The 70,111-nt window shown below is 43.6% G+C and overlaps 4 protein-coding genes across 5 annotated transcripts in view; 3 read left to right on the top strand and 1 right to left on the bottom strand.

The window, feature by feature from the left end:
- The window catches only part of LOC137804498 (transcription intermediary factor 1-alpha-like), a 10,987-nt gene extending 4,606 nt beyond the window's left edge, over positions 1 to 6,381 (bottom strand). Inside the window, exons 1-12 of the mRNA XM_068603775.1 lie at positions 5,706 to 6,381; positions 5,319 to 5,437; positions 4,942 to 5,089; positions 4,339 to 4,471; positions 3,989 to 4,105; positions 3,273 to 3,387; positions 3,011 to 3,157; positions 2,756 to 2,870; positions 1,430 to 1,812; positions 335 to 469; positions 140 to 245; positions 1 to 37 (exon numbers count right to left, since the gene is read on the bottom strand). The exon at positions 1 to 37 is cut by the window's left edge and continues 21 nt beyond it. Of these exons, the coding sequence (XP_068459876.1) occupies positions 1 to 37; positions 140 to 245; positions 335 to 469; positions 1,430 to 1,812; positions 2,756 to 2,870; positions 3,011 to 3,157; positions 3,273 to 3,387; positions 3,989 to 4,105; positions 4,339 to 4,471; positions 4,942 to 5,089; positions 5,319 to 5,437; positions 5,706 to 5,985 (1,835 nt within the window). The 5' untranslated portion in view covers positions 5,986 to 6,381. The remainder of the gene's footprint in view (positions 38 to 139; positions 246 to 334; positions 470 to 1,429; positions 1,813 to 2,755; positions 2,871 to 3,010; positions 3,158 to 3,272; positions 3,388 to 3,988; positions 4,106 to 4,338; positions 4,472 to 4,941; positions 5,090 to 5,318; positions 5,438 to 5,705) is intronic.
- A 785-nt stretch (positions 6,382 to 7,166) lies between these two features.
- LOC137804067 (aldo-keto reductase family 1 member D1-like) lies at positions 7,167 to 11,408 on the top strand. The gene is made up of 9 exons (XM_068603031.1): positions 7,167 to 7,259; positions 7,511 to 7,678; positions 7,766 to 7,882; positions 8,611 to 8,688; positions 9,321 to 9,443; positions 9,725 to 9,834; positions 10,169 to 10,334; positions 10,972 to 11,054; positions 11,240 to 11,408. Exons 1-9 carry the CDS (start codon positions 7,167 to 7,169, stop codon positions 11,280 to 11,282), a joined length of 981 nt encoding a protein of 326 aa, XP_068459132.1. The 3' UTR covers positions 11,283 to 11,408.
- A 4,239-nt stretch (positions 11,409 to 15,647) lies between these two features.
- slc6a13 (solute carrier family 6 member 13) lies at positions 15,648 to 30,630 on the top strand. Its single transcript, XM_068602525.1, has 15 exons — positions 15,648 to 15,769; positions 20,844 to 21,044; positions 21,768 to 21,902; positions 22,454 to 22,594; positions 23,113 to 23,194; positions 23,463 to 23,595; positions 24,565 to 24,699; positions 26,423 to 26,526; positions 26,626 to 26,750; positions 27,231 to 27,343; positions 27,564 to 27,701; positions 28,618 to 28,720; positions 29,097 to 29,197; positions 29,349 to 29,519; positions 29,831 to 30,630. The coding sequence occupies exons 1-15, from the start codon at positions 15,763 to 15,765 to the stop codon at positions 29,993 to 29,995; spliced, it is 1,854 nt and encodes a 617-aa protein (XP_068458626.1). The 5' UTR covers positions 15,648 to 15,762; the 3' UTR covers positions 29,996 to 30,630.
- A 1,633-nt stretch (positions 30,631 to 32,263) lies between these two features.
- mon2 (MON2 homolog, regulator of endosome-to-Golgi trafficking) lies at positions 32,264 to 66,543 on the top strand. 2 transcript variants are annotated; one of them, XM_068602664.1, is made up of 35 exons: positions 32,264 to 32,779; positions 39,607 to 39,670; positions 41,307 to 41,434; positions 44,066 to 44,197; positions 44,536 to 44,665; positions 44,936 to 45,033; positions 45,425 to 45,550; positions 45,782 to 45,976; positions 46,389 to 46,513; positions 47,241 to 47,380; positions 47,766 to 47,916; positions 48,723 to 48,913; positions 49,255 to 49,336; positions 49,538 to 49,719; positions 50,415 to 50,527; positions 51,331 to 51,435; positions 51,704 to 51,784; positions 51,907 to 51,980; positions 52,386 to 52,476; positions 52,689 to 52,790; positions 54,656 to 54,766; positions 56,141 to 56,316; positions 56,437 to 56,599; positions 57,174 to 57,467; positions 57,601 to 57,799; positions 58,750 to 59,393; positions 60,105 to 60,248; positions 61,143 to 61,160; positions 61,722 to 61,850; positions 63,259 to 63,449; positions 63,542 to 63,602; positions 63,687 to 63,810; positions 64,032 to 64,239; positions 65,203 to 65,285; positions 65,729 to 66,543. In XM_068602664.1, exons 1-35 carry the CDS (start codon positions 32,672 to 32,674, stop codon positions 65,890 to 65,892), a joined length of 5,127 nt encoding a protein of 1,708 aa, XP_068458765.1. In that variant the 5' UTR covers positions 32,264 to 32,671; the 3' UTR covers positions 65,893 to 66,543. The 2 variants fall into 2 exon arrangements, with proteins under 2 accessions (XP_068458765.1, XP_068458766.1); XM_068602665.1 differs by lacking the exon at positions 61,143 to 61,160.
- Positions 66,544 to 70,111: the final 3,568 nt, after the last annotated feature.

The raw sequence follows: 70,111 nt of genomic DNA, 5'->3' as shown, positions 1-70,111 counted from the left end.
ACAGCAGCGTACCCTAGTGAATTCTGCTGTCCTTGCACTTGAGAGAAATACACAAAAAAAAAAAGATGTGTTTTTTTCCTTTATCGAGAATACAGCAATGCACTCGGCCTGCCAAGCGACACTGATGGTTCAGACATACCGTTTCTGTGCAGCAGAGCAGGCTGCAGGCCGTGGGGATAGTTGGGTTTCAGGACATAGACCGGACCGCTCGGATCGGTCATCCCTCTCAGATATGTCGGCTCCATCTAAAAAACAGAGCAAACATGTTGTTTACTTCATTGTAAATACAACGTGCATCGGCATGGTTTGCATTAATGGAGTTGGTGTCACTCGCCGTCGGTCGCGTTTGAGGCAAACTGACGCCTCCGTTGACGGGCGGCGGTGCTACGTGGGTGTACAGAGGTGAGGAGGAAAACACGTCCACGGCTTTGGGTTGGTAGCCGGAGCTACCGCCCATCCCCCTCAGAGGCTACAAGGCGGGAGAAAAAGAGGAAGATGGATTGAAAAGGCTGCAATCATTTTCATCCCGGCATTCCTGTCGGCGTCTGCAAACTCGTGATGATGGAGGTGAACACGAAACAGGGCGTAGTCATTACCGTTGGCCGACGCCCCAACGGCAACAAAGAAAGCCATAAATAAAGCACAATTACAGATGCCAGGCTGATCTGCCAGATTTGGGTCGACTTTACCTCTAAACGTGCAGGTGCAGTTAAGGTTTCTCCACAAAATGTCGATGCACGTGTCAAATGGAGTTCTGATACATTTGTGTTTTTGCAAACCTTTCAGGTTTTCCTTTTTTTATTTCGCAACAGTATGAAGATCAACTTGCCTCATCGTGCCTCATCACGCTAGGAGCCAAATCTCTCGAATTAATCTGCACTCACAGTTGCAGTGGAAAAAAAAAGAAAAGCAGACACACTGTACACTTAAAACTGGAGACTTTTCAATTTTCCTTCAATCTCTTTAAGTTGATTTCATCATTAGTGTCTTATAGAGATAAACAACAGCTACTCTAAGCCGTAATCAATCTGAAGAACTACTGCAGTCTAAAAAACACAACCTGCTTAAAAAAAACAAGTCGATAAGTATTGACAGTTCATTATGCAGCAATAACAGCTTGTTCACATCCATATGACACAACCTTTGTGTGCACTTCACACACATAAGTGTTGTCCTGTGAATGAGTTTATACAGAGCCGCTCTTATGGAAATCTCGGGTCCGCTCTCCGTCACATTGCGCTGCAGATTTAATTTAATCTCATGATTTCGATTCACAAACTTGTCCAAGATTACAATCCGTCTTGACAAGGAAAGACATAAATTGCCCTGGATGTGAAGGCTGTCAGCTCTATTTAGGACAATGTCCTCCACTGTCGACGCTCGTTAAGAGGGCTTGTCTGTCAAAAAAAGGAGACGCGCGCACGCTAACCTGTGGCGGGAACCCAGGGCTCGGTAAGCTGCTAGTTGGGCTGACGTGGTTGGTGGGCGGAGGAGCCATAAACCTGCGACCAGGTTGGGGAAGCATACTCTGGGAGGGAGAGCCCCCTGCTTGCAGGGACCCCGGGACGGTTCGCTGCAGCCGGACGCTCTGGTACCACGTCCACGGCGGTGGAGGCGGTTGGGGCTGCCAGTTGGCCTGCGGGTTTAGCTTGTCCACCTGCATCTGGAGCTGAGCCAGAGTGTTACGGGGCGCTCCCATGGCAAAGCCGTGGGGTGAGCCCGAGGAGGCGTGCCCCGGGTGGGAGAGCTGATGTGGGATACCCTGAAAACCACCCAGCTGATGGCCCGGTACACTCTCTACCACCAAAGAGCCTAAGGGGAACATACACAGAGAGACAGGATGAGCATAACAAGTAGCGATGAAAAATATACAAAGCAGACACAACTTCTGCTGAGGACTGCGGGAAAGAGAAAGTTTGGCCAGCTACCACATTGGTAGAAAGTTTGCAAAACTTGTAGGGGTTATTCATGGGAAACATGTCAAGTAGGTTTTTAACTAATAATTTCTATCTGTTGGAAGTGTTTTTATTAAGTGTTACAATGAAATACTCCTCACAAGGTCAGAGCCCAATGTGACGCTTTCAAATGGTTTGTTTTGATGTTGCAAAACCCAGTAAAATCAAACACAAGCAATTCCTCACAAAGAAGAGGCTGGACCCAGAGAATAGTGTGATTTATTCTCAATAAAACCTCAAATCTGACTTAAACAATGAATTGGCAGTCAAAATGTTTGCTGTTGTTTTTCTGTTGGCTTACACTTGAGAACATATCTCAGTGAGTTGAGAGCTCTCTGAATCTTTACGCAGTTTCTCCTTGGTTTGTCATCCTTAATGTAAATTACAAGAGTGAACAAACAAATCTCTGGTAAGTGGTGTGATTTGCATGAAAGGATGACAAGTCCCATACGTTGTATGCAAGCAATAAGATAATAAAAGGGATTTTTGTCAAGCAGGGAAATATTAAAAGGGGCTACTTTGTGGTGAAAAACTGTTCATTGTTCCATTTGGATATTGTCTAGAGCAGATAACAATTGAAACATTGAGTTTTTAAAGTGAAACAAGAGACTTTTTAGAGACATATTATCATGACAACCACTTCTTCAATATAACATAAATCTATTGTCAGTAACAAACTACAGAAACATTTTGGTAAAGCCAAATTAGGAAGAAAAGAAAGACAAATACAAACATTATCCAGACTGAATTAATCTCATTAATCTCTGTTTTTATAACAGAGACATTTGTTCGCGTCTTACCCAGATCAACATTTGAGGCCCAATAAGAGGATCGACTCTGGAAGCGCACAGTGCTCTGTGGTATAAACGAGATACTGCATTTTGCCCGCAGGAGGTTTCCAATCTGAAACAGAATCTGCAACAGAAGGGATGCGATAAATAATTTTCAGAGGGGGGGACACTTGTGTGTTACGAAAGGCATATGTTCCCACAATATAGAGACCAGGTGGGAAAAACAAGACGAGATGAGCGGATATGTGTTCAGACGAGCCTTACCAGGCGTTTGCAGTACAAGAGCGCCGTGCCTCCGTTCCTGGCCGTGGCCCATTTGGTGAAGTTGATGACGTGGTTCAGGTGCCTGGAGAGATAACCGATGTCCTCCTGTTGTTTTCGCAGAACGCTCTCGTGATCCTTCGTCACAGCCTGGAAAAACATGGCAAAGTGAGCATCTGCGGTGCTGAAACAGCTTAAGGCTATGTGCCGCGGGAGGATCATGCCACTGATACACAACATTGTATTCCAAAAGCCTTTGTCGTACCTCTAGTTGACTAACCAGCATCTTGCCTTTCTTGTTTATCTCGAGAATCAAACTGCAGATGGATTTCTTTATTTCATTTTGAATAGATGTACGGTTCTGATCCACCTGATGAAGTCTAAAAAGCAAAAGTATTCAAAGTATTCAAAATTTGAAATAATACGTCCAAAATCAACCAGCACATCATTAAAAACCTGCGTGAGGCCTTCTATTATGCATGCTTTGAGGGTAACCTTGATATTTTTCAACCTGCACACTATTTTCCCATGTTTTTCTGTCCACAATTTCTGAAATTGCTCCAGTATTGAGCGAACGTGGACGCAATAACAACCAGACTGGATCAGGCAAAAATGGTGAAGGAAAAAACGTTTTATTTCTCCGCGGGGTCCTTTCCCCCTGTGATGTTTTCGGACACTTATAATGACAACCTGAACCTGTCAGTGGCAGAAACATGCGTTTGACGCGACTCGACTTGACTGCAATTGCCCTCGCAGCTCGGTTCCGCGGCGGCCGGTCACGGCGTTTTCCCTCAAAACTGGAGCAATTTTAGAAAACCGATGCGATTGCGTCACTTCCACGCATCAACGCGGGAAAACGGAGTCCAGGTTGATGAATAACGACGTTACCCTTCAGCAACAGTTCTTCTAAAAATGGCTTCTTTTTGCCTATACTTTGCACACTTGACATATGAAATCATGCGGTAGGTGGAAAATACATACCCTCTGTTTATGGAGTATGATACCTCTTCAATCTGTTTATTTTTATCCTGCAGCTGATGGGTCATGCTCTCCATGTGTTGCTTGTGGCTTCTATAAGCATCTTCGAGAAACTGGTAACTGCTCCAAAGAGAAACGCTGAGTCAGTGGATGCAATGTGAAAAGTAAACCTTCTCATTTGGGCGACATTGACGACGGGATGTGCAGCGGCAGTCCTAAAACTAACGAGTGCGGGGACACTCCTGCAAGAGCACACAATACAAATGTATATAGATTTTGAAAATATATGTCAAACCTATGAACCTTCCATGTGACATAATTATATGAAGTCATATTGCAGCGCGTGACTGTACTTGTGGTCTTTGTGCTTTACTAGTTGGCAGTCCCGGCAGGTCAGCAGGTCACATGTTTCACAGAACAGCTTCAGCGGCTCCTGCTTGTGGATGTCGCAGAACACCGGCCTCTGGGCCGACGCGCCGGGGGCCTCTGGGAAACGACAGACGGTTTGTCCTTATGAGCAAATTGGCCAAATTGGCTGGCTTTGACATTTGGAAAAAACTACAACTGTGAATTGGAAAAACTACAAGTCTGAAAGGTTGCATTTGAAATAGGATTCTGCAGAAGTGAGGAGGTTGGACTTGCTCCCAGTAGCCCTAAAGGGCTTTCAAACAGAGCACGATAAGAGATGTCGATGCATGTTTATCATTTGGACCATTCATAATACTTTCTTTAAAACAATAGCTGGCATAGTTAAAAGTGTAAGAATGTTGAATATCGCAGTAAAACCATGTGCCATGGTGTTTTTGACATTTATTTGAGGAAAGGACTTTTGATTGAGACTATTATGAGCTCGACACTAAGCCCCAAAACAAAGTGAGATCTGCAGCCCCTGATCCCACCAAGTATATCACAGAAGAATAAATAAAAAAGAGAGATGAGGACACCGGTCAGAATACCTTGCGAGACTTCTGCCTTCTGCCTGATGGTGTGATCTTTGGTAAATTTGACTCTCTGGTGGGCCTCCACGCAGGTGGCGCAGAGGTACTCCACGCAGTCCACGCAAAACGCGGCGGCTTCCACGTTGTCGTCACAGGTCATGCAGAGCTGCAGGTAGGTGAGAGAGTTTAATTAAACAAACTAGATGAGACATCATATGCAAACAGCACGCCAGAGCAGACAAAAGACACATCCAGGAGGCGCCACCGTCACGCCTTGATCGTTGCCCCTGTTCAAACCCCTCAGGGGCAAAACGGCGAAATTCATCGAGAACATCGGAGACACAGAGGAGTCACGAGGCCGCACCCACAGGGGGAAAAAAAAAAAGGTCACCGACCTGGACTGTCCTCTCCACCGTGCTGCTGGGAGCCTCCACGGAGTCCTTCACAAAGACGTTTTCCATCACGTCCACTTCCATGCACTCCTGCCTGCACACCGGACAGCGCATCACATTCACTGGAAGCAAAGACACGTCGCACATGTTGGTCTAAAAACCGGTACAGTTGGAAATCCATAATGTGCTTTTGGAACAAATAAACTGACACCTGATGGATGATGTTCCACGTGTACGTTTTAAATTATGTGCACTTAAAACACACACTGCCTCACATGACACAATGAGGGTTTATTTACTTTAATTGTTATTGTCTTGCATGAGAGGTGGGAGAAGGGGGACGGAGGGGGGGTCGGACCCCCCTCATTGTTTGTAAACAAAGTGACTCACGTGGTTTGGTCGCGCTGTCGACCTGGGAGTTCGGAGGCTCTGCCATGGCCAAGTTTCTCGAGGGCGAAGGCAGACATTTCTTGCAAAAGGAGTGCAGGCACGGCAGAAGTTGGGGCTCGCGGCTGTGAAAGTTCAGGTGGCAAACGGGGCACGTGTCCAGGTGATTCGCGCCGCCGCTCGCGCCGGACTTTTCCCGCCGCACCTGCTTGCTCTCCGCCTCGTTCTCGACGGCGCAGGCTGCGGCATCGCCGGTCTCCCGTTTGTCCACGCGTCCGTCCATTTGCTGCACTTTTAGCCTTCGAGGATGGATGCCACCCCTCTATTTCTCTCTCGCGCGCTCTCTCTCTCTATACGTGTGGCCTTTACGAGGTGCACGCGCACGTGAGCCGAGTCAGTTCCCCTCTTTTCCGACACGCGAGCGTGTATGCGCAAAGAGCATCTCCTCTCACCTGCATATCCCTTTCCTCACTCCCTCCTCCAGTGCGTCCCCCCTTTTTTTCCTCAAACGCGGCGCGCGCGGAGACAGAGAGAGAGAGAGAGAGAGAGAGAGAGAGAGAGAGAGAGAGAGAGAGAGAGAGAGATGAATGGTTCCGCTAACACGTCACCTTTTCGCAAAGCGGCAACATGTCGACCGCAGGTAACGAGACAACAGCAACGGCACTCGCGTGAGGGTGTCGTGTCGCAGATGTCGCGAGGCGGAGATGTTGCTCAAACTGCAACCAACCGCACGCGCTCGTTGCGGCACGAGAGGGGCGTGGTCAAAACAGCGGGCGTCCTCACAAGAGGAGCGCGTGAGGAGCGATGGCGGGCTCACGTCTGTCTCCGGTGAAAGTTACACGTTTGAATTGTGGTCTTTCGTGGTTCATTGGACCGGTGCTACCGGGTTATGGGACGTTACTCTTCTCATTAAGTGACATTTTTTTTCACACTTCGTTCGCCTTACCTTAACACTGGAGGTGGAGCCACTACATTATGAACAACTGTTGCATTATTTTAGGGCCATTATTGAATAGTTTCCTTATTTCTTGAAAAATACTGGATCTTTTACTGCAGAAATCTACTTAAATTCCATTTATTTCAAATATATTGCCATAATCGCCATTTTTTTTTTTTTGTGCACATACATTGTGATCATCACTAAGCTTGTTATACTACCTAATTGATCTATTACTCGTAAAACTATTACATTAAATACTGTTGGGATATCTTTAAATGATCCATGTTTAAACTGCTATAATAAGAACAATAACACCATAGTATGACTAAGAGGTAATATAATGTCCAGATAAGACTTTGAGAAGTTGATAAGCATGTCAAATCACTGGTGGAATTAACCCTTTGACTTCCTTAGATTGATTTGAACTTCAGTGAAACATCGGGGTCCAATGTCCCCTGCTTGTTATTCATACATTACCTATTATGCTGGCTAGAGGGCACTTATGTTTGTCCTCTTTTTCACACATGAATCTGACAGCGGAGAGCCACAGTATCCCGCTCAGCGACGGGAACCATATTCCGCTGCTGGGTTTGGGCACCTATGGGGACCCTCGAACGGTAAGAAGATCATCTATGTGTTTCTAGATGTGTGTGTGTGTGTGTGTGTGTGTGTGTGTGTGAGTTGGGCTTGTTAAGCGAAGGTGGACTCTTCGAGATCCTGTGTTTATCGCTCGCGGTGATCGGATCAATGATAACAGAAAAATGTGAACACTCATTGATCATCTGAACAGGCGTTCATAAGCACTAAACTGCAGCAGGACTTCATCTACACTAATCTGCACATATTTGTCTCTCAATTTATGATATAGACACCCAAAGGCACAGCGCTGGAGTGTGTCAAGCTGGCCATAGATGTGGGTTACAGGCACTTCGATGGGGCACTAGTGTATTTCAATGAGCACGAAGTGGGTCAAGCCATTCGAGAGAAGATTGCTGATGGAACCGTTCGAAGACAGGACATCTTTTACTGCGGAAAGGTGATACCTCATGTCATGAGTCAGGCGTTTTATACATTTCAATTTCATTCAAATGGTTTCTGATGAGGTCCTTGTTGTCTTCCCCAGCTTTGGAATACCTTTCATCCGCCACAGTTGGTGCGACCGACCTTGGAAAGGACGCTGAAAGCTTTACAACTGGACTATGTGGATCTCTACATCGTCGAGCTTCCCATGGCCTTCAAGGTTTCTTGATAGCGCACAAACAGATTGCAGTTAACTTATTGTTTAGTGTATGAACATTGCCAGTAGATATGTCACACATGTTTGGAGTGGATAACGTATGATATACCCTGTCAAACAAGGTGGTTTAAAGTAAAAAAGATGTATGCTGATTGAAAACTATTTGTTATAAAAGAAAGATCAAAGTTTAAGTATGGCAAAAACAATGCTAACAACACATCTACATGGCCCAATCTAATATTTAGATATCAAATATGCACTAGATAAGATACCGAGACAATTTTTATTACAAAATTATATATTAGTGTAAGCCAGTTGCATAACACGTGTGAATGAGATATCAAGAAAGTTGAAAGTATCGTTTGATCACATTGAGCCAATAATGATCAACAGAAAGTTCTGTAAGAATCAGACGCATAGTTTAGGAGAAGTTGGAAAGTAAGTGGTGTTTTTTTACGAAATTCAAAAATAGATTACAATAAACATACAAATTTTAATTGCTCCTCTGCCATGTCAGTGCTCGGGCCTTATGGCTTTAGTTTTAGGTCTCAGAAAAGAGACAGTGGTATGTTTGGTTAGGATTAGGCAACTGGAACCATTTGGCCGCATTCACAATAGTTAATAACGTCTTGTTCCAAGTCAGATATTTGTATAAGTATTTTGTAGGTTGAATTAGCGTCAGCTCATTTCAACACCATTAGACACATGCTTGTTTTGCGCTTACATTTTAGCCAGGAGATGGGTTCTATCCAAAAGACGAGGCTGGAAACTACATCTACCACCACACAGACCTCTGTGCCACATGGGAGGTGAGTTCTACCGGGTTCATAAAATAAATGGTCCTGTTATTTCACCACTTTGCTCTCCTCCTCTTTGTTGTCTCTGGCCTGGTAGTTTCATGACATATTGTTTTCTCACTTAGTCTATTTTGCCCTTTTTTTATTTCACTTTTGTTTTCTTACTAAAGCAGTTCCAGACTAAGTTAGCATGTATGTTAGAAGAGATGGACCAAATATTAAAAAAGACTTCTCAATACTATGAATTGTATATCAAGAGTTGAAACTGTGTCACTGTTTTTATAGTTAAGTTTCACTAGACGTGTCTAATAACATGTCAAGTGAGTGTAATATCATTTAATTCAGTTCTGCACCACAGAAAAGGGGACATCTTTGACAAGCTATTTTTCTTTCCAGGCATTTTAGAAAATGTCTCATGTGCCAACAGAACAAAACAATAAATCAGGAGAAACAGCATATATTCTGCATAAGATATTCCTTTTATACTTGAAAGTACTGCTGCAACGTCATAAAGCATAAGGACAGTGTCATAAACAGCCAAGCTCTATTGAAAGATGTGTTTTTATCCCTTCTTCAATGCGTATTTCTTCCTCAATGTCTTAGTGTCAGTCTTTGGAAGGATGTCAATCTTTTCCTCTCAACAGGCTTTAGAGGCCTGTAAAGACGCAGGGCTGGTGAAGTCTCTGGGAGTCTCCAACTTCAACCGCAGACAGCTGGAGCTGCTGCTGAACAAGCCGGGCCTCAAACACAAACCCGTATCCAACCAGGTGACCCCCCCCCCCTCCTCACCTCCAACATACATACATGGTCTCCATAAATGGTGCCATATCGCCTATATGTGCTTAAAACTCAACGGACTTAGATGAAACTTCTTGTCACAAAAACATCTTATTTTTCTGCTTTATTAATGGTATTACATGAGTGTATCTGTCCTCTCCATTCTAACCCAATTAAATTAAGCATATCACAGGGTGCTTATGTAAAGTCAGACCAGTTTTGGGCCAGTATTCGTTGAAATAATTCATTTTCTCCTTGCGTATACCGTCAGGTTGAATGCCATCCATATTTCACTCAACCCAAGCTTCTGGAGTACTGTCGTCAGCATGACATTGTGATTGTTGGCTACTGCCCAATTGGCTCCTCCAGAGACGCATCCTGGTATGTAGATTTGACACATGTTTTGTCATTGCGTAACATTCAAATCTAAAATCTTTGTTACAAGCAAGAAGGAAAATAATCCCGGTGAGTCGCTGTAGGGTTTGAGATGACTGAACAACTAGAGAATCTTGCAGAATGCTATTTGCTAAGGATAACCAATACATAATACATAATACAAAAAATAATAGAAAAAGCACTTTGGCCATCGATGTGCAACATGTCAGCCTTGTATTTGATGAAAGAACATTATAATTTGTTACCAAACCCTCAACACTAACTTAAAATTCTCTATCCTGGCATCATTTGCATTTTCTTCGGTCGCTGCATGATTTAGGGTGAATCTGAAATGTCCTCCCCTGCTGGAGGACGAGCTGCTCGTATCTATCGGGAAAAAGTACAACAAGAGCACTGCCCAGGTGGCTCTGCGCTTCAATGCCCAGAGAGGAGTCGTCGTGATCCCCAAGAGCTTCAGCCCCGAGAGGATCAAGCACAACTTCCAGGTGGGTTTCCCTCTTATATATATATATATATATATATATATATATATATATATATATATATATATATATATATATATATATATATGTGACCTGCTGCTATATGAACCAGCCCGACCCCGTAAGTTGTCTGGGTTGAGTCTACTTTCTGTTCCAAGAGTCAGAACTAAACCCGGAGAGGCAGTGTTCAGCCTTTCTGCTCCACATATCTGGAACAAGGTTCCTGAAAGCTGCAGATCTGCTGACACCCTCAGCTCCTTTAAATCCAGATTGAGGACTTGGCTGTTGCCTTTAATTGAATCAGATTCAAGGATATCAATCTGCATCTCACTACTGCATTTTGTTTCTTCAACTGTTCTGCAACTTGGATTCAATGTTTTGCTTCTTGACTGTGTTCAATGAATGTTCTTGATTGTTTTTAAAGTTTTCGTCTGCATTGTGTTTTGATGCTTTTAATGGTTTTATGTGAAGCACTTTGAATCGTCTGGTTGTTGAAATGTGCTCTATAAACTCGCCCGGCCTGGCCTTGTATTTATCATGACGTCTATGTGCTTTCTCTGGTGCCAGGATCTGTATTTCATGCAGTATTCATGGCTCAGTTACAATCATTTTAATAACAATAAATCATATGTTGTTCCAGATATTTGATTTTTCCCTCACCGAGGAAGAAATGAGAGCCGTCGAGGCTCTGAACAAAGACATTCGCTTTGTGGAGCTGCTGATGTGAGTAGCAAAATATATGAGGATACATCTTCATGGAGATTTGAAGGTTTGCGTTATAAGGTGTCGTGTTATTCTATTGCCTTCAAGCTGTTTTCTAAAACACAAATAAGACCTCATCATCATCACGATCATCATCATCGTCATGTCCAGAAATGATAACATTTGTTTCTGTTGTCTCAACACAGGTGGAGTGACCATCCAGAGTACCCGTTCCATGATGAATATTAATGTGTTGACTGACTTTTTTAGCATCTATATTCCACCAAATTGAGTTTACACCGGCACATTTTCTGAGTGGACACTAGAGGGCTCTAGCCCACAGTACATGAAAAGCACGAAGACATAAACAGTTTGATGGGTCGCACACAGCTCAGATGAATGACGACAACGTTGTTCAGTTGTTGCATGTGAGTACGACAACTGTTTTGACACAAATGGCTGCCACTGCTGCGATGAATAAAGTTTGGCATGAAAATACGACCCATTGAATGGAGTGTGGTGAAATGGGGAGCGATGTGGATGTTTCAGGTCCTAATGGCCACGTGATCAATATAAGGGAAACTTAAAAACAACCGAAGTTGAACAGATTTCTGTATTTTGTTCAAGGTACGGTACAAAAACAGAATCAGCTGCATTAGGACAAACAGTAAAGATATGGATCAAGTAGTTATGTCAGTCCAAGATCCCAAAAATTTTGAAAAATGTCATTTTAAGGAAGCATAAAAGTTTCAGTTTTGGTGGATCTTGCAAAAAGATAATCGTTTGGAGATGAGGTTAAGCATCATAGCTTTGACTGGAAATGCATATTGTAACAATCCAGAGTCCTCAGACATTTTGGAAAAAATGCCTGACATTATTATATTTTCATGGCCTTTATTAGCTTATCTGTCTTTGTTTTTATGTGATCATAAAACAAATATCCAGCAGGGTTTTGTTTCCTGGATTTGGGCTATTCTGCTTGTTGTGTTTTTCTATGTCTGTTTTAAGTTTAGTCTGTTTCCTGCTATATTTGTAGGTTCACTCTTGTGTCACGTGTCACGTTTTGTCTGTTGCGACCACGCTTGTGTTTTAGTTCATTAGTTCCTTGTGCTTTTAGCTCGTTCTGTTTCAGTTTTCCATCTCTCTCCTTGGATATGAAGAAGTCCTCCCTGTTTAAAGGGGACACTTCATGCTCCTTGTCAGGTTCCTACTTGTGTTTGGGGTTTCTCGAACATGTTCACATGACAATCTGTTGTTGAATCTTGTTGAATCTCATGTTGTCCGATGGAGGCAGTCCACAATAAAACTGACTGGCTTGGTAGACACTCCACATTCCCCAAATTTATGTGCACAAGCGCTAAAAAGGGAGCTTTTCACAATGTGTACAATTTGCTTGTTCTGGTTGTGCACGATTGAAACTAAAGATGACGTTCACCTTGAGAAGCATGACATGGACGAGAAAACAAATGAAAACTATCCGGTCGAGCTTTGGTTAACTCAGTGCTCTCCCAGTCTTGTGTGTTTAGTGAGGGTGTATGAGTTTGATTACACAGTGTGTTCTCTGTGTACACACCTCTTACCTTTGACCGTCATGGCCACTTTTCTCCTTGACTGTCTGTCAAAGAGAAGTTCACGACCACAAAATGAAAACAGTCGGCAGCATTTTACAAAAATTTTACAAAATTTTGGGATTAGTGGCTTAGTGTCTGTTCACATCTCTTTAAAAGCGTCCATATTTCATGAGCCGTGATGTAGGGAAGTTTTTTTTTAGGATACCCCTCGCGACAAAAGGCCCCCCTTAAAAAAACGTTTAAGTAAATATTTGTGAGTGCACAGTTGATCATTTGATTTCGCAGAAACCTAAAAGTGGGTGAAAGAGTCACAGTATTAGTCTGGTCATCCATTGAAATGCTGTTTATAATAAAGGAACAGTGTGTAACATTAAAGGAACAGTGTGTAACATTATAGGAACAGTGTGTAACATTAAAGGAACAGTGTGTAACATTAAAGGAACAGTGTGTAACTCAATTCTGTTATCCCAACCGCTTACGCTACATATATAGACAGACAACCCTTCACGCCCACATTCATGGCCATTTAGAGCCTCCAATCAACCTAAGATGTCTTTGGACTGTGGGAGGAGGCCGGAGAACCGGGAGGGAACCTTCGCTGACACGGAGAGAACATGCAAACTCCACACAGAAGGACTGCCGTGAGGACAGCGCTTTAGCCACCACACCACCGCGCAGCCCCCATAGTGTTTTTTGTTAGCTTAAAAAAATTACAATGTCATGCATCGTGCGTGCCATCTGGTCAAACATTCATTCACTCGTTGACTAACCCTGTGAGTGAGCCCCCAACATGTCTCTGCTCCGCTGCTGGCGGCGGTGAAGTGGACCTCAAACCAGAGGCTTTTAAACCCCCATTTAAATCCACTCATTGGAGTTTGATCTGAAGAGACAGGGTGGATCCTTTGGAGGAACAATCTGAGCAGTGACCTGTAGCCCAGCGGTCAGAGAACAGCAGGAAGCTGCCGAGCGGCTGCAGAGAGAGAGAGAGAGAGAGAGTGAAGAAATACAGGTCATGAATGAGCCCCATTGTCACGTCCTGCCTTGCTCCATGTTTTCCCCATGTTCCGTTAATTTATGCTTCCTGTTTTATGTGGTCACTCACTTCTCCGTCCCTTTCGTTTCAGATCACTTCACTTCCTGCCTTTGTGGGTTTTGCACACCTGTCCCCACTTCATGCCAGCCCAGTTATTACATCTTTTGTCAGTTCATCATTATTGTGATGAGGTGATCCGTTACCTTTTGCCTTTAACCTTTAACCTGTCTGCCAAGTAACAGTAGTAGTAGTAGTAATAAGGTATGACGGGTCCCAGAGCATATAAGATGCACCCTGGTGCACACTAGTGCACACTACTAGCTATATAAAGAGCACACACACACACACACACACACACACACACACACACACACACACCATTAACCGTAGGCCCGAGTATCCATACTCGATACCTTTTAAAGTATCAACCGGAAAAAAAACAGTAAAGTTGAATCAAAACAGCTCCAGTCAAACATGACCGTCGAAAGATTATTTTATTTTTTTAAACATGTTGTATGGTTTTGCTCTCAATGAACACAAGTGTTCTTCTCTTCAATGCAAAGTGTGGTCACACACATGCTTAACAGTCCATTGTTAGGGATGTGAATGCCGTCATCTCACTGCAGTGATATTATCCTGCATGTGATTATTTTATGATCCTTTTGATTAGCAACAATGAAGTCATGCCATTACATGGAATTAGACTATTTGAGGTGAATAATTGCAACATCATGTTATATATGCGGCTAGAACTTTACTCTTGCACGTTACTCGAGGTAGGTAAATGGGTCCAAAATGAAAAGTGTGTAGACTTTTTGGATGTTTTTAAATAACTGGTTGTTCACACGACTGCCACAAAACTAAAGTCAGACAGACTGCTTCGTTTTCATAGGAAGCTTACGTGTCTGTGTCTTGAATTATAAGTTGACTTGAGGTGGAGGCGGAGGAGGGGGGGGGGGGGGGGGGGTGGGGGGGGGTTACACAAAAAAAAGACCTCACCCTGAAGATTTCAAACAGGAAAAGCAGAAGCACATCACCACCCCCCCCTCGTCCCCGTCCCCACCTCCATTATGACCCTCTGGATCGTGACCTTCTATAACAAATGCCTTGAACCGGGCCACTCTGGACCCCTGCGGTGGGAAAATGTTCTGAATGGGCTACTGGGTCTGTGGGGGGAATAAAGACTCTTTTCCGGGGGCTGAATTAAGGATGTGTTTTGGAGAAGGGGCTTCGTGAAGCAAGAGAGATGTTTTAATTACACTCGGGGAGAGAAGACCATTTAAATATTGTAAATAAAATGCACACACAGGGTTTGAAGTTGCATTTCATTGTCTTTAAGAGGAGACATTCAGGCGAATGTAATAAAAAAATAACTGATAAATGTCACCATCGAACTTCCCCAGTTGATTTTTTTCTAGAATGTATTGTTTAAATATGCAAATGTGGCATTGTTTAATCAAATATGAGCTCATTTCCGTCAGAAATCAATTCAGGTTTGAGAGTTTGAGAAAAGTCATTTTGAAAAAAAAAGGGAATTAAATTATTCTAAAGATCTATTGATTTTGCAAGAAATGTAGGTTTGCAATCTTTTGCAAACCTACCTCAGACATATTTGATCTTTGCACAGTGTGCACACACACACACACACACACACATGTGTGCATAAGATAAGATACCGTACTCCTTTATTATCCACGCCTGTGATATATGCAATCTGATGGGTTACTTAAACACAAGTGTGTGTGTCCCCCCCCTCCCCCCACCTCATGCTCCCTGGCTGCTCTCTGGACAGAAAGGCCCTGGGAGAATGTGTGTGTCGAAAGGTTACGCAATCAGCCCGCCACACTGAGACAGCACAGACCTCTAGTGTGCTGTGGAGAGTGAGCGTGTGAGTGTGTGTGTGTGTGTGTGTGTGTGTGTGTGCGTGTGTGTGTTTGTGTGTGGGGTGTCTGAATGGAGTTGGATAAAGGAAGGGGGGGTCTTCAAAGAGGGGCAACTCAGAGGGAAAATCTCACTGCGGGCTGCTCCAAAGATTTCAGTCTGTCAGATCTTTGCCCATCCATGAATGTTGTAGAGTGAAACCTGAACCGGCAGCAGGCCCCTATTTGGTGGCCCTCTCAACATTATGAAAGGTGAGTGCCTTTGGTTGTTGATCATGTGATTAGATGGTTTCCCTCTGTTTGGTTTGGCTGTTTATGAGATGTCTAGTTAGAATTAGTTCGGCCTTTAATAGTTTCTTTGAGCAAGAAACCGCACATGGTTTTGTCCTGCGCGTGTTCTACGCAGCACACTTCACTCCAAGCTGAGAACAAACGGGACATAATGTGTTTTAATACAAGAGATGCTCGTATGGAAAGTAATTCATCCTCAGTACTTAGGTTAATGAGCAGCTGGTGGGGATGATGATGACAGAGAAATGTGCCTATTCATGCACCGGTATCAGTCCAGGACACCCACAGCTTGCTGCTTTCTCCCACTGGCTGGGCTACTTGTGGAACGCCGTGTTCATCACAGTGGAGTACACCATTGTTACCACTCCTGAAAGGTTATTTCCTCTTTTTAAATCGTCCTTGATTCACTCTTACTCTTTCCACGGCTTTAGCGGGTGGCACAGTTGGTGTTGCCGAAGGGCAAAGCCGGGCGGCCTGTGGTCGATTGTGGTGGATCAGTCCGGCCCACGATGCCCGGGACTATTTCTCTGTACCTGTCCGCCTCTGAAAATAAATGATCTGTCAGAGAAAATGGCTTCTATAGAGCTTCACAATGTGAAACATGGATATTGTTATGCCATCAAAGATATCTGATTACACCATCTATTTGAGACATGTGACACTTAAAGCATTATGATAGGAAAATAAAAAAGATGAGGCTCAAAGTCAAAGTAATTGCTTTAGTCATAGTTCCAAAAAATTTGCCATTTTTATTCTGAGCTTATGTGTTGCCTTTGTTATGTGTTATTTTGCACCAATCAGATGTATCTCTCCTATATGCAGTTATGCATTACGCAATCGTGTTTAGAAGAGGAACCAATATTTCATATCTGCAGACTTTTGTGCCCCCGTAATGATGTTAATATTAAAGTTTAGAACCATGCTAATGTCTGACTGATCTACCAGTGCACTCTTTCAGTAATTTTCCACTATCAGTGTGGACTCTACTTATCTCAGTTGAGGTCACTCACACTGGCTTCTGATTTGTATAAATTCTGTACAAGGATCGGTTCAAGTTAATCACAACAATTACACGGCTCCGATGTGAAAGGGGTCTCTCTTAATGACGGACCCGCATCACCCGACTTTGCATTTTCCTGGAGCTCATCTTTCAGCACATTGTTTTGTTTTTGTGGCCCTCAACCGTCCTGAGATCCCTCTCAACGCTCCCATCTACCTTCCATCCAGCCACAGCAAAAAGTTAAGTATTCAACCGTCTTAATTGGGGACAGCAAGGAACTGACTCGAGTAAAAACGACCAGATGTCTGATGTACATCAGAGTTATTTGTGGCATCTTAATCGCTGCGTGCCACAAGACTAAAAAATACAAGCTAAAAGATGGAGGTATAGATTTTTTAGGGGGCCAAATAAATATCTTATTGAGTTGCTTTATTAGCCAGAGGAGACTGTGGATCAGTGGTGGAGCAGCGTCGTCCTTCACAGGCCGAGCCTACGGTGTGTGAATGGGTATGAATGAGTTTTGATAGGCTGGTGGCACCTCGCATGGCAGCCCCTCCTGCCATTTACATCAGTGTATGAATGGGTGAAGTACAAGTCCATTAACCATCATAGGAGATGTAGGATCCATTGAGCTTGATAAACTAGGCATAGACTAAAGTTTTGGATGTCTTGGTCTCTGCTGCTTTGTTCTAGACAATTTAAAAAAATAATATTTCTCCTTTCAGTCCCCTGGAAGTGTAACGCTAAACCACTGTAGTTACCCTTTAGGCTTAGAGCAATGTCCCAAATGCCCCAAAAGGCAAGGCAGTAGCATCAACATCTTTGATGTCATGCGGCTGCTTCAAGAGGAAATCTTTCCATGTGTAGGTGGAAACTACATGTAGGATTTGTAGCCTCTAAAGCTGTGTGTGGCTCCACCAGGTGGTCTGGAAAGTGAAGCCAAAGAGGAAGCGCATTTAACTTGTATTCTTTCTCAGAGCCAGTAGGGGGATTGAACATAAGTTTGATTATATAGAAGTCTACGATAAAAAAATGACCCTATTTCTCTCTCTATATATTTTTTACCTTAGTAAACATTTGAAACATGTTTTTATGGTCTCAATCGGTTATTTCACGTCTCATTTCGAGTAAAATAGATGAGAAAGCGTCTGCTAAAGTGCATGACAAACTTCAACCCTTTCACAGTGTGTTTTCAGTTTATGAAAGTTAACAGTGATCGCTTTGGTCGGCTGAAAATATCTTATTCAAACGTTCGGTTGTACGGAGCTCCACCCTCCGCCAAGATGGCGACGGACAAACTCAAAGCTTGAAAACGCCAGTTCACAAACCAACAGGTGATGTCGTCAGGTTTCAAAATAAAAGATAGTTAGTTAGTGGATCACTCGTAGTCTGTGTGGCTCAACACAGCTTGAGGCTGCTCGCAGGATAACACATTGAATTACATTTTTTTTCAAACAGTTGGATGCCGACACCCTTTTTTGTAAATGCCAATGTTGCCGTTTTATTCTTCATCCATCTTCATACGATATTTAAATTAAAACTGTCCATTGTGCGTCCGACAAGTTCAGTGCCAAACCGGCGGAGTGGCCTTCTGTTACAAGCACAAAACAGAGGACTCAGTCGCCTGTAAGTGAGCCACACATTCATCCAGTCATTCAATGGGTCAGTCTGTCAGTCACTTGCTCAGTCAGGCCACCGCTTTTCAGAGAGAGAGAGAGAGAGGTGAAGTTGGCGCAGGTTTCCTGGGATAAAGCTCCGCTCTGGCTCGATGAGGCAATTCACGGCCTTGGCATATTTTCTCACCACAGTGTGCCTCTTCTCTTACGCTCTACATAAGCATGTATGTTTGAAAACCTATTTCAGCCTGACTAAGCGACTATAAATAAGGCCCAAATTTAGTCTCACCTATTAAAAGAACTGTGTTCAAAGTGAGCTATTTGGCTGGCGCGTTCCGCTTCCCAGCATCCACAAAAGAAAGTGTGGAGAAAAAAAAGTGAGGTAAACTGTGATCTGGCTGCAAAGCCAGTGTAGGATTCTCATTTGCCAGCGCGGAGCTGTGTAGGGGCTCCTCGGCTTTTGTTGCGCCGAGCCTTCATTCCCACCGAGTACCTTCTGAAAACAAGGGGGCTCTATTTTTACCTCAGGCCACAATTTGGCACCAATGCTGCAGATTTTTGGCTCCAAAAAACGGGGTCCAGCCTCCAACCCCATGCACACAGCACACACAGAGTCACAGTTGTGCTTCACCTCTGCCCTTTTCTTCTTCTTCTTCTTCTTCTATTTTTTTTTTTTGTGTTGCCAGTGGGAGCACATTCCCTAAGGTGTCTTCACACAGGGCTTCTGGCTAAAAGTGATTTCCATCCCCTGTGTGGTTGATCCGAACTCCCGTGGGACCGGGGGCCACACACGCAGCATGTCACGCGTGTTGTCTTTGTGTTTGACATGTGAAAGATAAATGGAAAGGAAGGAGGTTTCATGGCATGTATTCTTGCCAGTGAATTAGCTTGAGCATGTCTCCTGCAGACTGATGACCGGTCCGTCTGAATTTGGAGTGCAACGGCGATCGTGATGTGCCTGAGAGAGAGAGAGAGAGAGAGAGAGAGAGACAGAGAGAGAGAGGGAGAGAGAGAGAGAGAGTAACAGAGGGGCTGGTGAGGGGCCTGTTAATGCAAGCTGACAGGAGTGAGCACAGTCAGTGAGTTGTCTGTTTCCTCCACAGAGAGGGATTCTTTCAGCGGCACCGGCCCCTAAACAGGGTCTGGCCAAGGGCTTGACTAACGTCTAGCGTGGTCACGTAACATCAAGCCATTACTGACCTCCTCCAACACAGGAAGAGCGGTGACATGCGTTATGGAGGAGCTCAGGTTAACAAAAACAGGCATATTTGGCTCATCACTTGCACGGTGGGAATTCTCCTTGAGAATTCTCCGAGGTTCCTTCTTCTCCCTCCAAGCACACTTAATCTTCCTAAGATCCCTTTTACAGTTGGCCCAATTAAAGCAAACTGTGAAGTCCCTTCAGGACTACTTCGAGCCATTTTAAGTTGGTTCTGTTTTGCACTGGGATCCAATGAGGGGGTTTAAGCACTTGAGTAATAGGTTTGGCTTTGAGAGGCAAGACTGTCTGCTGCTTTTTGAATTTGCTGGCCCTTTTTTAATGGTTGTGATTATAGGGTTAGTGGGCAAATTGTGTTCATTTAAATCATTTTGAATGTTAAAGTGTAGAAACATAAACACCTGTCATAGAAATGTGTTTCCATACCCCATTTTCTCCCAGATTTATAGAGTTTGACTTAATCTTTTTGGACTTTTTGGACTGTGAAAAAGGCAGAGGGTCAGTGTAATCATGTTGTTATGGTCTATTTGTCATGGTGATTCAGATCATGAGAGTTTAGTCTTTGACCCTATTTGAGTTTGAACTTAATGCTGGACACAGACAGCATAGTGGTGTTTTAAAAAAAGCTCTTTTATTGCCACAGGGATGAGAATATGAGACGAATAGCTGCTGAGAATGGGAATCCAGGATCCAACAGGGAAGAGACGAAGCTGATAATGAAAGGAAGCAGGGAGGGCAGGCGATGCTGACAGGCAGGCGAATAGTGAACCTGAGGCACAGGATACACGATACAAACAATACTGAATATGGGCCTTTCATGTGCATACGACGCAGTGTGGAGACAACAGCCTGAAGAGCATGGAGGATATACTCATACTGCATGTCACTGAGCTGATGAGAAGCAAGTGTGAGGAGTGTGATGAGCAGATCAGCACAAGGAGAAAGAGAAACTCATAACCATTACTTTACATTTGCCATATTGTGATTCAAACTCTTCGTTTGACATCAACGTCAGTGATTTCATGTGTTTCTTCGCTTCTCAGATAAAGAAGAAAGTTAAAGTTAACTAATTAAAACTAAACGCTTGTGTCTTTAACTCTTTGTCAAAGGGACTTGCCTCTGAAAAAAAACAACGCAATCAGATCTATCTCGCCCTTCTTTGTAATTTGTATTTATTTCTCGACCTCTCCGATCAAACAGGGGACACGGAGGACATGTCCAAAAGGGAGCCCTCCAACGGGCACAGCAGGCCCCTGGACATCGTGCCCAGTACAGAGGAGAAGCTGACAGAGCGGGGTCAGTGGGGCAACAAGATCGAGTTCGTTCTGTCAGTGGCTGGAGAAATTATAGGCCTGGGAAATGTCTGGCGTTTCCCCTACCTGTGTTATAAGAATGGAGGAGGTGAGTGCTGGAATGACTTATATGTGGCCAGGATATGTAATATTCAGTTATTGGGAATTCTTTACCGTTTTTATTGCTGTTGTATTACTGTTTATTAATCATAGTGCTTTTTTTTTTTTTTACATTTTACTATGTTTCTTGCACTTTACCCCCTTTGCTGTAATCCTGCAAATTTCCTCACTTATCTTATCTTCAACAACAACACAAAAAAGGCTTGTGCATTTAGTCATCAAGGCTATTCCACCACAGAAACACAAGGCCTCCAGAAATTCCATCTTTGCATTTTGTCGTTTGTTCAGCAAAATGCAGCTTCTGATAGCAGACGGGGTCTGGATTGGTTTAGCAGGAGATAATACACGGGGTTAATATGTAATCTATTTCAAGGCGATCCATTGATCAAAGACAAGACGGGTCATGGTTCACCGAAAATAGGAAAAGAGCCGGGCTCATTTGGGTTGCCAGTTAACTGATGTCAGAGGATCAGTGAAAAATAATAAAACGATGCAATCTTGCATCTTTAAAGTCCCATAAGAAGTCAAATTGTTTGATTCTGGCAACTAGATGGACAATTTCTGATTTATTGTACCAGCATGCTATCTGCATGACTTTGTATCATGACCATAGATACAATACGATGCTTTAAATTCCAACAATTTAGCAGCGAGCGGCCATTGCTACCCGTTGCATGGGTTGACTGCTCCTTTTCTCTGTGTGTTTAAACAGGTGCCTTCTTCATACCATACCTCATCTTCCTGTTTGCTTGTGGCATCCCGGTCTTCTTCCTGGAGACGTCTCTGGGTCAGTTCACCAGCGAGGGAGGCGTCACCTGCTGGAGGAAAATCTGCCCCTTGTTTGAAGGTAATCCAAAATATAAGTTAATGGATATTTAAAAACACTCTTCAGCACTAAGACTAAGTCTCAAAGTCTTCAGCCAAGGACTTCAAGTGCCGTGCCTCCTTTTCGTTCACATTACGTGCATTTGCACAGTATGTGTGTGACTTTGGACCATCAGCATGGCGTGTAACCAGCATGTAACCAGTGTGAATGTGTACATGTACACGTGGGATGGGATGAATGACGATGTTAAGGACGGGCAAGCAACCAACACCGTCTAATGTTCCATTATTTTTCTGCCTTCCACTATGTCAACAATCAGACATAATCATAAACTCACACAGGATGACAGCCGGTAAACTGTTGGAACAAGAGTTTTACCCCAAAAATGGTGCCTGGTACAGTTTAAGCTGGATCTGATTTACTGTACTCTGAAGCAGTCATTCAATAAGGTCGCATGCGGTGACTTAAAGATGGATGGAATCAAGTTGTTTCCCGGGTTAAACTGTGCCTTAAATTCCCCTTTTTTTTACAATTCAGTCCTAACCTTGATGTGTTTTTTTGTTTTCTTCCAGGAGTGGGTTACGCCACCCAGGTGATCGCTGGCCTGCTTAACATCTACTACATCGTTGTGTTGGCCTGGGCCCTCTTCTATCTGTCCAACTCCTTCACCTGGGATCTGCCCTGGTCCTCCTGCAACAACACCTGGAACACAGGTGAGCCGCAGGACCACATGCCCAAAAAAAAACAAACCTGTGCTTCCGCCAGACACCTACACTCTTGTGTGTGTGGTCATTAATCAGGTGTAGCCACGTATCCATCATGGAGATCTGAAGGAAACCATTTTAGCGTTTTAGTCAGTTTTCCTCTGTCACTATCAACAGGTTAACATTTGAATTTGTCCAATACTTTACTGGTTTATGATGAAATACCTCCATTAACTCCAACTGAACTTTGTGCAGTGCTAATTAGGATGCGTTAGCATGTTAACACCCCACACTTAGATGCTAAACCTTCATATGTGTGCATTAAACACCTTGGCATGGCCCCTTCAACATTTCATTCATTTCTAGTTGCATTTTATCCGAAGGGAGCGAATGTCCCGGCACCGTTTCACTGCTCCGGCTCAGTGGTGGCATTGTTTCTCTTGCCTGTGTGTAACTTGGAAACCTCAGAGAAAGCTTGGATTTCTTCACATGGATTGAATGTCTTTCTGTCTTTTCTTTCATTCAAGATTCTTGTATGGCATTTCAGAGGGGGAATAGCTCCATCAATCACCATGAGAACACCACCTCTCCTGTCATTGAGTTCTGGGAGTAAGTGACTTTCTGTTTGCCCATGTCCTCGAACGGCCTTATAGGCGCCAACAAGCTCACCAAATATTCAACTTCAATCTTGTTTTCCATCCTGTTGTGTGCATGATTGTCAGAACGGATGCAACTTTTGTTCCTGCTTCTGGGTTTGAATTTGTTATAGACCCATAGCTTCTTTAATTATAATTCCAGCTAAAGCATATTTCTAACGCTTTGTCTTATTTGTGTGTGTGTGTGTGTGTGTGTGTGTGTGTGTGTGTGTGTGCTCCAGGCGAAGAGTCCTGAGAATTTCCTCAGGTATTCATCACATTGGCACTCTGAACGGGGACCTGGTTATCTGCCTGGCCGTTGCATGGGTCATTTGCTACTTCTGCATCTGGAAGGGCATCAAGTCGACTGGCAAGGTGAAACCTCTCCCTTTATCACCACTCACCACAGATAAATATTCACCAAGCGGGAGAAAAAGTATGGAAGCCCATTTCCGCCACAAACAAAAAAATTACGACCAAAAAAAATAAGACAAAGAAAAAAAAAAAAACGTTGCCTTTTTTCAAGTCAATGAAAAAAAGGCAACATTTTTTTTATTTTTTTTGGTCCTATACTTTTTTTTTTTGGTCATATAATTTTTTTATTTTGGGTCCTATACATTTTTTTTTGGGGAGGGGCGGGGAGTCCTAATTATTATTATTTATTTTTTTTGTCCTAATTTTTTTTTTTTGTGTTGGAAATGGGCTTCAATAAAAATAGTATTTGAGTACCTCTGATTTACTTTGATACACGCTCACTGTGTGGTGAGGTCTTCCTAAAACATCCACTCACTCACACACACATTGTTCATAGTAGCAGAAGGAATCAAACTTGCCATAACTGGACAGCAAGTGCAACAAAAGTGTTCATGCACTTAGATTGCCACCGACTGAACCTCAAACCTCATCAACTATAAATCGAGAACAGCGGTTCTCAAGCGCGTAAGATTTGTAAAAAAAAAATCTATTTAAAATTAGCATCCATTCAAAAACCCTTTAAAAATACTTATTTAATAAATATTTGATCAAATATATAGGTAGATAACAAAATATTCCCTCAATCCAGATAGTTCCTCTACAGTAGTAATGTAAGTTCATGAACTGAATTTGATATATTCTAAAGTATATCAGACACTGATGGCACAATGCACATTAAAAAAAATGTTCAACCAAAAATGCTTTGCGCCGGTTAGGGGGTACATGATCTAGAGCACCAAACGTACATAAGTTGTGTAGAACCCTTCGAGACATTGTCACCGATTTTAACACAATATAACATTTCACATCTTAGGAAGAATGTCTCATTGCGATAAGTCTGATGAGGAGTTGCTGCTCTTCCTCCTGCAGGTGGTTTACTTCACAGCGACCTTCCCTTACGCCATGCTGGTGATCCTGCTGATCCGAGGGGTCACCCTGCCAGGAGCCTTCACCGGGATCCACTTCTACCTCTACCCCGACCTGGACCGCCTGTCTGACCCGCAGGTACGCTGCCAATGCGCTCGCTTCACACACCCCAAAAGCTCGTACATGTGCAGATGCAACTGTGAGAGACACAATGTCACGTCGACCAGCATTTTGATTATTTATTCCTATTAAACATTTTACAGTGTTGCCTGTGATAGTCAGCCCAAGAGAACTCCCCAGTTCCCTGTGAAAGTGGTTTGTTAAATTGGGACCATGTGGAGGATGTTGCTATGATCGTGATTGGTTGTGTTTAGGCATTGAAAGCTTTTTATTGAGAACATGTTGCTCAGAATATGAGATTTATTTGTTTCATTTGTTTACATCTTGTCTGGATGTGATTGCTCAGAAAAAAAAGACACTATCAGTAATTAGGTCGGAAGCAAATCCCGTTTTCTTTGGTGTCAAACACGTTCAGCATCCGTCCACTCGGACGAGCGCCTGAAGCAACAACGTCACATTACTTCAAACAAGACTTCAAAGCAGACATCGGGTGCTCATTTCCAGTTTAATATTTGTATTGTAGGTTTCTACTAGAACACATTTACACGCTTTAGGGTTAAAAAAAAAGTCTTTCTTTTTCTCACACTGTCTATCTGAATATGCCTGTTTTCACCTCCGGTCACAAACATCAACGGTTTTGTGTTGCGAGGCGACCGCTTGTTTACTTCCTGTCGGCTGTAGTTACTCACATACACTGCAACTCAAAATAAATGGATTCACTTTTTTTTACGTTCAAAATAGTAAAAAAAAAACTTCAAGGGTCATTTCTATATGTATTGCTTTGTTTAATTGTGACATCACAACTGTATTGTGTCGCCCTTTACGCCTTAACCCTGACCCCTAATCCTATTTATAGTTTGAGTTGTGTTTAGAGGTTGTACATTGGGATTGTATATTATTGTAGCTCTGTTTTATATGTTTAATTAGATTTTTTACCGCCTCACTTTTTACAATTTGGGACCTTTTATCAGTTTGCAATGCTGCCACACATTTGTCTCGAGGGGACCGTGTCATTTAATAACGGTTCGAGCAGAATGTCCAAGACGTATTCACTGCTGAAGGAAATTGGGACTGGTGCAGGCAGGGACTCTACAATTTCCCATTAGATTGAACAACCAGTGTGAAAACCTAAAAAAAAAAAAAAGGGGGGCCCTCTTAAATCCCTCTCAGGGCTCTGGGGATGAATACGAGCCCCAGTGTGTGCAGAGCAAGACAAGCTGGGCTGGTGGGATCGGTGCCTTGGGAACACCTGCCTTTGTGCGATGTTGTGTCCAGAGCTTGTGTTGTTGGTTTGATCCCCAGTCAATCAGATCTTCAGCGCTGGCTGCCAGCTATCTGAAAACATGCCCCAGTGCTCTGGAAAGCACTTTACCAGAATGGCGAGGCATAAAGACGGACCTCATTTGAATGTTGAAGTGCGAGTGAGTGTACAAAGAGAGGGTGGAAAAGTGCTGCACTTTATGCCGTCGGAGAGACAGGGGCGCATAAATAATAGGCCCCGCTGAGTGGCTGATGTCAGGATGGAGGAGGGTTGAATGCCGGAGTTTAGTAGATGCATCGGGTTGTTCAATTGTTGTTAAAAAGAGATCAGATGGCGTAAGCGGAGATATAGCTATTCATAACATACTCGTTATGATGAGTTCATAGGAGGCTGTGTGAGGAGGTCTGTGGTTACTCTGCATGTGACAGCTGATGCAGCTCAGTTATGTACTGGCGTTGATCGGTCCTATTTTATCCAAAGGTATGGATGGATGCTGGAACTCAGATCTTCTTCTCCTACGCCATCTGCCTGGGTTGCCTCACCGCCCTGGGAAGCTACAACAAATACAACAACAACTGCTACAGGTGAGGACGGACATGATTTAGACCACGTTGGCTTTATCAGCACACACAGTTCCTAATCATTGCCTTCCCTGTGTGTTTTTTTTGTCTTTTTTCTTCCAGGGATTGCTTGTACCTGTGTTTCCTGAACAGTGGTACCAGTTTCATGGCAGGATTCGCCATCTTCTCCATCCTGGGCTTCATGTCCTACGAGCAGAACGTTCCCATCTCAGAAGTGGCTGAATCTGGTTGGTTTTCCTCGTCCTGCTTTTGTTTTATTGGGAAATTTACTTTATTGTGCCAATATGTTGACTCGTCTCTTTTTCAATCTTTAACCAACGGATGACACTGTGCATACAAAAACTGAATATTTGCATGCAACAGTTGAATGTTTATTAATGAAGACGTCTTCATAGAACAGGATCCTTCAGTCATGTTATATTTTGTTGTTTCATTTCATTAATTTAAAGAAAGGCCCTCTCGTTATGTGCTTGAGTGTTATGTGTCATTCTCAGGATCCCAAAAAAGATAACTTGAAATTGGAAATTGATAAGATAAGAACCAGAACAGACGTAAGCTAAAGCTCCCGCTGGAATTAACTAACTCATTTCTGCCTATATGGTTTTAATGATACTGATGATATACTTCCACAGTGTGCACGTAAGCGAGGGCGACCAGAAAGGGTGACTTTGATGAGAAAAATGACATTCAAATTCTGTCCGACTCAGGTCCGGGTCTGGCCTTCATAGCCTATCCTCGTGCTGTGTCCATGATGCCTTTCTCCCCTCTGTGGGCCTGCTGCTTCTTCATCATGATTGTCTTCCTGGGGCTGGACAGTCAAGTGAGACCACCACACACACACACACACACACACACACACACACACAATAGAGATGAGTGAGAAAAAGACATTTCGGTATCATCATTCATCACGCATACGTGCACAGATCCGCTTTAAATGTGTCGTTTGCTTGGTAGTTTTTTGGCGATAGCTCGGCAGCACACATGCAGAAACAAACATGCATGCACTCATGTATACAAATATGTATTTCTTTGATCAGTTTGTGTGTGTGGAGAGCCTGGTGACAGCCATGGTGGACATGTATCCCGCCACCTTCCGGCGCAAAAACCGCAGGGAGCTCTTCATCTTGGCAGTGGCTGTGGTGTCCTTCCTCTTGGGGCTCATCATGCTGACAGAGGTTGGTCTCAGTGACCCCACTTCATCAGGTTTTTACAGAAAAAGAGTGCAGAATACAATGTCATCTTGCTTTAAACCCCTGGTTTATGTGCAAAAGCTTTTCACTCCTTTTTCAACATCGTTTTGAGCTCGGCCTCGCTGGATAGTCGTTGGGTTGATGTAGCTTCTGTGGGGGTTTGTCTTCTGTTTGTTGGCAGTTATTTGTGTTTAATTATGTTTTCGTTTTATTTCTTTTCGAGTTCGTGGGACGCTGCCTTGGTCTATTCTTATTTTTCTTTATTATTATTTTTTTTTCTTTAGGTCACCGGTTAAACCAAATATCTGGTTGCATCTTGCTCGTATTTGCCTTTTAAGGTCTCTGTGGCAAACACATATTTTAATGAAGACTTTTTTTAATATATATATTTTTATTCAAATTTAGTTTTTTTAATCAATAGACAAGAGACAATACATAGTGTAAACAGTGAGATACAAGCCAGCAAAACATCACAGTCATGCTGTGTGTGTATGTGTGTGTGTGTGTGTGTGCGTGTGTGTGTGTTTTTGAGATAGAAGAAAAAACAAAGTACATCGGTAAAGGCAGATTTATATGTATGCATGCATGCATTTTTTTTATATTAATAGGATGGGTGGTGTCATATTTGTAAAATAGTGAAGACCATTCGTCTTTCAATGAGACTTCCACAGCATCTTGGTGACATCCCTCAGTTCCTTGTTCCTGTGCAGTTCTTTGTGTCGTTTTAAATATAGTCGTCTTCACAAAAATAATTGCTATGTAACGCTCTGCAGATGTGTCTTCAAGCACAAAATGAATGAGTGGCTTCAACAATATGAGTTTTTCCCCTCATAATTTGACAGCGTGGGGGGTTTTCTTTGTGCTGGTTTATCGGGTTACAAACCCATGTCTGTCTCCACAGGGCGGCATGTACGTCTTCCAGCTCTTTGACTACTACGCGGCCAGTGGGATGTGCCTGCTCTTCGTGGCCGTTTTTGAGACGGTTTGCATCGCTTGGGTTTATGGTGAGGAGTTGTGTTGGGCCGGCTGTTTGGGAAGGCACAAATGGGGTATTTAAGAGACAAAGGCTTTATTCTCACAAGGCACTATTCATCCCAGTGCACACTGCCCTCCGCATTCAGCCAATCGCTAAGAATTAACACATTCCAGCCAAAGAGTGTTCTGGGTCTTGTTTAAGTCAGTTGGTTTATTTGGGGAATAAAGTCAAGAATACGAATATTAATTAAATCCCAAGAAACTAGCTTATTGTATGCAAAGCAAATCTCCTCTTTTTGTTAATCGTGGCTGTTATTAACGTTTCCTTTGTCACACAAATGATTGTTCAATATTGATGTCATGTTTCCTCCCCATTTTTCGCCTCATCTCTCTCCCCGGTGACAGGTGCCGACCGTTTCTATGACAACATAGAGGACATGATTGGTTATCGGCCCAGCCCTGTCATCAAGTACTGCTGGCTGTTCTTCACCCCTGCAACATGCATGGTGGGTGTCAAGCTCATGTTCATCACACTCTCCTAAAACAAGAGCAGCCTCTGCTGGCCAACGGTGGAACTACAAGGACGTCAATGAAGTTAAAGTTCACGGGGTTTTTTTATCCGCTTTTAGACTTACGAAAGTATCCGTCTGTTTTCAGGGAACGTTTGCGTTTGCCTTGATCAAGTACTCGCCTCTGAAGTACAACAATGAATACGTATACCCGTGGTGGGCCAATGGGATAGGCTGGATCCTGGCCCTGTCGTCCATGCTGTGTATTCCTCTCTGGATAGCAGTGAAACTGTACTCCACCCCGGGAACATTGAGAGAGGTGAGTTTCTATAAGGTCTAAATATAGCAGTTATCTTAGATTGTTTAAAAGAAGAGGAATCATAAGCAGCATTATTGTGATCTAGTTCTAGTAGGTAAGGCGTTATACAACCGTAATAATGTTTTCTGATTTTCTGCTGCCATGTGTTGCATTACTGATCTTGAGTAATCTCTTCAATGATGTCACAGATTACAATCTTGATTAGATGACTGATGAAGGTTTTTCTGAAACATCTGGTTTGAAAATAGTCAGACAATACCGGAGCACGTTTTCTTTCCGCCGTTGAATACATTGCTTTTGTTTTCCCCCAGCGCCTCGTTCTCCTGACCACTCCTTCCACGAAGTTGCCGAAGACGAAGCAGGAACAGGAGAAGCTGCTGGCCCTCTTCGCCGCCGAAGGCGACAGCCTCCACCAGGAGTCCCCTCCCACGAAGGACGGCTACTTCCCCGTTGACGACAAGGAGTCTCACTGCTAGACACTCGAGGGTTGGAATCAGAGCCTTGGGGTCAAAAGGTCACTCCTCAGCTTTCACACTCTGTCCGGCCCCATCCCAACTCTCTCCGCAATACCTCACCAGACAAGTTATCATCTCAGGATGTAAGATTTTCTAATGAAAACAAATCCTACAAAACAATACTAATAACCAATGCTTCACAATTCAATAATTGATTTTAAAATGTATATTTAGCTGAACTGACCACAACTCAACTCAATGAAGCTTTGTTCTTCTTGTGTTTGTTTTCAGATTAATGTTATAATGCTCATTTATTCAGTGTGTTTATTTATTTTGCTGAACATTGCAGATTTGCATGAATATGTCTCGTGCTTTTTTTTCTATGTTCTGACTATTGACATGATTTTTAATTTAGTCTCTTTTGTCTTATCTCTAATGGATTGAATTGTATGGAATTAAAATGTAAAGTGCCTGAAGGAGACAGTTGTGCCATTTAGATAATATGAGCAGGGCAGGCTGGTTGATCTCTCTTTCTGCTTTATATTAAAGGACTTTAGCATGAATTTATGTAGATGTTTGAAAGTGTTTATGGTCCTGTATTGCTGATAGAGAATACTTTTACAACTTTAACTTTTTTATGCTAAAATGATTTTTTATGGCTGAATAAAAAATACATTTATTTGAAATTTGACTTTGTGTTTATATATTGTTTGCGGCGTGATGTTTATAATTGTAGGAAATAAAACATTAATGTAAAATAGAAAATACTTTATATTTTGTAATATTTGTGGTGTTATTGATTAACACATACTAGTCTGTTTCTTTAAGCTTTAATTTCCTTTGAAAACATATTTTAAGATATGGCTGTGTTAAGCGTTGTTAAGTTAGTGCAATTACATTTAACATTTTGTCAGTGATTTTTGTAAAAATATGTATAACTGTAATATAAACAATACAATTTAGTATATGTCTAAACTCTACCATCCAACAACATAGTTGCTTTTTTATTTCCTGATTATTACAACATATTATCTAAACTTGTTAGTTATGATATACCCTAATTAATAATCTCGCTCACAAATTGCCACCTAATATGCAACTTTAATATATTCGCCATGCAGTTCTATGGATATAATAGTTCAAGGTCCATCAAACTAGTTAACGTCGGGCCAACGAAGTACACAAAATAAGTACACATTTGGGTGTACTTATTTTCTCTTCCCTGTCCCTCTCGTCTTCAAGAAAGTAATTTCACTTCCCATTTATGGTATGACAAGTGTTGATACTCTATTGTCGCTACTCTCAGTGCTGTTGTTCTCCCTTTCATCACAATTTAAAAGGATTTAAGGAGGCGTAAAAGTCTCTATTCTGCAACTCTTTGAAGACGAGAGATGATTCTTCGGCAAGACAACACCGAACTCCACCAACTTAGAAAACAAGAAGTGATGGGTGGATCGCTTCTTGTCAAAGGAGCAGCTCCTACAAGATAGTTAACAGACTGAATTGGTTTTAGATTACAAAGAAAAACAATGATTAACACTTTATCGAAAAACTATGCAGTGAAAATAGCACAGAAATGGGAGCCATGAGAAAAAGAGAATCAGGAACGTGGTGCTGTCTGTCAACTGATATGACACATTTAAAGACGTGCCTCTTCGCAGAGGCAGCGTCGCTCTGCAGCCTCAGGGAATGGATGCTCTTCTTTACCATATTTGCACATATGTTTTTTTTTTCAGTCTGTCTCACACATAATATTCATTTGGACTATTGCTCCTCGCTTACTTTAATGCATCGTATCTCTTCAAATGTGTTCTCTTATTGATTAACCTTTAGATGAATACCTAATGGTAACTGAATGCTTAGCTAGAAATGGGATGTGTTTTCTTAAATGCTATACTCTATACTGCTGGGAAGTTTAACCTGAACGATGGATCATATTTTTACAAACCAGTAAAAATCTGAAAAAAAACAACAATAATTACAGCAAATGATAGATGGATGTAGTGGAGGAAAACACAATAAGAGTGAAGAAACAGACAATGTAAATGCTCCAGTAGAAGGCCTACCCATAAATACATCAAACATGATGCTTATGTACTATATATATATAAAGCAGCTGTGTCTAAAAAGTACGGCCTTTAGGCGGTGCATGTGGACGTGTAACTTGCAGAAATGGCCAGACGTGGCTCGTTGTCTGCCTGCATCACGCTCCGCCACCAGGGGTCGCTGTAGTCATTTCTCTGAATCGGTCACTGTTTACGGAAGTCCAAGTGACGTGTCACTGTCCACTGAAGCATTGTGGGAAGGAAAGTGGAGCTGGCGGCCGTTGATGGCAGACTGCTCAATTTGACGAATAGATTCGATAAATGAGCAGCCTTAAGAAACGGAAACAAGCGGGCAGCGAGGCTACATCACGGAGCTAATGTCTCCGGGCTGCGAAGAAGAGGAACGTATGCCGGTGTCATCGCTGCTCTCCTGCGCACGAGCGCTCCAAGCAGAGACGTGGTTATCCTGTGTCAATGGACCGCGGCGTTTTTTTATTTCCTTTTCCAAGACGGCCGAATAAAGTAGCGACGGATTATAATCCCCCTCCCGCTGTGGACGGGCGGGGGGCGACTGCGCGCCTGCATTCCTTAATCGTTTGAAGTTTCGTGAGATTTTTTTTGTTGTTGGGGGTTTTCGAAGACGCCGTCGAAGATGTCGACCAGCAGTCCCGAGGCGGTGAAGAAGCTGCTGGAGAACATGCAGACGGACCTGCGGTCTCTGTCCATGGAGTGCAAGAAGAAATTCCCCCCAGTCAAAGAGGTTAGCCGGTGCTAGCTAGCTCTACTGGGCCGTTACCAATAGTGTTTGGCGGCTTCTCTCCCTCTGCGTGTCTGGTAAACTGTAGCTTTGGACACATTTGTTGTTTGATTGAGCCCGCCCTCCTCTCTCCCTTCCCCTGTCAATCACCGGGCCCCTACTCTCGTTTGTCGTGGGACGTGGACACTTGAGGTGTCCTCTCTCGCTGTCCCGGTTAATTAAAAGTTGTGTCAGCTGCTGGGCCTTCCTGCCGACCAGGCGTTCAATTTAAAGCAACACATGCAGGTGTTGCCCACCTTTTTTTTGGTTCATGCGGCTAAAATTAGGCATTGACAGAGGGGATATTGTTGAATGTCGGCCTTTTTGTGAAGTTGTAGTTCAGCCCATAGTTGCATGGCCCCACTTCCGCCATTAAAACATATAAATCCCACATGAATGTATATCTCAGAATGTCCACAACTACAACCAAAAACAAGCTAGATGAATGCAACTAGTGAGGACCTTTTTTTTGAGGGGATTTGTGAGAACCAGGCTTTTATTTTGATTGCAGGGCAGTAGTGCATTCATGAGTGGACAGTCATCAGGTGAGCTATTTTTAGAGACTTGTTTTTGTTTTCCAAATGTGTCATAGACTACTTTTCTTTAACTTGAGTAGGTTTATCTAGGATCTCACATTGCAAGTTGGTTTCACAACACTCTTGGCAGTGTTGACACAGCCAAGAGCAATTCCATACAAGTGTTTTTAAATATATATTTCTTTCTGGGAATGAATTACTGTTCGCGGCTGCTGACTAGGCTTCGTTGTGTAGCGGTCTTTGGTTGGCTTAGTTTCAGAACACAATTGTACAAGGAGGCATAACGTCAGGGCCCTTTTTTCCTTTTTTTAAATTTTTTTTACAGTGTCTGTGCATTGTTAGATTCACATTGAGAAGGACAACAGTCCACCCAGCTTTCATGACTTCATTTTGCCACAAACAACACAGCCCTCTTCACACTGCGATCTGCCTTCAGCAGTCCACAGGGCTGGGATCAGAGTTCATTTACATCCAGAATGCATTGCATTTTCTTTTAGACCTTAATTTAGTGGCTTAAAGATAAACACAGTCATGAGGCTTGTTGCCAACAGCAGTGGGTAAACACAGCATCCATTCACTCTCTGTTATGGTTTGGCCGAGCTGTATTTCCTAACTGTGTGGACATATATAGATGCATTTTTCTTTTGTTTTTCTTATTTATTTTGGCACTGAGATGTGCACAGAGTGCACCTAGTGTTTGACGATGTTATGTGATTCCGCTGACACTATCCTGGTCATATCCTCTTTACCTTCATCCCCAGGTGTTGCAAGCTCACTGTTTGCTTGCAAACAGTCACACGAGTCATTAAATGAAGTGCTACACTGTAGGCCGTATGGTTGCTTTTGAGGCCATGGAAATACTTGCCATCCAGCTCAGCAATACATATCGGACTACACTGGCTTAGCTTGTTTTCCCTTCAGTCCTCACTTTGGGCATTAAACAACATCACAATGGCAAAGAGAGAAAGTTGTGTTTCCAGTTCCTTTATGTGCTTCTGTCGCCGCCTACACCTGGTCTCTCGCCTCAAGCCGCTTGCTGACCCTTGCCGAGGGGCCCTCATGAAACATTGCCTTCAGTATCGATTCCTCGCCGCCCATGTTTCCTGGTCCCTATCAACATTTCCCCCTCGGGGATCACAGCAGCGCAGGGAGCCACTTTGATGTTCCCCCACTACCTGAGCTCACTCGCGCTCCGGGTTGATAGAGTTGTGATTGAAACCACCCCAATTCGAGCCGTCATGGTTCTATTTGATGGGGTGTGTCTATTGTGCGACAAACGAGCCGCATACCGGTGGCAGTTGTTGTGGATTCAAATAATTTGTGTGCCCGTGATCCTCAAACTATCCATTCTTAGAATGGAATTTCTTTTGAAGATTTGTCAATTCATTTAAACAGAGGTCCACACATTCAGCGCGTACCTCTTTGAAATGAATTGGCTGCTCTGAAATGTTAAATGAATTACGGTCTTGTTTGTGCGTACATTTTTCAAACTTAATACCACACAGCATTGTATCAAAGAAGCCCTGTCCTCATTTCCCAGCCCATCTACATTCCAGTTCCTCCTCCATTTCCCAGTCTATCTCCCACAGAGACATTGCTCCACAGCCAGTGGTTTTCTGGGTTAAGAGGAGTCAAGACAAGTCCCATTGATTTTTTTTTTTTTTCTTCTTCTTTGTTCCTGCGTCGTAGCATCACACTCAGAAACCAATTTTTCATTGCGTAGCAGTCGGTGAAAGTAAACCACCAAGGCTTTGCTGTTTGTTGTGTTCTGATTGCTTTCGCCTGTAGGTAAAAAAAATAAATACAAACCTTGAGCAGCCAGCACTCTGTGTGGATGAGTCAGGTGCTGTCAACTGCATGTGGCTCACAGTGAAGTGTGCCCGCTTTTCTTGGGTGGAAAACTGCCATATTAATAAAAGCATTTAGAGCAATTATTTAGTTTGTCTCACTTATTGTGCTAATTTGCTCGAGAGGTTCTCGTTGACTACACAGAGACAAAGCAACAGGGGATTTGGCAAACTGACACTGTTGCGCTGAAACTCTGACTGAATATGTCCTTTTTCTTTCATATTTACGAGAAGTCTGTTCCAAAAAAAAAACTGTTGAGTTTATACACTCCCAGCATGTTTCTAAGGAAGTCAATCTGTGATGAGCTTCGGTAATGTTGCTTTTCAAAGGAATGAGCTGGCATTCAAGACGTCGGGCAGTTCCGCTTTGAGGATCTCCACGCGAAAAAAACGCCCCCCATCCCAGAGAAGATCTGAAAGCACTGAACAATTTCTGATTTGTACAGCAGAAACCAGTAATACTGTTAAAAAAAATACTTATATTGGTTTGTTTGTAGTTACAATATTTTTGCTTGATTTGATTCTTTAATCCTTTGAATTATGTAATATTAACATGGAAGACGTACAGAATTAATATACTGTACAACAACAATGTACTCTCGACATGCCAGAGGCTAAAAGTAGTTGTTAATAAGGCTGTTAAACACTAATACGCAATCATTTTTATCGTAGTCATTTTTAGTACATAATCCAGCACAATAGTAAGGTGTAAGGCGCTACTACGACAACAAAGTTCCCTTGGGGATTAGTTATCTATCTATCTAGCTATCTAGTACTGTTGACGCCCAGACTAACGAAGCATAAAGACGACAACTCCATGAACCAGGCTTTAGCGGTTTAGAAAGACTGATGAAAGCAATGACCCATAACATGAGCCATTAAGTGGTTTTGGGTGGTTTTCTGTTGCAATGACAAAGTCAGGCCAGTGGTATTTCCCTCCCTGTGGTGGTGACTTCATAACGCTGACACGGCCTTCAGAGAGATGGAATGTCCACACTTGACAACAGAAAGCGTAAACAGCACTTTCTATGAGGAAGGAGGTGGGGGAAAATGTGTTCACGCGCAAAAAGAGACACTTGGGTTTGACTTGGAGCCAACCATCAAGTAGTACGACGGAGAATATAGGGTCACTTGAGGCTGAACAAAGAAAGCTCACATAATCTGCTTCTAATTAGAGTAATATTGATTTATTCGCCTTTTTTAACTGACTGACAGGTATCACACTCGTGGAGAAAAAACACAACAGCCATTATTATCATTTAGCAACATCATGGGGCCAAATATCTGGATTCAAACCTGCAATATTCCATCATTACCGTCTTCAACATCCCATTACTGTGGTCTCGCCTTTTGATCGGGCACTTGCAATCCTATTTATAACTTGGCGATTGGAGGAAACCTGCTCATGTCTCTCACTCGCCGCGGGGGCTGCAGAATTTCTTGTTGACTCAGATCAGTTGAGTCGATCGATAGCTGTAGCATAATGTGCCGTTCGGTTAATGCTGCGGTTTATTCTGCGGTTAATTGGCGTCGATGGAGCACCGCGAGTTCGCGGGTGTGACTGCATCTGAAAATGCGGCTACTGAAGCACAACTCCTCTGACGCTGCTGCGAATGCTTCTTTTTTAATATCAATGAATCTCACTATTTTGTTGAAATGATTGATTGATTGAAACAAATGCTGATCACAACTTCCCAGAGCCAAAAACAAATGTATTTAAAGATATTTTTCTATAATACTTTTAGTTGACCCAAATAGAAGAAAACAAAAATAATGTTAAGCAATTTAGAATTATTAAACAATTAAAAATTACTTGATCATTTGTTGCCAACCCACAGCTGTAACATTATAGCTTTAAAATGAAATGAAATAACCAATGCGAAGCCAGAGAAAATATCGATGGGCTTGTATTATAAAGCATGACATATTGTCTAGCTCACCACTACCCCAGACGTTGCAGTTCTTGCACCTTTTTTTTTTTTTTTTCATCCTTCATAGCTGCAGTGTGTTATGGCCTCCTCCTCCTCCGGGATTAGAGTTCTGCAGGGACGACTGATTTTTGTCGGCGTCAAACTGGTTCCTTCAACTTAATGGGATCTTTTCCGTTGCATTTTGGATTTTTACAGACAAAAGATTTATGACGCTTGCATTTTCTATTCAGTAAGATAATCTTCACTAATGAACAAACAAACCTTGAGTGAGTGGAGGGGAACCAGAAGTGCAAAAAAAATTAAGCTAAACACATTTCTGTGTTTCATTGTGACTCATTCCTGCAGTGCTCCATATCAAAAGACAAAAACAACAACTATGTTCTCTTCAATCTCCTGCAAAGACTTCCAGCTCTGTTTGAGAAACAAAGGAGAAGAAGGAGACTAACAAGATTTAACTTTTTAAGAAGCTGTACACTAACTAGCGGCAGCTTTTGGTAACCGACAGCTCCGCAGGTTATGCATTGTTGACTTCCACGGTGGCTTGACCTTGTGGCTGCCTCAGATGACACGTGGAGGTGTTACCGTTATTTTCTTGGCCAAGGACTGTTTGAGCCACCCTGGCGTAAAGAGCACTTGCATTATGGCGTCTCATCCGGAGTAGAACGGCTTGCTCGGCTTTACATTCTGCTTGAACGCCACAGGCGCACAGAGAGGGCGGGTTTCTCGGTTTGATCGGTCAGTGGTCACTTAGTGGTCACCGAGATAAGGTGTCCTGCTTTCTAAATGTATCCCTGTGGCTGCGGAGAGCATATTGGGTGATAGGGCTCCAATCATTTGTAAAACACGCACGCTTGAGGTGTAGTCGGATCATGATCTTGAAAAATGCATCAAGGTAATGTCGGCCCACTGGCTGTTTGTTCAGTTGCGGCGGCCTGCTGGCACCACTGATATCAGGGATGTGGCAGATGTCGGGATTAAAAGCTGTATCATGCAAGTTCTTCTCCAGAATAAAATAACACAGGAGAAAATGCTCATAGCAATCACAGCGACAGTGATCCAAAGCATGTATGGATCAAAAGATCTAATTATTCATATTTAGATGCTGTTAAATAATTCACTCATAGTAGTAATCATGACAACATGCGTGGGAGAAAAGAAAGTAAACTGGCAATTTGTTATATTTTTTCTTACGTTGATGTATTTCATGAATACATTTGTTTCCAAACTCTGCTATCAGTTCATAATTGTTATTTTCAGGCTTGTTGAAAATTTAAAAATGCACTGCTGTGGATAAGTAGCTTATTTGCACTAGTGAGGCGACTGTATTTGTAAAGCACACTCTAAAGATTTAGGCAATAGCCTTCTAATAATGTGAACCATAGTAAGATATATTTTTCATCAGCACAGTATTATAATAGTGTACTTGAATTATACACAATGCAGTAATTTAATTTTCACAGAAAGCTGAAGCTGTCCATTTCATTACTTTGTATTCATGTAATATATGAATGCCAATTAGATGTAATCTGCATGAGAAATAACGAAACAATGAATGTTTATGATAATTATCTGCTTCAGGTGTTCAATGTGACCCAGACAGACGTGATCACCATTAAAGGTTTCCACCGTGAATGCACTTAATGCTACATTTTCTTTCTTTTTTGGCAAGGAAGTCATACCAAGAGTGATAAAAATAGAAGGGATGGCAGGGCAGACTGCCTTTGTTCACCATGTGAGTCTTTCATGACATGTGGGCTTTGCAGATGCTCGTTACCTCCGCATCAGGTTGCCGAATATAAAAAAAAAAGCTAATCTAGGAGACAGATGAAGGACATAAATAATGTATTTATGGTCTGTCAAACTGCAGACGATGTCTCACATTTGCAGAGTGTATCCTTCTGGCAGTTCGCAGTATGAAAAGTGGCATTTTCTTTTGTTAATGACACAAATGTCACAATAGGAGACGATGATTTGAGTAAAACTGAGAAGATGGTATAGAAGAATGCGAGAGAGAGAGAGAGGGATCTAGGGAGGGAGCAGTGATGGGAGAGAATGAGAGAGGATCTTGAAAGGCTTGTGCTTGTTTTAAAACGTCAAAAACGACCTCTGTTTTGACCGGTAAATGATCAGCATCTCTGTTTTTGTCACACAGACTGACTCGCATTTAGTCCATCTCCATATTATCCTCTCTTACTCACTCACTTACTCTCGACATTCCTCCTTTCTTTCCTGTTGCACTTGGGGGAAATCACATTCTACTCGCATCCCCCTCATTTCCCCTTTGGGATTAATAAAGTATATATCTATCCATCTATTTCAAGTTGAAGCCCATTTTAACAGATTTACAAGCCCTCCCTCTTCCCCTCCCCCCCTCCAAAGAGTTGTGTCTACCACAGGTAGCCCAGCGATGCTGCACCATCAGCACCGAACGTTGTTGACCTAAATGTCTCGCCTTTCTCTTTTTTTTTACCCCTCAGGCCGCAGAGTCGGGCATTGTGAAGATCAAGACCATTGCTGCCAGGAACACGGGCATACTGGCAGGTGAGTGAGAGACTGTGACGGCTGGTGGGTAACCACAACCGAGATATCGAACTAGTCGCCGCCCTGTCAAAAACAATGTCATTCACGCAGGCAGCCTGTGGCAAGTCATTTGCATTGTGACGTAAGTGCATTATAAAAAAAAAGAGTGACATCACCCAGTGCACTATAAGATCACGGCGACCTGCCTATTGATTTCCATCAGCTCTCATCCCTCAGCTTTGTTTAGTCGATTGATTCCTGACGAGACATCTGCATGCTCTGAATTCACTACAAAGCAAAGCAGGGATCGACCGCCCCGTGAGGCAAACTGTCGTTATCGGTGGAACTGGGCTCCGATAATGGCCACAGCCGCTGCCGGTCACCTAGGAAAGTCCATCGCCGCTGAGCATCGAGGTCCCAGACACCTAACGAGGGGCCACAGCGGCTGAGAAATGTCCGTGTGCATGTCAATTTTAACTCCTGACACCCTGAATATGGCACTTCGAGAACGGGAGATTTGGCAGAGCGCCGGCACCCCAGAGAGTCATGAATGCGCGGCGGACTTTAAATTACTTTTCAGATATTTCTTATTTCATTTTTGTTCATTTTAAAACCAATTCTCCACTCCAAGAGAAAACATTCAACGCATTATTCTGCCGATACGTTTTTGGAAATATGGGCTAAAACGTTGCATCAGCTGATTGCACAGCAAGTTGATGAGTCATATCCGACTCTTTTAGTGCATTTCTCCCAATAATAGTCCGATTAATCGTCTTTTTCCTGCTCCCCAGTATTGTTGTTACAACAGGCTTTGAAAGCCACTATACCTCTACTACAAAGCTCTTTCAAATGCTCGAATGGGGAACTGTTCCTCCGCTGCCTTGATCAACAAAGTCCGGCTTTCGAGTGACATTTGCAGAGTTGACACATAGTCGACATTTTCCGAGTTCCGCTGTCGACGGTCTGACTCCGACTGCCCCTCTCTGCAAACCACACAGTGACTCGCCTTCAGAAGAGCTCATTTATCTTTGTATCCAGAATGGATTTGTCAAAGCGGCGTAATGAGGTGTAACACCAAAGATGGAGCGGTGAAACCTGTTGTGTGTGTGTGGCTATAAATTATGGGCAAAGCTAAATGTGATGAAGGGGAAAATGATCCAGGTAGATGAATGAGAAACACCGGCGCACAGCAGTATCATACGAAGGCCGCTTTTTGGCGTCGTTAAATAACAATTTAACATGGAGACAAAGTTCCAATACATCCTCCAACTTTGATATTTGAAAGAAATTGGATTCACTTTTTTCTTAATTAGTGTCTGTTTTTGTTATTTTTAAGCTGTAGTTCTTAAATCTTTGCCTTTTGTAAGCTATGTTTCTGCCGTTTTTGTTACTGATATTAATCATGAAAAACACGAAAGGCTTCAGATTATATTTATGAACTGTATTTTGGATTCATTAAACAATATGCTGTGATTTATGCAGGAGGGTTTTGTACGTGATAATAATTTCGAGGCATTGTGACTCATTTATGTGAATTTAATGTTGCCACATTTGTACTTTTCCTTTCCTCCCTGAATTTGAATCATCTGTACAGGTATAAAAAAAAAAATCCCAACCTCCAGTGACATTTATCTTTATCTCTGTCCGTTGCCTGCAGCTCTGAAGGAGAACAGCTTAGAGGTCGTGCAGCCGTTTCTGATGGGCTGTGGCACCAAAGAGCCAAAGATCACCCAGCTGTGTCTGGCAGCCATCCAGAGACTCATGTCCCATGAGGTGGTATCTGAGGTGAGCACCTTGAGCTTGATATTTGAAATGCTGGCACATGAATACAGAACACTGAGACTCATGTTTTAAAATTGAGATATGCGCTGACACAAAATACAATATAAGCCGAATAAAATTGGAATATGATCAAATACATTATGCTAATTAATAACATGGAGTAGTGTGATTGAAAATATGAAAGACGGGGTTTTTTGTGCCTTTTTTTTTAAGATCCTTTTTTTTTTTTTTTTTACTCTAAGTGAATACTAGGCCAGTAAAATATCAGAAAAATTTATTTTTGGTCCTGGATGAAGAATGTAGGGTCATGGCTTCTTTGTGTCTGCTCTGAAACAGGATTAACGCCCAGCATCAAACATTGAGAACATCTCTCTGACATTAGGTTGAGCCAGTCAGGCTTCGTTTCCTCCATTTCCTCTATTTTCCCTGGGTGGTTTAGAAAAGTGGCCTCAATAAATACTCACCTGATTCATTGTAGAATCATCCCTCAAGAATGCCAAATCAATACACATGTCCTTGTGGAGAATATTATTATATTATGTAGTCATGAAGAAGACCAATATCAAAAGAATAAGAAGGGTCTTTTGCCTTAAAAAGAGAGTAAAAAACAGTATAATAAGTAAGTGATTATATCCCCTCAATATTCTTTAAGATTTTGTACATTAACGCTTGCAGATTGAAGTTCACTTTCCACCTTTCGGCACAGCCTTTCTAATATTCTAAGATCAATACAGGAAATAATGCCTCTCATCAAGACCCAATTAGACAATGTAAATATTTGAACAGTTAATCTAATGGTGAAAGGTGCCAACTCCCCCACTTCCTGTTCCACTACTTATTACTTATTCCGTTCTGCAGAATCTTTTAGTCTTTGTGCGACGTCTGTATTCGAGGAAACCATATTTTTGTACCCGGGCTGCTCAAGTAGTTTGATAAGATCTATGAGGCCGATGGCAGTTTGAAATGAGGCTGAATGATTAAATGGAATAAGGTTTCCAATCGCAGGAAACGGGGCGGCTTCTGGAGTAATTTCTTCGACACAAAATGTATTTTAACACCAGCTTATGTGATGAGTGAAGAGGTTTTGAACCTTTTTTTTAAATAACCCAGCTGGAGTCAGACCTGAGATTAGAGCCGTTTCAAAGCTGTCACCCTGGAGCTGCCGCACAAATGCCTTGTTAATACACCATAAAAAGGCTGTTATTAAAAGCTTATAAAGCCATCCCGCGCTTCCTACATTTTGATATCGGGCGTTTATTTAATTACACTGACATTGGTTTCAAAGCTTCTGCCCGTGGAAGGAGAGTCTGAGTGCTCTCCGCTCCCAGAATAATGCCGTAAGATAAATGTGACATGACAGGGGATCCGGTGTAATTTTGACCAACCACTTCTTTTTCACTCCGTAGTATTCACATCAGTGTTCCAACTAATTATCATCACGAATTCATCTGTTAAGTTTTCAATAAACCGTGATCTTAAAATCTTAAAATAGTAATAACAAAAATGTCTCATCAATGTCAACACTTTGCTTGCTTTGTCTTAACAATAGTCTGTATTTTAAAACCACTAAACTAAACAAGAAAAAACATTAAATCCTCACATTTGAGCAGGCGGGAGCAGCTCAAATGTGCAAAAATGAGCAAATAATAACTAATCTTTTCAACACTAATCGTTGTCGTCGGCCCATAACGTTGCATTGTTCCTTACCTGACAGACACTAATGGAAACAAACCCAGTTTTACTGGGGTCTCTCGCGGGCGGTGGTTGAGTTTCTTGGTGTGTGACGGGGAGGCAGGTTTTCTGAGTCAGATAAAGAAACGCACACCTCACATATTCTACAACACAACATAACTGTTTGGGAGTTGCAATAGAGCGTATACTCTCTGAACAGATGAATCGCTGTTAAATCCTGTAGCACCTTGAATGTAGGAGTGGGTTTAGAGCTGAAACAAATAACATTAGACAGAAAATCATAAGACCACAAAATGATAATTGATCATATTGAGTCATTTATCATATTGAGTCCTTAATCAAGCTAAAATACCAAACAGGTTGTAGCTTCTGAAATGTGAAGATTTGTTGATGTTCTTTCTTTGATACCAATGTCTTGCCTTTTTTGTTTTGGATTTTTGGTCTGACATAAGCAATTCTGTGATATTTCATAGACGAAATTACACATTTTTGTAATCTAAAAAGCAGAAACTCATTATGAAATGCATCTTCTTTTATATTTGATTTTCCTTTTTGAAAAAAAAAAAAAGTATTGAGACCTCCTGTGCCTCTAGCTCTGAGAGCTCGCGTGAAGATGAGCTGTGTTTTTGGAGAGTTTGACCTAAGAAAGGACATGAAAGGTGTCACTTTCTGTGAGCATCAATTGATATTAACTGGTAACAAGCGTCATTGTAGACTCAATCGAGCTGTGACCCCGAAGCAGGCAGCTCCAGCTGGTCCCTCACACGCGTGTGTTTTTGTGCATGTTGTGTGTCCTCAGGCGTAGCTCTCACTTCACTTTGTTGTTCTGTCACAATCTAGCAGCTCTTGATGCTGCGAGCGTGTGTGTGCAAACTGGTGGATGATCAAGGTTTTCATAAAGATCACCCGTAAACAATTTAAGGTGTTTTGTGCACGTGACAGGCAGCGGCGGGGAACATCATCAACATGTTGTGGCAGCTGATGGAAAATGGTTTGGAGGAGCTGAAACTTTTACAGACGGTCCTGGTCCTGCTAACGACAAACACGGTCGTACACGATGAAGTACTTTCCAAGGTACACGAGCGACACGCTCGCACAAACTGTTTGTATATGTGACTTATTCCATTCTACTATCTATATGTGGACCCTGCATCCATCTCACTATCCAGGGTTGTTTGCAGTGAGGCCTCTTATATGCTTCATCATACCTATAAATACATATATTTGCGATATCTTTGCTCCAGTTTGTGCAGCATCGCCGCACAGTGCAAATTTGTACCTGTAATGACACCATAAGGTTTTCTTTTAACCCCTTCTGGAGATGGTCCACACATGCAGCAGTAGTTCATTTCGGTTCAGTTTACACCGAATGCATTGGCGGCACAATAAGTTCACGTTTTGCTCCCGCCCAGGCCATTGTGCTGTGTTTCCGACTTCACTTCACCAAGGACAACATAACCAACAACACGGCGGCCGCCACCGTCAGACAGGTCGTCACCGTGGTCTTCGAGAGGATGGTGGCTGAGGACGAGCGGTTCAAAGGTCAGAGGGCGCTGGTTCCTGTTTGAGGGAAACTGGAGAAGGGTTCATATAGGGATAAAAAGTAGGGACTCTGGTGGAATGCAAAAAGTGCACAGATTTACAGCAATTTAAACAGTTTGTGAAATATGGTGCGCTGTTGGAGAGATGTCTCAGTAGAGAGTACAGCGTTATATACATGATTCATTGGAAGTCCTTGATTATTACTCTGTAACATCACTAATCTGAAGTGCAAAACAATATCTAAAAGAAACATGTTTTTTCCTTTCCTAGGCATTGTGGAACAGCCTCCTCCTGTCCAGGGAAACACCAACAGGCGGTCGGTCAGTACGCTGAGGCCCAGTGCTAAAGACGCATACATGCTGTTCCAGGTATGTCCACCAGGAGGCGGCAGCCTTCTACAAAGTGTCATGATCTCTTCTCAGGGTGCAAGTAACCTTTTGGACCAAGCTGCTTTTGAAATGTGAAATGATTGCGTAATAAATGGACTCGAGACAATAAATATAAATGGTCCGCACGGCTGGGATACACGGGTATTTCCAAACTCACAATCTCGAGAAGTTGGAGAAATGGCTTTCATCTCTGGGATGACGTGAATTTGCAGGAAGAAGTGATGAGGTGATTTTTGTCTTGAAGTTATTTCAGACCCACGCTTCATCTTTTGTGTGATTGTTCTTTTGATTCCAGCAAAGGTCAGTGTATGTCGGGATGTAACGCTCCATTGTTTTAAATTACTTTGGTGTTTTTTTTTCGTCTCTGCAGGACTTGTGCCAGCTCGTGAATGCTGATGCCCCCTACTGGCTGGTGGGGATGACAGAGATGACTCGGACATTTGGGCTGGAGCTCCTGGAGTCTGTTCTTAATGACTTTCCGGGGGTGTTCCTACAGGTACACGCACCCTCACACGTTATGGACAGCACAAATGTAGAACCATGTTCTGACCAAACTAGTCTTCCGAGATCATTTATGTTTTGTCAGATATTTCTGTTATTTTGTCCACCTCCTGTATATATTTAATTATCTTCACGTCAGCTCACTGCAGTGAAACGAATGCTCTTTAACAGCAGTGTGTCTTGCTGTTACTATGCTTGATCTGATCCCTCTCTCTTTCACACCCAGCATCAAGAGTTCAGCTTCCTGCTGAAGGAACGGGTTTGTCCCCTCGTCATCAAGCTCTTCTCCCCCAACATCAAGTTCCGGCAGGGCAGCAGCTGCTCCGCCTCGCCGGCGCCCGTGGAGAAACCGTACTTCCCCATCTGCATGAGGCTGCTGCGTGTGGTCTCGGTCCTCATCAAGCACTTCTACACCTTACTGGTAAGGGCGGCGATCTGCGGCGATGCTCGGCCGGCCAGAACTGTTGCCTGATTGCTGCTTTACGAGTCAGGGATTTTCTCCGGGCACGGAGCTGATACTCCTAATTGATCTGGTCTGATTAGCATCGGATTAGTTTTGTCTTAGTTCGGCTCCAGGCTCTTTAATGAGCTTAGCTGCATCTAGGTAATTAAACATTGCAGCTGTTTTTATATGTTAGTATTCTATCAATCTTGAAAAATGGAAATGTGTCTTTTTGCCCATCTGTCAAGAAGCGTGTTAAGCCACAGAATAACTTCATCAAAGCCCGTAAGGGATTCGGGGATTTAGCCAGAGGCTAAGTTACAGTTACAGGACAAAGCCGGTCAAAAGCTGGTCTGCTCCAATCGGATCAGTGTGTGTGTGTGTCTTGCAGGTGACTGAGTGCGAGATCTTCCTGTCCCTGCTGGTGAAGTTCCTGGACGGGGAGAAGCCGCAGTGGCTGAGGGCGGTGGCTGTGGAATCGGTCCATAGGCTGTGTGTGCAGCCGCATTTATTACGGTAAACAATGTTAAGCTCGACAAAGCCAACCGCACATTTTCTCGCAAACTTAAAACGTCTTCTATAAATTTGAGCTTTTATTGTGTGAAGAAAAAAAAAAGCCTTGAGTTGTTTTGAGTGTGGGTAATCATTCCTTAATGCCCCTTTTAGTTAGCAGCCAAACTGTGTCGTGTATTTGGTCATTAAAGCTAATTGTTTCTGTAATTGCTGATTTATTTAACTGCTCTTGATACAGAGGTTGAGCAAAGCATCAAAAGAAAACCTAATACACCACCGCGCCGTATTAACATGTATTCAACATAAGCATATGATTTTGTTAGTCATCTCCGAATTCAAGACTTGCAGTGTTCGCGTTGTCAACAGGATACTAAATAGTTCAAGTGGTGTGAAAGATATTTAAACTCGTTCCATCTGTTTGATCTCTGCGGCCACGTTTCATGATTCCATAAGTCGAGGATGATATTTGCAGGTTAACGTGCCAATATTAATTTGAGCTGCTATGTACAGCCGAGGCTGACGAAGCACAGCTGAAGCTTGATCTGAAAGTTGAGCAAAGTTGGACAACATGGAGCTGAGCCCGAGCCAAGCCGAGTCTGAGATGTCCTGACGGGTTGTTTTCACAGCATCCTTCTGCACCACGTCGGCTTCCAACTGGACTCCGTCTTGCTGTTTCTGTCTCGCGAATCTCTCGTCACAAAGTCCTGTGTTCTTTTTTTTCCTTTTTCAGTTCGTTCTGCCAGTCGTACGACATGAAGCAGCACTCCACCAAGGTATTCAGAGATATTGTCAACGCCCTGGGATCCTTCATCCAGTCCCTCTTCATCATCCCAAATGCGGGCAACAGTAATGCTCTCGGTGCACCTGCTGGTCAGTCCACTTTATTTTTGCATATTTTTAATTTTGAAGAGTGACCAAATCCTCATTTTGAGCTCCATGAGACTGATACTAATACATTTGATTTTTTTTTCTATTTAAATTACTTTACCTGGGTATGTAGGAAAGTTAATGCTTTTCAGTTTTTGTCCATGAAGTTCTCAAGGAAATGTGTTCAAATGCACCCGACAGATAAAAGTTGAGATACATTTGAAAAATAGGATCTCAAACAAATATCCTGATTCGGAAATGAACAAAACTCCAAATCAAATCATAGGTTGTCATAGGATGGTGATGGGTCTCGTGATTCATTCATGCCACTCCATCTATCTTTTCAGTTTATCCATCTTCCACCATAACACTCTGACTTTCTGTCCAGGCTCAGGTTCGGGGGCCCAGGGCGCCGCTCAGGGCGGGCCAGGGACGGGAGGCGTCAGCGGCAACCTGACCACCCAGGCTGCGTTTGAATACCGCGGCACCTGGATCCCCCTCATGACTGTTAGTGTGCAGGGCAGCGCCAAGGCCACCTAGTAAGTACCGTTACTTACCACCCTATCCCTAACGCGCACATACACAGAACAAGTGAACAGTTGAAGGGATCACCATCTCTGTGCTGCTGAATGGGATAAATATGAGCTCGGAGCAGTGCTAAATTAAACAACAGGGGATCATAACGCGGCAGAGATTAAAGCCTGAACCCTAACGGAGGTGAAAAAATGCTTTGTCATTCCTCTTTGGAGTCTCACAGGAAGACAAGGTTTGAAACACAGAATTACATCAGCCAGAAGACTTCTCGCCACAAAGACAAGTGTGTCTAAATCTCCCTGTCTGATGGTAATTAAATGTATTTGCTGTAATTACATTTCTTCTTGGTGGTTTTGGAAGCTGACGTTCCTCAGTATGAAGGTAAATTAGGCACACACCTCTTGACGCTGTGGAGAAAGCTTCTGCCGGTCGCGGGTGTAAACACACTCCGGAGCGAGGCCATGACCCGTGTAACAACCCTGGACAGTGTCCCCAGTACTTCTTGTAACCGTAGTCCCTACAATCAAAGCAATGAATGAAGCAAAAATGTCCTCTGGCCTGGGGAAAGTCCCTGCGTCGAGAAGGGGCTTTAAATACAGTGCAGTTTTATAAGAAGGAAGTATGAATACTGTATTGTTGTACTGCAGTAAAGAGGCCATTTTAGACGTTATAATGGAACTTATACAACCAGGAACACACAAAAACTTCAATTTATGTATGGACTTTTTATTTATTCATGGCACAATTCACACCAGAACACACACACTCTCACACTATGTCCTCAAGCTGTCCCTCTCTTTTAATCCTCTAGTCTAGAGATGCTGGACAAGGTGGAGCCCCCGTCCATCCCGGAGGGCTATGCCATGTCGGTGGCCTTCAGTGCCCTGCTGGACCTGGTGCGGGGCATCACCTCGATGATCGAGAGAGAGTTGGGCGTGGAGGAGGAGGCGGCTGCAGAGTTCAGGGAGACTCATCCTAATCAGTCGTGGCAGCCACAACCTGGTGAGCATGAACGGGAGTAGGGGAGTGTGTGGAGGAAGACCAGCATGTGCTGATAATGCAGAGAAATATGTGGATATACACCAATCTAATTAAATATGAAGGTATTTGTAAGTTTGAGCTACATGAGAAGGTAGTACCAAAGCATACACACACATACACACACACTGTTTTACTGCATCGCTAAACCTTTTAGCAATGTGGGTGGTAGTACTTCTACGACCCCTGGTGGCCAGATTTTTGTGACCTGTCCCTTCAAGAATGGAGGCATGTTTTTTTTTTTTTTTCCAATTGATACTAAAGTGATTCAATCCCTAAATAAACTTGTGAATGTGTTGTCTCAGGAGTTCACCTGGTATGGGAGGAGATGGTCAGTGCCTGCTGGTGTGGTCTTCTGGCGGCTCTGTCTCTGCTGCTCGACGCCAGGTAAAATGGACATTTTTTTCAGTCGGCAGTTGAGTTGCACGTACAAGCCGGAGAGAATTACTCGTCCCGTGGGAAATCCCCAAATTACAAGTTAACTGCCACAGGCAGGCGACACGCTTCATTCTGCTCTCCTTTCTCTTCTCCCCTCTCTTCTCCCCTCTCTTCTCCACTCTCTTCTCCCCTCTCGTCCCTTCACTTCAGCACCGATGAGACGGCCACAGAAAACATCCTGAAGGCGGAGCTGACCATGGCCTCGCTGTGCGGCCGCCTGGGCCTGGTGACGCCCCGTGACGCCTTCATCACGGCCATCTGCAAGGCCTCCCTGCCGCCGCACTACGCCCTGACCGTATTGAGCAGCAACGCCGCCCACCTCTCCAGCAAAGGTGCAGCTCTTCAGTTGAGAATGCCACTTAATACTCCATAGCAAACACCGTATGAGCACTACCTCAGGGGTCCTGTTGCCTCTCTTTTATTTGTACAAGATGTCGCCCGAATTCTTAATTAAACAGGCATAAATGAAATACCTCCTGCACACCAGCTTTAATGTTGGCATTACAAAATCCAATACATAACAGTTGCACGCACAGCTAGTAGTCCCCCTTTCCTGCCCCGAAGATGGCCTCTGGTCATGTGTGTTTATGCTAAACTAACAAGCACCTCTCATCTCCCATATGGTGAGACGTGAATGCGGCTAAACTCGGCTTAACATGTAAAATGTTGGCAAGCCGCCTGTCCCTCTCATTGCATTAATCCATAACTTTTCACCGTGGCTTCTAATTAGGAACACCACGGAGGACGTGTCTGGGGAATTTTTTGACGCACACGCACACAGCTGCTCTCGAACCAACCACTCAGACATTCGTTATTTGCATATTAGCTTGTACAGATAAAGCCGGCAAATTGGGTCTCAACTGGCGATGGATGTTTGCCTTTGGAGTTAATTAAGAAAGCTTTTCTTGCATGTCGTAAGCTTTTTTTTTTTCTTCTTTTTTTTCCCCCTACAAAACCTGTTTGTGCGCTCCTGACTCCTGTGTTGCGTGGGTGTGTGTTCCCACATGTCTGCGTGTGTTCCCCACAGCCTACTCCATCCAGGGCCAAACTGTGCAGATTATCAGCCCCTCCAGTGAATCTCATCAGCAGGTGGTGGCTGTGGGGCAGCCGCTCACCTCGCAGCCCCAAGGCACTGTGGTGGTAAGCACACAGACACACACACACACACATATATGAAGAGGCTGTCGTTACACTTGACATTTTGATAATGAATTCATGTTGCAGTTTTCCACCCAAAACAAAGCCGACAAACATGTCGTAATCAAGAGAAATCCTACAACACAATTTAAGAGCTGCGAAAAAGAAAGCAAAATCGGGATGATAAGTATGTTAAATACTGTAAAAGAGAGCCGCGGTACTGGCCACCAACGTCTAGGGCAAGTAGGAGCACGGTTAAGTGCGAGTCGTGGGCAGACACCCACATGTGTTCTCCGATTCAGAATGAAATGCAGAGCAAAGCAATCTGTTTACAGTGTTGTCCGTGTTGTTTTTAATTTGTATTGCATGCACAACGCCCACTTACAAACAAACACACTTTGTCTCTCTAGGCGCCATCATTGTAGGGGACAACTGTTATGAACATAAGCAGGTCAGACGAGCTTGTGCATCTAAATTTCCCTTGAGGGCAATACCATTTTGAAATACACCGGCTGTAACCTTAACCCTAAACCTAGAATCATTATCCTATAATTAGACATCTCCCCATAGAAATAATAATGTGTTATTTATTTTATTGTCCTGGTCTCAGCTCTTACACTGTGCATATATTTCCTCACCTTCTTTTTGTTACCATGTCCGTGTGGCTGTGACTGTTGTGCCTCATCTTTATAATTTCTCCCCCCCCACACTTTTCACTCATTGTAATCTTGCCCCAGAGAGGCGCATCAGCCAAATCCTTGATGATACCTATTAAAATGTCCTATAACTCTCTGTTCCTCTGTCAGCTAACTGCCAAGAACATCCAGTGCATGCGGACCCTGTTGAACCTGGCCCACTGCCACGGGGCCGTGCTGGGCACCTCCTGGCAGCTGGTACTGGCTACACTGCAGGTACTACCGACTCGTAAACACACACACACACACGCACACACGTATGCACACTCACTGTTCGATTAGACAAGGCAAAATAGATGGTCCACATTCTCTCTTACACACAAACACGTGCATGTACGCAAAATTACTTTTATACATGCATAAATTAAGTCAATGTTAAGTCAATGAATTGCTCAAAATGTGTTTTTAGTGCCGTTTAAAACTCACACAAGCTGACGATTTACAATAGGGTGAAAGATTCAAGCGTCTCACTTTTGTCTCCCAGCACTTGGTGTGGATCCTGGGGCTCAAGCCGGGGATGGGTGGTGCCCTGAAGCCTGGTCGAGCCGTGGAGGGACCCAGCACAGTGAGTTTTTTTGTTATTTTTAACTAAGGACTGTGTATTGAGCGTGCATTGCGCTGCGTGCGTGTTTCCCACCTCGAGGTTGAAGGCGGTGAGTTAACCGGTTGTGTCTTTAACCTCAACAGGTGCTGACTACAGCCGTGATGACGGACCTCCCCGTCATCTCCAACATCCTGTCCAGACTATTTGAGAGTTCCCAGTAAGGACTAATCCTTTTTCTGTGAAAATGATTTCAAAACTCCAGTTACTTATTCCCTTTTCATTTTCCCAGAAATATACTTCTCATCAAGGTTAATACATGTCATGCTCAGAACCAGTAAATAACAATGGGGGCATGAATAGTTATTTCTTTGTGTCTCCAATGGAGGAGTTCTAGACACACGAATATAATCTTTCTGCTGTGGTATTGTTCTTCCTCATAAATAATTATTGAAATGACCTGAAGAATAACATATGGAATATTCTCTCTGAATACTTTGGAGAAAATCCGAATTATTCACAATGATAGGAAGAGCCGACATCGAAGGATCAAAAAGCGACGTCGCTATAAATACTTGCAATGCAAAATATGCACATATAATGCGCAATGTGTTTTGTAAACCAGGTACCTGGATGATGTGTCCCTGCATCACCTGATCAACGCTCTGTGTTCCCTCTCACTGGAAGCCATGGAAATGGCTTCTGGAAACAACAAGGTAAAGACTTCCTGTGTTTTAGTGCGCGGTGAAACTTGGTCCACAGATGTTTTGGATGGGTCATTATTTGGCTTTTGGTAAAAATGTAAAATAAAGGACGGTGTAATGTATAGGCTATGGGTGTTTTGTTGCTTGTCTGTCAAAGATAACAGTACTTATACTATGATCAGAAAGGTCAGGGTGCACAGTAAAGTGTCCACCTTTCTTTTCAGGAGCCATCTCTGTTTGCTGTGGCCAAGCTGCTGGAGACTGGCCTGGTCAACATGGATCGTATAGAGATCCTGTGGAGGCCCCTCACCGGACACTTACTGGAGGTAATCTCTATTTAAAGCTCCATCCCACAAGCTGCAGTCTCCACTGTCCCAACATTTCATTAAAACTCGGTGAAAGATGATGTGTTTTTTTTTTTTTGTCGACCAAGGTCATAAAGTAAAAGTCCTTGCAAATTATTAATGAATTTCAATTTATTTTTACTGGTTTCATTTTGATCAGACTTTATTCCACTCGGCACAATAAGTGTCTCAGGGTTTTAACCCGTTGAGCGTTTCTCTCCAGCTCCAGTTGGTCTAAACTTGGTAACTCGGTAATTGTCATGTTTTCCAAGGCTGATGAACTCATTGAAGATGTCATTGGCGAATTTGCAAACCAACCTCTATAATAATCATCATAATAATAATAATAATAACCGAAAAGAATGTTAAAATTGCCCCCTTGTATGCTTCTGGTTACGTTCCCCAGTACCAAAGCTCTAATAATGACATTTTTCCATGGAGTCTGGAGCACACATGTGGTTTAGTCATGAAGGAGTAAAGTACTTGAACGAGCTATAGACGTCTCGAACGTTTTCAATTATTATTCAAGGTTTTCAGAGCTGACGTCCAGTAGGTTGTAGTGTATGCGAGGTTAATGAAACTTTCAAATCTATAACATGTTCAACTGATTTTATTCAAATTGATTGCAACCCTTTCCCACAATACTTTTATTCATGCTATTTTAAAAGAAAGACGACAGTGTCCAGACATGAGGTAGAGCCCTAACATTTCTGAGCACTGTTACAAACTGATATAGGTGTTTGGGTCTAAAGCACTTTGGATCAACTGTGCTGTGTGTAAATGCTATAAACTGTGGAGGAAGTTAGATTAACGTGTGTGTAGTTTGTACTTCACCCGCTGTAGCTGTCGGCTACCATGTTGTCATATCTGTAAAAGTATTCTCCTTTTTATGTGTGTGAAAAAAAGTGTGATGAGAGGTTTTCTTTACATTTTCTCTGTCTATCTCCCCTCTCTTTTTTGCACTCCTGTCTGTTTTGCAGAAGGTAAGCTGAGATTCCCTCCTCTATAATCGTTTGCTTTCCCATCTCCTCTCTTTCCCCCCCCCCCCGATCTGTTCTCCCTCTCTCTGCTTTCAACATGTTGGACATGGGAGGTCGCTGTGTCAAAATGTGCATTTCTTCCGCTACGCGCGTTTTGACTTTGCATTCTTGTGCGCAATTTGCAATGTGAAGCTCTGATTTGTCGCCGAATCTGAAGCCGCGCCTGCATAGTATCCTTCGTGCTGAGATACAATGCTGCTTCTCCTTCTTTGCAGACTTCAAATTCGAATTCAACGCTTTTGTAATGTAGAGGAAATGCGACGACGGCGTCACATTCATGATGTCTTTGTTCGCGGATGTACAGTATCATGAAAATTTATATTTGACACTTTATTGATCATGCAGGGCTATGGAAGCCACATTATTAAATGGATACATATGGACCATCTGGGCGCTGAAGGGATGCAGTATCTTCTCTCTTTATGCTGTTAAGCAGTACAACATTTTCTCCTCTTTGGACAACAGTGGAAATGTGTTTGGCATATTTCCCTAAAGACCAAAGATGATTTAATTCGGCACACAAATGCACTCCAGATCTTAAAAGCAGACGACAGGTTTTGCATCACACCAGTGTGCTCTTCTCTGTCGAGCTTGGCCTCTCCATGTGTATCTATTCTAGCTTTCATGATTACACACCGCCACCGTCACGGCACGTCTTGTGATCACAGGGGATCCCGCTGTTTATCCCACAGACCGAGGTGTATTTCACCCACTTGTTCGACACCCACACTGCCCGAACAGCCTCTGCATCAGATCCGTCATCGTGCGCATGTGTCTGCATTTGTGCGTCTGTGATGTGTCCTGCAGGTCTGCCAGCACCCAAACTCCAGGATGAGAGAGTGGGGGGCGGAGGCGTTGACGGCGCTCATCAAGGCTAGCCTGGCCTACAAACACGACCCTCCGCTGGCGCAAAATCAGGTAGGGAACACGACAAAGGGAAGCAGGAAAGCAAACATCTGCATGTATACAACAACGTGGACCATTCTCTAACATACGACCACTCTGGGGAGTATTTAATTAGATGGAGGTATTATTCGTCCTCCCTGGGTTTAGCTCCTTAACATTGTTTGTTTGTAACGCTGACATTTGAGAAAGCTGCTCCACTGTTGCAGTGTATGCTACGAGAGATAAAAGTGTGCGTGTGTGTGCGCCTAATGCTTAAAATGTGGCAAACAGAAATGTCACAGTCACTCTCTCTTGCCACTTGCAAGCACAGTGTCTGTGACCTTCAACTTAGTGCGAGAGATAAAGGGAATGTCACAGAGCTTATCTGAAAGAGCCGTGTGGAGGTTAATAGAAACAGCACGAAGCCACACACATGATGGTTGTCCTGCAGAATTGCACAATACGATCGCTTCTTCAAGGCCTTTTTTTTGTTGATTGTGCAGCGTGGGCAAGCGTTTCTCGTATTCTAATATTGAAAATACAACAATATATATTTGCAAACCATTCTTTGAGGCGACCAAGCAAGTGAATGCAGCCGTATGCGGTTCAAGGAACATCACTTGATTAGCCTTAATGCAAAACACTCGTGTCAATCAGTTGAACTTTTCTGACTAAACATCAAAGGAGTTTAGAGACACGGTGTCGCGGTCGGGGTCACGAAACCTTTATGGTATACATAATAGAAAAGGAATACAAACAGGGGACATTTGACTCAAACCCATCGCCTTAAACATATTGAAAGTGTTATAAAAAAGAAAATAAAAAAATGTGCGTTAAATCAGTCATTTAAGTGGTTTATTTTCTACCATACACCCAAATGAGTTAAACAAAATACTTTAAAAGGACCTTTTTTTTTTTAGCTGCTTTCCTCTGAGCCCTAATGGCTTCTTTATATTAAAAGACATTTAGTATGCTACACTTTCACATGTTAACAATCATAACAGGGATCCATCAAGCGTCTCCATTCTGTTCCCCCACTGATTTATTCTGGCATGTCTTTTTTATTTTGTACATGTCTGTATGTCATCATGCTAATCAGGCAACTTGGGGTTTTTGGGAGGAATCCATTGTGTTGGAACGCATAAAAAAAATAAATAAAAGTAAAGGCAGTTATGACTCATATTTAACAACTCTGTCAGCAGGAGCGCAAACATATATGACCTGACTGGGAAATGAGCTAACTCTTGTGAAACAACAACAAAAAAAAGACATCTGCCTGTGTAATAAATGAGTTTAATGAAGATGCAACTGTTATAAAGTTTGCATATCGTCATTGTGTATGCGTACGATGCAGCGTTTTAGTAGCATAGTTTACAACGTTAACTTCATTAAAATGTGTCCCCCAAGCGGCTGCAGCTTCTGTTGCTGAACCCCCTGAAGGAGTTGTCCAACGTGCTGCATGCAGACATCCGGCAGAAACAGCTGGAGAGTGTCCTGCAGATCCTCCAGAGCCAGGGAGACAGCCTGGGGCCCGGTTGGCCACTCGTCTTAGGGGTCATAGGAGCCATCCGCAATGATCAAGGGTAAGCGCACAAGGGAGAAGGGGGCGGGGCTTCACTTTTCACTTTCATGCTAAAAGCAAATGTTTTATATTTGTGCTTGCCGTCCTAAAACCAATCAAATGCGTGTCGTTTCCCCTTCAGCGAGTCATTGATCCGAACAGCCTTCCAGTGCCTGCAGTTGGTGGTGACGGACTTCCTACCCACCATGCCTTGCACGTGCCTCCAGATCGTAGTAGATGTCGCCGGCAGTTTCGGCCTGCAGAACCAGGAGCTCAACATCAGCCTCACCTCCATTGGCCTGCTGGTGAGATGACTTGTTTTGGGGTCTCTGTTTTAGTGTTCTGCTTTCGACACACAATCCTGCAAGTATTTCACTCGCTACTCCTTGTGTCGTGTACTGCCGAGAGGCTCGGAGAAACCCGTTTGAACAACCGGTCTGCTGAGCTTTTCGAAGCCATCAGTAGAATGACGCTTGTAACCGAGAATAAAAGAAACGCTCTGCCATAATTATTATTATTACTGTTTATTATTGAAATTTGCCTCTGACAGGTTGGATATGTTTCTTTTCAAGTTATTTTAAAGCTTAACATTGTATGTTTCATATGATTAGATTGACAATGTCACATATTGCCATGTTTTTGCATTGTTTAATCTAATTTAACAGCACTTTAGCACTCTGCTGGCATTTCATTGATACTTCTAAAGTATTCAGGACATGCAAAACCCGATATTGATCTGTGGTTTTGCGGGATTATTTCTCTTGGAGCGTGGCTGTTCCTGCGAGATTACTTTATGGTAATAGGATAGCAAGACTGCCAGAAGCATTTTACCGACCTTCCACTCCAATTTCTGCCCCACACTCCCCTTTTTACCCACAGTGGAACATTTCGGACTACTTCTTCCAAAGGGGCGAAGCCATCATACAGGAGTTGGAGAGGGAGGAGGAGGCCCTGCAGAAGCAGGCCCAGGAGAAAGGAGAGACCCTGAACAGGCCATTCCACCCCGCCCCTCCCTTTGATTGCCTGTGGCTGTGCCTGTACGCCAAGCTGGGCGAGATGTGTGTGGACCCACGGCCCGCTGTGCGTAAAAGCGCCGGGCAGACATTGTTCTCCACCATAGCAGCCCACGGGACGCTGCTGCAGCAGCCGACATGGCACATCGTGGTCTGGAAGGTAACATTTGAAGAATTTGTAAACGTCATTTCATTTAGTTAAACTAGAAAACGGCTGTCATCCATATTGTTGTTTTATACGATGTCGCAGAGATTTTTTTCTGCTGGTTGAACTACCTTGGTGTCACCACTAGGTGCTGTTCCCGCTGCTCAACTGCGTGAGGAAGTCGTCCACCACAGCGGACAAGGAGAAGATCGAGTCCGGCGGCGGGAACATTCTCATCCACCACTCGCGCGACACAGCCGAAAAACAGTGGGCGGAGACGTGGGTGCTGACGCTGGCCGGAGTGGCGCGCATTTTTAACACCAGGAGGTATCTCCTCCAGCAGTTAGGTGAGCCAGGCATGGCCTACTCGGATACTTGATGCTGTTGTACGTGAGGTAGTTGTGCATAGGTTGGCCACAGAATTATGACAATTTCATATGGAAATGTGTATATATAAATCTGAAGTGAGCAAAAGTTCAGGGACAGCTCTGATGTTTTTACTGCTATATTACGACACATTTAGTCACGCTAAGTCCCATGCGGACAGGATTAACATTTCAGGGAGATATGAATGATAAAACATGAGCTCCTCATTAACTGCACTCATCCCTCTTAACATTTTACCCAGTGCCAAATTACTAAAGAGGTGACTCATAATATACAACACATTCCCAACTTACTACACATTAGCTCACGAAGAGACTGGCTGCACTTCCTACATGCAGCCCCGATCAAATAAATAACTGTTGCTGGCAATATAATATCACAGAACTTATTTCATGTTAATATTGACGACATTTGTGAGCAGAAAACGGCTAACACATGCAGCTAAGTCCCGCCTCTCAAATGCAGACTGGCCAATCACAGCATAGCAACAACCGGGGGTCCAAAAACTAGACTCTCATGGCAATCGTTTCAGATTTTCGTTGATTCTGCGCTAGTCATGTTAAACGTTGTGTAATAGTGATACTCGTAACACATGCTGCTTTCACTTTAGCACGGTAGCAGTGAATAAAGATAGCTTAGCTTTACAGGAACGGTATTGTTGCTTAATTTCATTGCCAGGTGATGCGATGGTTAAATTTTACGCTGTGATCTGTAGACTTTTGCTTTTATCTTTATCTTGCCAACCATGTTTTTGCTGCTGACTCAGTTTGACATACCCTTGTGTCTGCTTCTCTCTAAAAATCTCTTTTTTTCTTAAAAAAAAATTCAATAAAACATTTTCCAGTGAGTTGCAGTGTGGGCTACATGGTAGTCTCACGCATGATCCCGTCGTTGCGCTGTGTATCTGCAGGTGATTTCTTCGAGGCCTGGGAGGTGCTGCTTAACCACATCCAGTCGGCCGCTCTCAGCAAAAACAACGAGGTGTCCCTGGCCGCCCTCAAGAGCTTTCAGGAGATCCTACAGATTGTTACACCTGTTAGAGACTCGGACAGAGCAAGCGACGCGTTCGCCGCTATGGGCGTCCCCCCGGTGCTCATTGACCCCCTCTCGGCGTTGGGCCCCGGCAGGCCCCTGGTGCGCTCGGATTCGCTAGTGGAGCGGCTGACGCGGTACAATGGCGCTGAGCTGCAGGCCCCTCCCCCGGGGGAGGAGTCCGCGTTGGAGGACGCCGCGTTATGGTGGTCGGCGTGGAACACGTGGTATCGAACGGGAACGGACAGCACGAGACCCCCTAGTGGCCCGACGGAGAAGTTCTCCTTCATCCCCAGCCAGCCCTTCCTCACAGCATTGATCCAGATTTTCCCCGCACTCTACCAGCACATAAAAGCCAACTTCAGTATGGAGGATCTGAAGAAGCTGGGGGTCATCCTCCACGGGGCCGTGTCCGTGCCCATCAGCAGCGACGCCTCGCCCTTCATCCTCCCCTCCTACACTGAGGCGGTGCTCACCAGCCTGCAGGAAGCTGTGCTCACCGCTATGGATGTTTTGCAGAAGGTGAGCGAGACAAAAATGTGCTGTTAGAATAAAAAAAAAAATGATGTGTACCAAAGAGAACATGTCTTATACATTATGCACCATTGAAAATAGCTTAGAGCCGAGTGGGGTGTCACGTTGACCTAGGAGTCTCGGTTGATGTTCCTAGTTTGAGCTCTTTGTTGCATGGCGTCCTCCTCTCTCTCCAAATTCACAGTACATCTCTTGACTTCACACTCAGAAAAGAAAATAATCTTAAGAGCCAAGTAGATAAATAAAAAGAAGAAAAGAAATGGTTATTCTCGAGAAATTACAATGTTATGTCAGAGCAGCCCTAATGCTATATTCCAGAGTTAAGCCAATACATATAAATCCCAAAACTGGCCACTACGAATTTATATTTTCGTCATCGATTGTCAAATTTTCCCATTTGAGAAAGTGGAACCAGCTATGTTTGCATTGGCTTAATCTACCGAATACAATTAGGACAAAACATTTCCGTGTACCTTTTTTTTTTTTTTTTAAATTGACGCCTTGACTCGTAACTCCAGACCTCTCTGCTATGAGACAATGTCTTTGAGAAGAGCAGAGTCTGACTCTCCCTGTCAACTAAAAGTAATTCCTACCCATTTTGTGTCAACTCAGTCCAGGAAACAATGTGTCAGCCTGCTAAATTATGCAATGTGCAGTCCCGTGGTGGATGACAGCAGTGTTTGTTCCTCCCTGCTGCAGGCCATCTGTGTGGGCCCGGAGAACCTGCAGGTCATGTACCCGGCCATCTTCGAACAGCTGCTACTCTTCGTGGAGTTCTCCTGCAAGCCTCCTCAGTACGGCAGGATGGAAACCAAACACGTGGCCAATGCCAAATACAACCAGGTAGGGGGAAATGGAATTGGCCGCGGAACTGCTCGGTTCTCATTTTCAATTTCCGTTTTTTTCTCTTAGTTTGTTTCATTAAAGCGTTGAACGGTGTGCACTGTTATTCGTCCGTCAGCCATTTTCCAACAAGTTCATGAAGCGCCTCTCCTCCCCCCCCGGACCCCGCTCCCTCCTCCAGTCTAGTCCTTATGAAGCCCCTATCGTGGCCCTTCACGAGATTGACAGGTTCTTCTGGACCCCCATTACTCGCTCCGAGCCAGTTTCACTCCAAATATTCCCTCCCTCACACTTCATCCCGCTGGCAGCGCGCCAGAGAAACTTCCCTTCTCTTCAGTTCAAACGCAGTTCAGATTCCCAGTGCACATAGTTCCCAGTGACCTTTTTTCAGAAAGATTTCTTCAGTTATAAACCCACAAACAGGGGAGTCTTTTCACAACATTGTTCAGTGTCTTTCTCACTCAGACGTCTTGCGACTTTACAGCTTGCAAAAAGAAAAATCCGGCAGGTGTCTCGAGAGTTAGCCGAGAGCGGTCTCAATCCGGCAGGCTGGTATGCTTACGCCAAGACATGTGAGCTCGGCACGTTTCATGTCTCCAATCCTCGAGTCCTGCATGTGGGGTCCAGACTATCGGAATCGGAAACGTTTAATTGTTTAAGTGAGAATGTCAAAACAAAAATCAACCAGCCAAACAGATCTTATGGGTGGTCTTTATTGCCCGGTTGGCTTTTTGGTGCTACACGTGTCATGTTCCCCCCCCGAAATCAGCCCCGGTTGTAGAATCTCATTTAACCAACAAGCCACTGAAAAATCGGATACATTTTAAACACCAGTTTAATTGCGATCTTCTCTCATTCTGTTTCTTGGGACGACTCACTGGAATACCATTTTAGATCCAGCTCTTTGCACCGGTGAGTTTCGTCATCTCCTTCAGCCCCCTCTCTAGTTTTTACTAAGCTGTGCTGAATGGTGACGGCCTACCCTCTGCGGTAGATCACGCCGCATGGCAGGCTCTCACATCTCATCTGCGTCTCCTCACTCCATGCTCCCCCCCTCCTCCTCTTCTCTGCCTGCCACTAACTGGTGGTTATGCCTTCTGTGTGCACAGTCCCTGTGCGGTTCCATTATCCGTTGATTTTGTGTTTTTGGTGACGTTCATATGCACACGTGTGTGGTTCTGTGTATATTTCTTAAAGACACACTTTGTAGCATCAAGTCATTTGTTTGGCTATAACATGTCAGCTGTGGTATTCGTACAAGCCTAACAAAACTTGAAGCTGACTAATAGTCACTGTACCCTTTTGATTTATTTAAATAAGTGTGCGTGTTACTTGTATACTTATACAAAGTGTGCCTTTAAAAACTGCTTTCCATGTGGCTCTGCCCAAAAAATACAGATGGATTTGTTTGACTAATACCTGCTCCTGTTTCTCTTTTCTCTCGTTAAATCCCATCTCTCCCCCACCCTGCAGGCGGAGTGGGTTGCCTTAAACTATGTGCCCTTTGCTGAGCGCTCCCTGGAGGTGGTGGTGGACCTGTACCATAAAACGGCGTGCCACAAAGCTGTCATCAATGAGAAAGTTCTGCAGAATATAATCAAGGTATTTTCACCAGGATTGGCCCTGTTTTTCCCCCAAGACTGTAATTAAATAACAGTCAAAAGGAGCGAACGGAAATGTTTAGATATAGCGTCTTCATTTATAACCTGTATGAAATCCCCTCTGAAGTTTGGTCCACCATTTATTGCTGAAACATATGCGGTCATAAGATAATCCTTTTATAAGTCCCGCAGTGGGGAAATTACAGGATTACAGCAGCGCTGTGCACAAGAGACACATAGCAAATGAAAATATTAAGTACTATAAATAAACAATAATACAATTAAAATGTATTAAATATTGCACCAGATGAACATAAAAGTGGCCAAAGAGTTTGTGGTCTGCTGTGATCTCAGCTTGTTATGCAGCCTGACAGCAGCGGGAAGGAAGGACTTTCTGTACCTCAGACTCAGCCGGTGGTCATAAAGTGCGCTGTGATGTCATGAGAAAGTTTTGGGAAATTTTAAGAGTGTAAACACAACATTGCGTGGGTTAATTGCCGCTGCGTGATGAAAAGCTGTCAGACGTACCCGATCCACGATGTCACACCAGATGTTTTATTTTAGCGGATGAAGGCTGAGCTCTAACTTTTGGCATCACCGTTGATTTTCCTCTTCGAGCTGCGATAATCAATACAAGTTTATTAACAGTGGATGAACTTCTTTAAAGGGAGTGTATTGCGGGTTCTGACACACAATAGAGGAATGTGTGTTAGTTACTTTCCAAGAGAGGTTTTTATATATATATAAAAACGTCCAGAAGATGCTTTGTATACCGTAAGTGTGCTATATTCTTTATTCTGTTTCCTGTCTGAGGAGCCTACGATCCGACGGCCTCTGAGCAATTTTCCCTTCACTTGTCTCCCGGGTTCGATGGTATTGACCTTCAGTGCAAATTATATCAGCATCATTTTCTGTAAAGCACTCCGTCAACAACCACAACAATATGTCAGTGCGGGGTCACAGAAAACCTTTCCTTCTTAAAGACCTTAAAGCCACAGATTCGGCCATTTGTTGTTGTTTTTTTACCTCTGCACTTTTCCTATAATCTGTTTAATAAGAAACCACAAAATAAAGAGTTATTTTGCCAAGGAGCTATTACTTTGGAGAAATCTAAATCTGACACCCCCTCCCCTCCCCGCCCTTTTCTTTGTGTGTCTCTCAAACAAGAAGGCGGTACTACCTCTGGGAATCCAGCTGTCTTTGTCAAAAAGATGGTGTTTTGCTTTCACTGGTTTTGTCGGATGAATAGCATCTCTGGCTTTGCTTTGACTCTCAGATATAAAGTCTCTCCACATTTCGGTGTAAAAGAGATGAAGGCGATTCAGACCACTGCGGTTAGTTTAATAGACTTGACCTTGAAGTCCGTCTTTATATTTCCGCCTCATTGATGTATTGTTGTCGCCCTCAAGACTTTACGAATGCCGCTGGGTTTGAAGTACTCCTGTCCATCTGAGAGCACCTGGAAGCTGGCTGTATCGTCTCTGCTCAAGGTGCTGTCCATCGGGCTGCCGGTGGCGCGCCAGCACGCCTCGTCTGGAAAGTTCGACACGATGTGGCCCGAGCTGGCCAATGCCTTTGAAGACTTTCTTTTTACCAAAAGGTACAGATTTAGACCGTCGTAAGGATTCAGTGTGCACAACTTGAAAGCTCTTGAGTACTAAACTCCTTGTTTCTGTGCTTCTCCTTCCATAGCACACCTCCAGACAACCTGTCCATCCAAGAATTTCAGAAGAATGAAGGCGTTGATGTTGAGGTAGATACTTATTTACAGTCCATTAGTGTGTTTGTTTATTTCACGTGGAAGCCCGATATCAGCATTGTGTCCTCTTTGTTCTAGGTGGTCCAGCTGATCAGCACAGAGATCTTACCGTTTGCCAATTTCATCCCCAAAGACTTTGTTGGCCAGATCATGACTATGCTCAATAGAGGTTCTATTCACTCACAGTCTCCCTCCTTCACAGGTAAGATGTACTTTTGGCAGGCGAAATCATGTTTGATGGGACATCAGGGTGGCCGAGTGCTGGAATCCCTCTGTAACCATTAAGTAATTGTTGCCAACCCTGTGGCTCCTCTCATTCTCTACGAGACAGTAAATCCCTTGTCTGTCCACTGTATTGTAACTCACTCTGCAGAGCGGTCGTCAGCAGAATGTCTAATATGTAAAGCGCTTTCCTCTTGACAGAGGCGGAGATCGACGTGCGGATGAGGGAGGAGTTTTCTAAGGTGTGCTTTGAGACGCTGCTGCAGTTTTCCTTCAGCAACAAGGTGTCCACCCCGCAGGAGGGCTACATCTCGCGCATGGCGCTCTCCGTGCTCCTCAAGAGATCCCAGGATGTTCTCCGGCGCTACGTAGAGGACGAGAGGCTGAGCGGACGCTGCCCCCTGCCCAGGTACACCTCGAAAAAAAAGAAGACGGTGCACTTGCTTTGGCCACAAACACACGGTTTTGAATGGTTGTAGGCGTATGGCCCTCAACAGGAATTCATCTCCAACCTCTTTTGTTTGTTAGCGCCATCATTTTGTTTTACCACTGAGATATTTAGCACCGCAAAGCCAACACCGCTCCAGCTCCAGCTGTGCATCCATCATTTCTCCCTTTTTCTTTATTTTTTAAACGACACAAAACCATTGTACTTACTCCGTTTTACACACTGGCACCACATTTCAGGCTCGGCTGTAACACTTCATTCTGCAGTGCGTTCTTTTCCTCCCCCTAAGACACTGTGGAAGTTAAATGATACCCCGAGGGGGATATTGCGCCATTAGCACATAAAACGGCAAAGGGATGGGGGCGAAGGGATGGGGGCGAGGGGGAAGTTCAGAGAAAAAGGATAATTAGAAAATACACATGAAAAGCAAATGCAAGGTGGCTTAAATTCAAACAAACCATAAAACATGAAAACAAACTAAGGAATAAGAAGATCATGGATTGCATTATAAGAACATGTATACAAAATAAATGGCTGTAATGCAACAACCACCACTCCATTTTTTTTATTCTAACACACTTTAATCAAACTGCTTGACACATGCTGCATCTCTTTGTAATTCATATTGAATTAATACACATTAAGTATTGATAAATATCTTGAAATAAGAGCTTGCTTCCTCTCTTCAGTATAGAGGAGATCAAATGTGTCTTGGTTGCTCACTTTTTCTGAATGACTGTTGATTTCTGTCTGTTAGCTTTTTTCTTCTTTTTTTTTAAATGTCATTTATTCAGCAAACACCTTTCATTCAAAGCCTCTCATCTCTCTGTTTGTTTTCATCTTGTTTTTTTCTTCTAAAAAAACCCCCATCCTTGAACTGTACAAGTCTTTGTAACCAAATACGGTCTTTTTTTTCCGTTTCAGGCAACAAGTGACTGAGATCATCTTCGTCTTGAAAGCCATCAGCACTTTGATGGACTCGCTTAAAAAGACGCAGCCAGAAAACGGTGAGTACCAACCTGTGTCAAGGATTAATTGAATAGATGTTGGAAAGAAACGGGTGGTGACACGATGGAAAAACTTATAAAAATACAACAACGCCACCACGCAGCGATCTGTTCATCTCCGATAAATGTGTCAAGAGTACAGTTGGGACCGTTTTTCAAATGAGTTTAATCTCCAATCTGGGTGGAACTGTTTACGTTTCCAGCAAGGTCAATTACAAGAAATGTGTTTTTTAACCGCGATAGATTGAAGTGAGACGTTCTAAAAATGACGTTTTTGAAGTGCCCTTCAGGATGTTTGCGTCACGTCGCCGGAGCAAAACTCATTTCCATACGCCTGTGGGGATTTTATGAAGGCAATTCACATTCTTCCTCTCCCTCTCCCTCTCCAATCCCCGATCCTCCTTTTGTGTCTCATTCTCCTCTTTTTGTTGGCCGTTCCGCAGTGGACGGCAACACCTGGGCTCAAGTGATCGCCCTGTACCCGACGCTGGTGGAGTGCGTCACGTGCTCCTCGCCCGAGGTGAGCTCGGCCCTGAAGGAGGCCCTGGGGCCCTTTAAAGACTTTATGCAGTCGCCCGTCTCCAGAGTCCAGAACGGAGAGTCGTGACCAGGCTCACTCAAATTTGTTTGTTTTTTATAATGAAGAAATCTTGAATGTCTTTTTTTTTTCCGACCCCACGCGCCTCCACAAGCGCACGGACATGAACTCTCCACTACCCCCCCCCTCACCTCACCTCTACGGTGATATGAAGCAACCCAGAGAACGGAGATCCGAGGGGGCCCGCTCGAACAGCGCCGATGACCCCCTAGCCCCACCCCCCCGACCTTCATACGCTTCATCGTCTGCTTCTCATGTGAGCTGATTACGCATCGGCTCCCTTTGCATTCTCATACTGACTGACTGACTGCACTCTTGTGTTAAAACTGCAGATTTAAAAAAAAAAAAAATGTAAAAAAAAGTTGCAGTGTTGCCTCTGGGTTTAGTTTGTTTCTCTCTCCTGATGAGGCCGAGTCAATGTACAGTGTGTGGTGATAGTGTTGATGATGTAATTAACAGGGGAAAAAAAGGCAAAAAATAAATAAACTGGGGCTTTATTGGTCTTAAAAATGAACACTTTAGACTTTTGCAACATTTTCCACGGTGAGGATTTTATGCAAGAAAACAAATCTCGCTGTAACATTCCATGTCATCTTTAGCCAGCCATCTGAGAAGGGATGTACTTGTCTGTGTAAAATAAATGGGACAATTCTATGATCAGCTCTGTGCTCTTGAGTGTGCTCAGTTCCAACGCATGACAAAGGGGACAATTGGTTTTTAAATGTGGATGTCCAATCAGTGCTGATGGTAAATGTAGTCCGCTGACGAAATAAATTCCCCCGGTGCATGCTTTATTGACTGGTCCTTCCTGCTGTGGAGACGTGCCGGCCGTGCCTACATGTACCAGGATGCATTGCGCCATCAATGAAGCAAATAGTCTGACTAAGACCGGGTTGATCGCCTTGTTGACCAGTCATTAAAGACGCTGCATTCAAACTGGACTGAAACCAAAAGAAACTCGCCAAACACAACTTCTTTCCACCTTTCCAACAATCAGCAGCTCTGGTTTAGTTGAAATAAATCCTTATTTGACAGAGTAAGATGAGAAAATATGCATTATCCCCTCTGTTTCTCACTGGAGGCGCCCACGTCTTTTTAGACCATTAAATTAGGAAAGTACAACGACAAAAACCGCCTCATCTTTTCCTGTTTATCTTCGGGAGCCTGCGTGGGGTCGCCAACACACCTCTGTCCAAGTGAGGAGGAAAACGCTCATGCAAAGTAAGCGCAACGATTAGCTCCATCTGGATCATCGTTGGCAACAGTGTCCCACAAAAACTACCCACGCTTACATTCGTTACAGCAGACTCCTCGCTGCAGCTACGAAAGGAAACAAATGTTGCTTCCGCTTTATTGTTGTCCCGTATCTGCTGTACCGAATTGCTGCCGACTTGTCCTATGTGTCACTTGGCATGTGTCGAACTCTTCTGACACTAACTGAACTGCCCCCCCTCGTGGGGAACATGCAACCTGCCTAAGTTAAATTAGTGAGTTTGCGACCGAAGGCCTTACGTTTTATGTCTAGTGCTTTTATTTTGAAAGGTGAGAACTGAAGGAGTTGGTTTGGTTTGCTTTGGTTGAAAGGCGAAATAAAGTTAGCCTTCTTGTTTGGGACTCCGTGTTTTAATTAATAAAGGTGCAACTCAGCCGGTTCCACACAAATTGATTGATTGATGACTATTTGCTGCAGGGACAAGCTCGGAGAAATCAATCTTGTTGCGAAGATAAGTGTGAAGCTTTTTCTCCACATAATATCTGTGTTATGTGTGGAAACAAAGGCTACTCGTGACAAAAACTACAGTTTACAAATATATTGTGCCATGCAAATTAATCGTACCACAAAAAAAAGCCAGTTTACACAGTGAAGTTCATTTAAAACTGCACAGGACACCTGACAGTTCACATTAATTTTCATGAATTTTGTGTAAACATTTAACAATATAATTATTATAACGAGGCCCACGCTTTAAACGTATGTTTCAAAGTGCGGCATCTGTAGTTATTGAATGAACACACTCATGTAATTCCCCAAAATGCCACCACATGGTATGAATACTGTATATTGTTATTAAGATGTAGTATTGCAGAAGTACAATGTGTATTTGTATTTCCTGGTAAGATTTTAATAGTTTTAAAGTCGAGGGACATTTTTAAAGGGACTATTTTGAATAAATAAGGTCAGGAGTTTTCTCAGTAAAAGAAAACACCTTTTTATTTGATTTTTTTGTATTTTCTTAACATATTTTGGTGAAATATGAACTGCTTCGGGCCCCACTGCTCCTTCTCAAATCTCTAATGTCCCCTGCAGGTCCCCGAGGCCCGAGTTTTGGATCATCCGGTAGGTCATATGAGGGGAATGGACCGTTTTGTGGTTTGAGGAAAAAGAGGAGGAAGAGGAGGGGAGGAGGAAGAGGAGGAGGAGGAGGAGGGAGCAGGTCTGCTTGGGCGGGGTTTCCCTTCTTATTTCAAGTCTGCACACAACGAGGAGCGGCGCGGTCGAGGACGGACCGTCTCCGGCTGCGCGTGGGGGGAAATGGCGCTGCACGGTCTTCAGCTTCAAGATATTGTTCTCATCCTTTTTTTGTGCCTGTTTTTTTTTTTTTTTGGTTGTCTCCGCCTGGCTTTTTCGACCACGTACTGGCTGAGGTAGTAGTTTGTGCTGTTGGTTGGGTTGTGACACTGCCCGCTATGGAGATGACTGCGCAAGCTACTGCCTTGCTAGTGCTGGTTGCCTTCCACTTCAGCCGAGGAGAGAGAGAGAGAAGAGGGGGGAAGAAAAAGGGAGGAGAGGAGGGGAAAAAAGCCCGCTGTTTCCCGGTTTTAACAGGTAAATACACGTTGCTTCTGCTGCTGCACACAGCCACCGTGTTGTATTTAAAAAGCTGCAAGGTCCTGCTTTTAAACCGGGAAACAGCTCGTGTGCTTTGCATTGTTGCATTTTTCTGTATCGTGTTTCAGCCAATAAAATAGTGGTCGTGGAAAAAAAGAAGGAAAAAAAAGCACTTTTGTATTCATTTTTTAAAATTTTACGACGTGAGATTTGACTCATTGACATGCATGTGATTTTAAATTGGTACCGTAATGCCCCCCCCACCCTCCCAACCTCCCTCTTTTTTATCTTTTTCTCTTTTTTTTCTTCTCGCAGGATGGAGCAGAAAGCTTGCACGTATTAGCAGGATATCCGACATGCAAGTTTATGTAATCTGTATGCACATTTTAGAAATGCACGAGGAAGTCGACATCTTGTCTGGATTTGCTTAGTTTTTCACCACCCCGGGGCGGAGTGGGCTGTGTTGGAGGGAGGGGAAAAAAGAAGGGAGGAAAAAAAAAAAGCATGTAGGTCAACAGTACTGTCGCTATGAGGAGAGAGAGGAGTGACGTGGCTCCTGCTGCCCACAGAGGTATCCGACAATACATCTGCTCTGACACACACACACACACACACACACACACACACACACACACACACACACACACACACACACACACACACACACACACACACACACACACACACACTTCACGGTTCTCCCCCGCCGTCCTTTGTTGATAATGGCTGCATACCACCAGACACCGGAGCCGACACCGTGCGCTCCGCCTGCACCTGAACGCCTCATCTGTGCAGAGCTCAGACATAAATCTGCGGCAGCGCTGTTGGCACTGTCCTAGTAATAATCTGATTATGCTAAATCTGGATGTGCGTGCGTGTATTTGAACTCTCATGGCGTGCACAGACAGACGCGCCACATGACCTAAACCCACCCCTCCACCCCCACAGGCGCTTCAGCAGCGGTGTCCTCACAAGGGGTCTGGGAGTGCGGCTCCGATGTGGGTCACGCGTTGAGGGTTAACCTTTTGAAATCCTCCCTCTGCGGCCCAGCAGCATCTGGTTGCTCTGTATGGAATGGCATGGCCGGCCAGGGGTCTCGTGATGAGGGGAGTAGAGGGAGGGGGAGTAATGAGCTTTGACTGGCTGCAGGAGCCAGGCAGCCTGGGTCGATGAAACCGTTGGGGGGGGCGGGAGGGGGGTGTGGGGGCTGCCTGCAGTCTCTGAGTTCAGAGTCAGACCCCCAAAGCCCAGAAGAGAGCTCGCCGCTCACTCGGTGACCGTCGGACTGAAGAGCGAGTCCTGCGTTTGACCTCAAAGAGAACACACGCATGGATTATTAAGAGTTCACGCTTTATAATGTGTGTGTGTGTGTGTGTGTGTGTGTTAAGGCAGAGTTCC

The sequence above is a fragment of the Clinocottus analis genome, unplaced genomic scaffold, assembly GCF_023055335.1.
Source record: "Clinocottus analis isolate CAN_PGR_092001 unplaced genomic scaffold, fCliAna1.0.p SCAF_6, whole genome shotgun sequence".
NCBI classification, from domain to species: Eukaryota; Metazoa; Chordata; class Actinopteri; order Perciformes; family Cottidae; genus Clinocottus; species Clinocottus analis.
The sequence above is the reverse complement of the archived record's forward strand: the minus strand, read 5'-3'. Positions and strand labels throughout refer to the sequence as shown.

What these genes read in the sequence shown, in the direction of transcription:
- mon2 (XM_068602664.1), top strand. Translation starts at nt 32,672, where the DNA reads ATGTCGACCAGCAGTCCCGAGGCGGTGAAGAAGCTGCTGGAGAACATG. An exon ending in TGGCTTCTGGAAACAACAAG is followed by an intron (nt 52,477 to 52,688) that starts GTAAAGACTTCC and finishes CTTTCTTTTCAG; the next exon opens with GAGCCATCTCTGTTTGCTGT. An exon ending in TCACCTCCATTGGCCTGCTG is followed by an intron (nt 56,600 to 57,173) that starts GTGAGATGACTT and finishes TTTTACCCACAG; the next exon opens with TGGAACATTTCGGACTACTT.
- slc6a13 (XM_068602525.1), top strand. An exon ending in GTGTTATAAGAATGGAGGAG is followed by an intron (nt 21,045 to 21,767) that starts GTGAGTGCTGGA and finishes GTGTTTAAACAG; the next exon opens with GTGCCTTCTTCATACCATAC. An exon ending in CCTGTCATTGAGTTCTGGGA is followed by an intron (nt 23,195 to 23,462) that starts GTAAGTGACTTT and finishes TGTGTGCTCCAG; the next exon opens with GCGAAGAGTCCTGAGAATTT.
- LOC137804067 (XM_068603031.1), top strand. Translation starts at nt 7,167, where the DNA reads ATGAATCTGACAGCGGAGAGCCACAGTATCCCGCTCAGCGACGGGAAC. An exon ending in AGCTTCCCATGGCCTTCAAG is followed by an intron (nt 7,883 to 8,610) that starts GTTTCTTGATAG and finishes CTTACATTTTAG; the next exon opens with CCAGGAGATGGGTTCTATCC. An exon ending in CGCTTTGTGGAGCTGCTGAT is followed by an intron (nt 11,055 to 11,239) that starts GTGAGTAGCAAA and finishes GTCTCAACACAG; the next exon opens with GTGGAGTGACCATCCAGAGT.